This window comes from Lissotriton helveticus, chromosome 1_1 (genome assembly GCF_964261635.1).
Source record: "Lissotriton helveticus chromosome 1_1, aLisHel1.1, whole genome shotgun sequence".
Classification (NCBI taxonomy): Eukaryota; Metazoa; Chordata; class Amphibia; order Caudata; family Salamandridae; genus Lissotriton; species Lissotriton helveticus.
This window is the reverse complement of record NC_136057.1, coordinates 234,298,368-234,370,456: the sequence shown is the minus strand read 5'-3', so window position 1 is coordinate 234,370,456 and position 72,089 is coordinate 234,298,368. Positions and strand designations below refer to the sequence as shown.

The following is a 72,089-nucleotide window of genomic DNA, read 5'->3' as shown; positions in this document are numbered from 1 at the left end:
GGGCGTCGCGGGGGGTGGGTCATCAGTAGCAAACTGTTGTGCGAATAGTTCCAAGGCAGCAGAACGATGGCACCAAGGTGATGTCCAGTAAGTTGCCGCACTGGTTTTGGTATCCTACAATGCTGCTCCGAATAACGGCGTGGGGCGCCCCGGGGGGGGGGGGGGAGGCGGCGTGAACGGGCCTCTCCAGGTGGAGTCTCGTCTGTTGTAGTGGGGCGCCCCTTTACCGTTTCAGTTGCCATTCCGTCCGCTTTTGGTCCACTGTGTCAAAAGCCGCAATTCAGCTGAGTTGCGCCCACTCTTGCGGTGCAGCGATAGGCGGCTGTCACAGGACTCTCAAAATGGCGGCAGGCTCTTTCCTTTTTGGGCCTGGTCCACTGAAATGGCCCTGGGACACCTTGGAAATCGGACGCTTGTCTGCTAGGTCTTGGACCCCATTCTCGAAAGCGTCCCCTCCGCCTTGAGGATTCAACAAAAGTTTTGGGGGCCCCCGACTCCTGCAGGCTTCTGGTGGGGAGCGGCTGCCATGATTGCTCGCGGAATGACCACGATGGAGCCACGAGATGGTGGTGCTCTCATGCTGACGCCAGCTTCAGTCTGAAACATCCAGAAACAAGGTGGGGCTTTCATCGTTTGGGAAAAAAAAAAGTTTTCATCCAATGAAAAGTGTTATTTTTAGGTCATATGATCAAGCCTTCCATCATTAGGAAACCAAAAGTAAAATGAACCAATGAAAAGTTTTATAAACAAGTCACATGACCTGTTATGCGGCATAGGGTATAAAATGCGGAGAAAATACGTTGGCACGTGAGGCGGTGTCAGTAGCGGAGCGATGTGCGAATAGGCCGAAGGCAACACAACGCGCCAAGATCCGGATGGCACCAAGGTGGTGTCCAGCAAGTTGCAGCACTGGTGTGGCCATCCTACAATGCTGAAAGTCGGCGTGGGGCGCCCCGTTGGCCTGTGAGTTCGCGTCAGTAGCGGACCGATGTGCGAATAGGCCGAAGGCAGCACAACGCGCCAAGATCCGGATGGCACCGAGGTGGTGTCTAGTAAGTTGCCGCACTGGTGTGGCCATCCTACAATGTTGAAAGTCGGCGTGGGGCGCCCCGTTGGCCTGTGAGATGGCGTCAGTAGCGGACCGATGTGCGAATGGGGCCAAAGGCAGCGCAACAATATTTTCTGAATAGAAGACACCACAAGGCGCTGAGATGCCAAGATCCGGATGGCACCGAGGTGGTGTCTAGCAAGTTGTGGCACTGGTGTGGCCATCCTACAATGGTAAAAGTCGGCGTGGGGCGCCCTGTTGGCCTGTGAGATGGTGTCAGTAGCGGACCGATGTGCGAATGGGGCCAAAGGCAGCGCAACAATATTTTCTGACTAGAAGACACCACAAGGCGCTGAGATGCCAAGATCCGGATGGCAACGAAGTGGTGTCTAGTAAGGTGCACTGGTGTGGCCATCCTACAATGCTGAAACTCGGCGTGGGGCGCCCCATTAGCCTGTGAGATGGCGTCAGTAGCGGACCGATGTGCGAATGGGGCCAAAGGCAGCGCAACAATATTTTCTGAATAGAAGGCACCACAAGGCGCTGAGATGCCAAGATCCGGATGGCACCGAGGTGGTGTCTAGTAAGTTCCACTGGTGTGGCCATCCTACAATGCTGAAAGTCGGCGTGGGGCGCCCCGTTGGCCTGTGAGATGGCGTCAGTAGCGGACCGATGTGCGAATGGGGCCAAAGGCAGCGCAACAATATTTTTGGAATAGAAGACACCACAAGGCGCTGAGAGTCGGTTAGCACCGAGGTGGTGTCTAGCAAGCTATGCAGCTGAGTTGCGTGCGCACTTGCGGCGAATAGGTCGAAGGCAGCACAACAATGTTTTCTGAATAGAAGACACCACAAGGCGCTGAGATTCGGTTACCACCGAGGTGGTGTCTAGCAAGTTGCTGCACTGGTGTGGCCATCCTACAATACTGCTCCGAATAACGGCGTGGGGTGCCCGAAGGGGGGGGGGAGGCGGCGTGAACGGGCCTTCCTAGGTGGAGGCTCGTCTGCTGTAGTGGGGCGCCCCTTTACCGTTTCAGTTGCCATTCAGCTGAGTTTCGGCCGCTCTTGATGCTACAGCGACAGGCGGCTGCAACAGGACTCTCAAAATGGCGGCCTGTTCTTTGGATTTGGGCCTGGTCCACTAAAATGGCCCTGGGACACCTTAGAACTCGGACGCTCGATTTTTTTTTCTTTCCTCTACATGCAAAAAAAGGTAAATGCCCGGTACGTTATACGCTTCATCTGCCACGATGTACTCTCCAGAGGAACCGGAAAAAAATATAGTTATGGTAACTATACCATGCATCGTCATATGGAGAGGTGGCACCAATTAATTATAGTGCTGCATAAAAGAGAGATTTGGAGGAGAACCCCCGACCTGCCAGTACATTCATCAAAGAAGTGGCACTGACAGCATCAGAGGCAAGGGAAACGGTCCCAAATATTTAGAAGAACTTTGGAAAGATTAAAATGACATGTTTAGATTGTGGCAAATTAATTTCATGTGGACAGATGAGTGTTACTCTATAAATACAGCATATGAACATCATCATAGTCGATGGTTGGTAGAGACATTTTGACTATATCCTGGACCTGCCCGTCCTCGCCCAAAATGGCGCCGGAATAAATGGGACTCGTAACTCCTTGTTGTGTACTGGTTGCAGAACCTTGAAATCACGAGATACGTATGCAGTTTTGAAGCACATGGCGGGCGGGGACGAGAATTGATTGAGTATTTCGACATCCCTATTGATATTAAGTTCTGATGTGTTATTGATTACTGTACTATTGAAAGTTCGAATTAACGTCACCCATGGTACTTGCCCGCAAATGTATATCTAGATAATTTTATTGTAACTGGCCCTGTCGTATTTTAATTATAAAATGTACGTCCACCGATTCCGCAACTGTTAGACACCTTAGTTCTTGCAACCTAATGGCCCGCCCGTTACGTTCCTCTACAGTGTAAATGTCTACTCATCATATACGATTACAGTTTGCTCCGTGGCCGGCCCACGTGGTTATAGGCTCGTATTTGTATAATGAAATTTTCACAATAAAGGTTTTTAAAAGAAAACATGGTAGTAGTATATACATTGGTAAAGTTTTTAATAATAGTCACTGTTTTAGAATCATTAAAAGGCAAGTGAAATAAAGCAGACCAATTACATGAAGGGTAAAAGGTATAATACGCAGGAACGCAGTAAAGATAAATGGTCAAGGGCTGTTGTGTTTTCTACTCCTGCAACATAAAGTGATCGATAAGAATCTCATATTCAGGCGTATCGGCGACTAAGACAGCAGGTCGACCCTCTTTTGCTCAACGGCTCCGTCATGGGACGAAGAAACGCCCTTTTTCTCGAAAAAAGAATATATTTTACTTGCAGGACAGTTGTAAATTTTCCGGGAAAGTACATTAGCCTGGAACATTATAACATATATTTAAGAAAAAATAATGTTCGGAAGTAATAAAAAGCGTAATTTTTAGGTCATATGACCAAGCCTTTCATCATTAGAATAAGAAAAGTAAAATGAACCAATGAAAAGTTTTATTAACAAGTCACATGACCTGTTATGCTTACGTTACGCGCTGCGCGTCGCGCCCCGGATGACTTCCGGATGCGCTAATGCGGCGCGTCATATGACGCATTACGCGACAACGCAGGTCCAGAATATAGTCAAAATGTCTCCACCAACCAGCGGTCGTAACACAACCCCTTTCAGCAGGCTAAATAGTTCTGTTAAATGACAACAGAAGGGACAGGCAACAAGAACCATCAGTCAAAGAGGGGAGGGCTAGTTCTTCTCTACCGGGTTACATTGGGGCGCTACCGGAACTGATCGAATTGGTAGTCTACAGTGTTTCTGGATGTTTCAGACTGAAGCTGGGGTTAGCATGAGAGCACCACCATTTCGTAGCTCCGTCGTGGCCATTCCGCGAGCAATCATGGCAGCCGCTCTTTATCGTTATTTTGGGCGGGGTGGGTGGCGGAGCCGAGCTGTATTGCAGCCATCATGGTGTGGAGTTCAGTTCATCTCACTAGTTTCGTATTTGTCATGAGGGGTTGTTCCTAATGTTTCTATTTTAGCGAGGTCAAAAAGAGATCCCATTAGTGGCCTACTGATTTTGCTCGATTCCTTTTGTTTTTTTACACGATTTTTCGTTATCTGCAAAGACTAAACAGAGTATTGCGACTCTGTGTTTGTTTGTAAATAGAGAATGAACCAAAGAGAACCAATTCTAAAACAGTAAATGCTTGGATAACAATCAATCAAATGGAGAGAGAAGCAGGCACGACGTATTACAACGGGGGCCAAGGCCTGCGTTAACTACCTTTCACTATCTGCAAAGAGAGATTACTCCTAATAGAAATGAGGGGGGGCAGCATTCAAAGCAGATCAGTGTGCATAAACACGAAAATGTTTTTACTTACCACGTACTTGACATTCGACAGCTTATGATATTTGCTATTAAAAAACCATTGAAATTCACTGAAAAAACCATAGGTTATAGACCATATATAGTTAGGAATTAGCATTTACAAAACCTTGAAAATTCACTGAAAAAACCATAGGTTATAGACCATATATAGTTAGGAATTAGCATTTACAAAACCTTGAAAATTCACTGAAAAAACCATAGGTTATAGACCATATATCGTTAGGAATTAGCATTTAAAAAACCTTATTTTACCCACACAAAACCATTGAAATTCCATATATAGTTAGTTGCACTAACTATATATCGCGCACCCGCAATCCACTGCTGATGATGTCACATATTACATCATTCATGACATGGTCAGTGACATCACTGATGACATCACTGATGACATCTCAAATGACATCACTGATGACATCTCATTTGACATCAATGACCACATCACTGATGATATCATTCATGTGACAATACAATACATCTCCTCACATTTTAATATAACCTCTGTTTCACCCAGTGTTAAATACAGAGTATAATTTTTGAAACCATTGACACAACAATACTAGTTACTACATATGCACTCACTGACTCCTACGTCTACACACACCTTCACTCATTCACCCATACAATCATTCATACATACAATCACTCATCTTTACAACACTATCATATGCACTCATACACCTATACAGACACTCACAGTCTGCCACTCATCCATGGAGTTACTCACACACCTAGTCAGTCCTGTAAAGAATCAATGACACTTCCATTTTCTTGTCTATACAGTTAAACATAGAGCACCTTACATTTTCAAACATATACTAACACATACTTACCTTCTTATACAATCATTGATACAAGTACACATTGATCTGCACAGAGTCACACACCTCCCAGCCAGCCACACACACACTCAGTCTCCCATACAAATACTTGGGCAATCAATCAATAACCCATATAGTTACTCATATAGCTACTGATCAACACATGCAGCAGTTTACAGAACAACAGACATAATGATGCACAAATTAAGACAATTTAGTCACTAACCCATGCACTCAGTGAGACACATTTAATCACTCAGTCATACAGTCAGTCATGCACCTACTAAATCCTTCGTCCAGACACTTACACATCCACTCATTCTTCAATATGTAAGACATATTTAAACTTTACAGAAACAAAAAATCACTGGATGTTGTTATCGGTCATGTCATCAGTGATGTCATTTGAGATGTCATCAGTGATGTCATCAGTGATGTCACTGACCATGTCATGAATGATGTAATATGTGACATCATCAGCAGTGGATTGCGGGTGCGCGATATATAGTTAGTGCAACTAACTATATATGGAATTTCAATGGTTTTGTGTGGGTAAAATAAGGTTTTTTAAATGCTAATTCCTAACGATATATGGTCTATAACCTATGGTTTTTTCAGTGAATTTTCAAGGTTTTGTAAATGCTAATTCCTAACTATATATGGTCTATAACCTATGGTTTTTTCAGTGAATATATATATATATATATATATATATATACATATATATATATATATATATTTTTTTTTTTTTTTTTTTATTTACAAATGCACTGGATTACATGAAACTAGTGAAGACACTATAGCTGTCTCTAGACGAAAACTTAAAAAGGGAGGCTCCAGCCAGACTCACTTATGTAAAATTGTCCCAAGCCACTGATAAGGTTTTTTTTGTCTGTAGGGCTTAAGGTCTTCTGGGGAATCTCTCTGTGGATGCCGATTAACAATATAAATATAGGTGCATTTTTCCTCTCACTCAGCCTACCCAGACTTCGGCTTCTTTTTCTCCTGCCATTTCATGGCACTCAATATAGGTCGATCTGAACAATAAGCACGATTTTAGGCCAATAACAGCAAGCAAGCGATTTCAAGAATTTCTTGTAAACATGCTGTGAGTAGATTGTTTCTTTAATTATTGCATGAAAAACTGGGAGTCATTCGTAAATAATTTAGATTGCCGAAGACATTAGGAATCGAAATAATATACTACTACTTTAGTATCATAAGTGTACATATATAAGCAATTTAGTGAGGAAATTATAGGGTCGAAAAACAAAGTCTAGAGAAAAGATGTGGGAAAGTGGGGTTCTGCTTAGGATAGTAGGCAGATGATGAGGAGGTTGGTTTTAAAGTCTTCTTAGAGTGCACCAGTGAGAAAGTCTGAAGCACAATTGTAAGTTACTCCCGAATCCTGGATGTGCTGTCTTTGTTTATTTCAACGCATTGGTTTGTACATCACACAGCTGATTTCGAAATGGATTATGGGAGGAAATGGGAGACAATGCAGTTCAAACTGTGAGAGATGTGTTTAAATCTCCTCTTTCTTTAATTGCTGATTAGTCAAGCTATCACTGGTGAATCAGAGAGAACAAACAGTAAACCATTTCCTCAGTTGTGGCTCGACGAGACCTGGACAGTGATTCCGAAGTTCATACAAGCATTTGCAATGGAATAGGTCTCGCATTAGGGAAGTGTGAGCTATTGGTATTGTAAATGACAATTTTTTAGGTCTCGCCTGTCAATGCGCATGCGCATCGAGCTTGCGAGCCTATTGCGGCTTAAACAACCTTTAACTAAGAAGCAAGGAATCGTGGCGATTCCTTGCAGTGCCCGTGACTTTTAAGCTCAATGCGCATGTGCATTGAGCTTAAAAGCGCGTGCACATCAGTTCCCTCAGCCGCAATCGCCGTCTGTTCCCTCAGCCGCATTCCTCCGACACCTTTTGAAGTGAAGCTTAGCTTCACTTCAAAGGCCCCGGCTTCTTCACACCCACATGCCGCTCTCCCCGCTCCGCCCCCTCCCCTGCCCGCCGTGTGCATTTCTCCTACACCCCCTCCCCACAGCAATGCCCTCCGTCTGTTTTACAATTTGAAGAGGTAATCGGAGTGCCTCCTCACATTTCACTTCACTGCCTTCCAACCTCATGGTTGAAACTTTAGTCACCATCTCCTGTTTGTCGTACCCCAAGCAGCGGTGCACGCACTACCAATCCTTCTGTTATGCCACATCTCGCAGCTTAGATTCCTTCGCTCTTTCTTTTACTCTCCACGTTTCTGCCTCTTTCACTCTCTCTTCCAACTCTCTCCCCCCTCTCCATTTACTTACACAAATCTCGCAGATACCCCAAGCAGCAGTGCCCGCACTACCAATCCTTCTGTTATGCCACATCTCTCAGCTTACATATTCCTTCGCTCTTTCTTTTACTCTCCACGTTTCTGCCTCTTTCACTCTCTCTTCCAACTCTCTCCCCCCTCTCCATTTACTTACACAAATCTCGCAGAAACCCTAAGCAGCAGTGCCCGCACTACCAATCCTTCTGTTATGCCACATCTCTCAGCTTACAGATCCCTTCGCTCTTTCTTTTCCTCTCCACGTTTCTGCCTCTTTCACTCTCTCTTCCAACTCTCTCCCCCCTCTCCATTTACTTACACAAATCTCGCAGATACCCCAAGCAGCTGTGCCCGCACTACCAATCCTTCTGTTATGCCACATCTCTCAGCTTACAGATTCGCACTTTCTTTTCCTCTCAACGATTCTGCCTCTTTCACTCTCTCTTACAACTCTCTCCCCCCCTCTCCATTTACTTACACAAATCTCGCAGATACCCCAAGCAGCAGTGCCCGCACTACCAATCCTTCTGTTATGCCACATCTCTCAGTTTACAGATTCCTTAGCACTTTCATTTACTCTCCACGTTTCTGCCTCTTTCACTCTCTCTTCCAACTCTCTCCCCCCTCTCCATTTACTTACACAAATCTCGCAGATACCCCAAGCAGCTGTGCCCGCACTACCAATCCTTCTGTTATGCCACATCTCTCAGCTTACAGATTCGCACTTTCTTTTCCTCTCAACGATTCTGCCTCTTTCACTCTCTCTTACAACTCTCTCCCCCCTCTCCATTTACTTACACAAATCTCGCAGATACCCCAAGCAGCAGTGCCCGCACTACCAATCCTTCTGTTATGCCACATCTCTCAGTTTACAGATTCCTTAGCACTTTCATTTACTCTCCACGTTTCTGCCTCTTTCACTCTCTCTTCCAACTCTCTCCCCCCTCTCCATTTACTTACACAAATCTCGCAGATACCCCAAGCAGCAGTGCCCGCACTACCAATCCTTCTGTTATGCCACATCTCGCAGCTTAGATTCCTTCGCTCTTTCTTTTACTCTCCACGTTTCTGCCTCTTTCACTCTCTCTTCCAACTCTCTCCCCCCTCTCCATTTACTTACACAAATCTCGCAGATACCCCAAGCAGCAGTGCCCGCACTACCAATCCTTCTGTTATGCCACATCTCTCAGTTTACAGATTCCTTAGCACTTTCATTTACTCTCCACGTTTCTGCCTCTTTCACTCTCTCTTCCAACTCTCTCCCCCCTCTCCATTTACTTACACAAATCTCGCAGATACCCCAAGCAGCTGTGCCCGCACTACCAATCCTTCTGTTATGCCACATCTCTCAGCTTACAGATTCGCACTTTCTTTTCCTCTCAACGATTCTGCCTCTTTCACTCTCTCTTACAACTCTCTCTCCCCTCTCCATTTACTTACACAAATCTCGCAGATACCCCAAGCAGCAGTGCCCGCACTACCAATCCTTCTGTTATGCCACATCTCTCAGTTTACAGATTCCTTAGCACTTTCATTTACTCTCCACGTTTCTGCCTCTTTCACTCTCTCTTCCAACTCTCTCCCCCCTCTCCATTTACTTACACAAATCTCGCAGATACCCCAAGCAGCAGTGCCCGCACTACCAATCCTTCTGTTATGCCACATCTCTCAGTTTACAGATTCCTTAGCACTTTCATTTACTCTCCACGTTTCTGCCTCTTTCACTCTCTCTTCCAACTCTCTCCCCCCTCTCCATTTACTTACACAAATCTCGCAGATACCCCAAGCAGCAGTGCCCGCACTACCAATCCTTCTGTTATGCCACATCTCTCAGCTTACATATTCCTTCGCTCTTTCTTTTACTCTCCACGTTTCTGCCTCTTTCACTCTCTCTTCCAACTCTCTCCCCCCTCTCCATTTACTTACACAAATCTCGCAGATACCCCAAGCAGCTGTGCCCGCACTACCAATCCTTCTGTTATGCCACATCTCTCAGCTTACAGATTCGCACTTTCTTTTCCTCTCAACGATTCTGCCTCTTTCACTCTCTCTTACAACTCTCTCTCCCCTCTCCATTCACTTACACAAATCTCGCAGATACCCCAAGCAGCAGTGCCCGCACTACCAATCCTTCTGTTATGCCACATCTCTCAGTTTACAGATTCCTTAGCACTTTCATTTACTCTACACGTTTCTGCCTCTTTCACTCTCTCTTCCAACTCTCTCCCCCCTCTCCATTTACTTACACAAATCTCGCAGATACCCCAAGCAGCAGTGCCCGCACTACCAATCCTTCTGTTATGCCACATCTCTCAGCTTACATATTCCTTCGCTCTTTCTTTTACTCTCCACGTTTCTGCCTCTTTCACTCTCTCTTCCAACTCTCTCCCCCCTCTCCATTTACTTACACAAATCTCGCAGAAACACTAAGCAGCAGTGCCCGCACTACCAATCCTTCTGTTATGCCACATCTCTCAGCTTACATATTCCTTCGCTCTTTCTTTTACTCTCCACGTTTCTGCCTCTTTCACTCTCTCTTCCAACTCTCTCCCTCCTCTCCATTTACTTACACAAATCTCGCAGATACCCCAAGCAGCAGTGCCCGCACTACCAATCCTTCTGTTATGCCACATCTCTCAGCTTACAGATTCCTTCGCTCTTTCTTTTACTCTCCACGTTTCTGCCTCTTTCACTCTCTCTTCCAACTCTCTCCCCCCTCTCCATTTACTTACACAAATCTCGCAGATACCCCAAGCAGCAGTGCCCGCACTACCAATCCTTCTGTTATGCCACATCTCTCAGCTTACAGATTCGCACTTTCTTTTCCTCTCAACGATTCTGCCTCTTTCACTCTCTCTTACAACTCTCTCCCCCCTCTCCATTTACTTACACAAATCTCGCAGATACCCCAAGCAGCAGTGCCCGCACTAACAATCCTTCTGTTATGCCACATCTCTCAGTTTACAGATTCCTTCGCACTTTCATTTACTCTCCACGTTTCTGCCTCTTTCACTCTCTCTTCCAACTCTCTCCCTCCATCTCCATTTACTTACACAAATCTTGGTGAGGCACAGGCAGCAACACTCCAAGCTTCCCTCACACACAGAGCAGGTACAGCACAGGCAGCAACAGTGCAAGCTTCCATCACACACGGAGCAGGTACAGCACAGGCAACAGCAATGCAAGCTTCCCTCAAACACGGAGCAGGTACAGCACAGGCAGCAACAGTGCAAGCTTCCCTCACACACAGAGCAGGTACAGCACAGGCAGCAACAGTGCAAGCTTCCCTCACACACAGAGCAGGTACAGCACAGGCAGCAACAGTGCAAGCTTCCATCACACACGGAGCAGGTACAGCACAGGCAACAGCAATGCAAGCTTCACTCAAACAAGGAGCAGGTACAGCACAGGCAACAGCAGTGCAAGCTACCCTTACACATGGAACAGGTACAGCACCGACAGCAGCAGTGCAAGCTTCCCTCACACACGGAGCAGGTACAGCACAGGCAGCAGCAGTGCAAGCTTCCCTCACACATAGATCAGGTACAGCACAGGCGGCAGCAGTGCAAGCTTCCCTCACACACAGAGCAGGCACAGCACAGGCAGCTACAGTGCAAGCTTCCCTCACACACGGAGCAGGTACAGCACAGGCAGCAACAGTGCAAGCTTCCCTCACACACAGAGCAGGTACAGCACAGGCAGCAACAGTGCAAGCTTCCCTCACACACAGAGCAGGTACAGCACAGGCAGCAACAGTGCAAGCTTCCATCACACACGGAGCAGGTACAGCACAGGCAACAGCAATGCAAGCTTCACTCAAACACGGAGCAGGTACAGCACAGGCAACAGCAGTGCAAGCTTCCCTTACACATGGAACAGGTACAGCACCGACAGCAGCAGTGCAAGCTTCCCTCACACACGGAGCAGGTACAGCACAGGCGGCAGCAGTGCAAGCTTCCCTCACACATACATCAGGTACAGCACAGGCGGCAGCAGTGCAAGCTTCCCTTACACATGGAACAGGTACAGCACCGACAGCAGCAGTGCAAGCTTCCCTCACACACCGTCACACACCCTCAGCTTCACACACCCTCACTCACCCTCACACACACACACACACACACACACACACACACATACAACAACAAAAGGAAGAATAGAAATAAACTATCCTAATCCACACTCTAACTCCAAGATAGAAATCCTGAGTCCTAATTCACCCTAATAAACTAACAGCCTAATTCACCCTACAAATACACCCTCAAGATACGCAACAGAAAGACATCCTAGAAAATAACAACCAAAGTAAAAATACGCGCAATGATGTTTATCAAGCTTCAGGTCACCAAACCAACAATTATTAGGACAACATAACACCAACAAAAGAACGAAGAAATATCGGTCAGGATGCGAGGACGAGGATGTACAAACACAAAAGTAAAACAGCCTATTTTTAACTTGGGTAATAAACAAGCACTATTCATCCGGTAAATGGGACGGATTAAACACAATTGTCACGAGTTACACAAAAAGCCGTAGGCATATAACAATAGCAGTTCATCACACGGAATTACATCAAATATAAAAAACATATTACGCAACTTGGATTCAGCGCTAACATCCCTCAGCCGCACTCCTCCCACACCCCCGCTCCGCCCCCTCCCCTGCCTGCCGTGTCGCGTTTCTTCAGTTATCTTAGCCCCACTCCAGGCCCCTGCTGCTTTCACACCCTCATGCCGCTCTGCCCGCTCACCCCCTCCCCTGCCCGCCGTCTCAGTTATCTTAGCCACACTCCATGCCCCTGCTGCTTTCACACCCTCATGCCGCTCTCCCCGCTCACCCCCTACCCTGCCCGCCGTGTCACATTCATCCCCCCTCCCCTTCTCTGCATTCCCTCCATTCACCTCTTCCAACTCTCTCCCCCCTCTCCATTTACTTACACAAATCTCGCAGATACCCCAAGCAGCAGTGCCCGCACTACCAATCCTTCTGTTATGCCACATCTCTCAGCTTACATATTCCTTCGCTCTTTCTTTTACTCTCCACGTTTCTGCCTCTTTCACTCTCTCTTCCAACTCTCTCCCCCCTCTCCATTTACTTACACAAATCTCGCAGATACCCCAAGCAGCAGTGCCCGCACTACCAATCCTTCTGTTATGCCACATCTCTCAGCTTACATATTCCTTCGCTCTTTCTTTTACTCTCCACGTTTCTGCCTCTTTCACTCTCTCTTCCAACTCTCTCCCCCCTCTCCATTTACTTACACAAATCTCGCAGAAACCCTAAGCAGCAGTGCCCGCACTACCAATCCTTCTGTTATGCCACATCTCTCAGCTTACATATTCCTTCGCTCTTTCTTTTACTCTCCACGTTTCTGCCTATTTCACTCTCTCTTCCAACTCTCTCCCCCCTCTCCATTTACTTACACAAATCTCGCAGATACCCCAAGCAGCTGTGCCCGCACTACCAATCCTTCTGTTATGCCACATCTCTCAGCTTGCAGATTCGCACTTTCTTTTCCTCTCAACGATTCTGCCTCTTTCACTCTCTCTTACAACTCTCTCCCCCCTCTCCATTTACTTACACAAATCTCGCAGATACCCCAAGCAGGAGTGCCCGCACTAACAATCCTTCTGTTATGCCACATCTCTCAGTTTACAGATTCCTTCGCACTTTCATTTACTCTCCACGTTTCTGCCTCTTTCACTCTCTCTTCCAACTCTCTCCCTCCATCTCCATTTACTTACACAAATCTTGGTGAGGCACAGGCAGCAACACTCCAAGCTTCCCTCACACACAGAGCAGGTACAGCACAGGCAGCAACAGTGCAAGCTTCCATCACACACGGAGCAGGTACAGCACAGGCAACAGCAATGCAAGCTTCCCTCAAACACGGAGCAGGTACAGCACAGGCAGCAACAGTGCAAGCTTCCCTCACACACAGAGCAGGTACAGCACAGGCAGCAACAGTGCAAGCTTCCCTCACACACAGAGCAGGTACAGCACAGGCAGCAACAGTGCAAGCTTCCATCACACACGGAGCAGGTACAGCACAGGCAACAGCAATGCAAGCTTCACTCAAACACGGAGCAGGTACAGCACAGGCAACAGCAGTGCAAGCTTCCCTTACACATGGAACAGGTACAGCACCGACAGCAGCAGTGCAAGCTTCCCTCACACACGGAGCAGGTACAGCACAGGCAGCAGCAGTGCAAGCTTCCCTCACACATAGATCAGGTACAGCACAGGCGGCAGCAGTGCAAGCTTCCCTCACACACAGAGCAGGCACAGCACAGGCAGCTACAGTGCAAGCTTCCCTCACACACGGAGCAGGTACAGCACAGGCAGCAACAGTGCAAGCTTCCCTCACACACAGAGCAGGTACAGCACAGGCAGCAACAGTGCAAGCTTCCCTCACACACAGAGCAGGTACAGCACAGGCAGCAACAGTGCAAGCTTCCATCACACACGGAGCAGGTACAGCACAGGCAACAGCAATGCAAGCTTCACTCAAACACGGAGCAGGTACAGCACAGGCAACAGCAGTGCAAGCTTCCCTTACACATGGAACAGGTACAGCACCGACAGCAGCAGTGCAAGCTTCCCTCACACACGGAGCAGGTACAGCACAGGCGGCAGCAGTGCAAGCTTCCCTCACACATACATCAGGTACAGCACAGGCGGCAGCAGTGCAAGCTTCCCTTACACATGGAACAGGTACAGCACCGACAGCAGCAGTGCAAGCTTCCCTCACACACCGTCACACACCCTCAGCTTCACACACCCTCACTCACCCTCACACACACACACACACACACACACACACACACACACATACAACAACAAAAGGAAGAATAGAAATAAACTATCCTAATCCACACTCTAACTCCAAGATAGAAATCCTGAGTCCTAATTCACCCTAATAAACTAACAGCCTAATTCACCCTACAAATACACCCTCAAGATACGCAACAGAAAGACATCCTAGAAAATAACAACCAAAGTAAAAATACGCGCAATGATGTTTATCAAGCTTCAGGTCACCAAACCAACAATTATTAGGACAACATAACACCAACAAAAGAACGAAGAAATATCGGTCAGGATGCGAGGACGAGGATGTACAAACACAAAAGTAAAACAGCCTATTTTTAACTTGGGTAATAAACAAGCACTATTCATCCGGTAAATGGGACGGATTAAACACAATTGTCACGAGTTACACAAAAAGCCGTAGGCATATAACAATAGCAGTTCATCACACGGAATTACATCAAATATAAAAAACATATTACGCAACTTGGATTCAGCGCTAACATCCCTCAGCCGCACTCCTCCCACACCCCCGCTCCGCCCCCTCCCCTGCCTGCCGTGTCGCGTTTCTTCAGTTATCTTAGCCCCACTCCAGGCCCCTGCTGCTTTCACACCCTCATGCCTCTCTCCCCGCTCACCCCCTCCCCTGCCCGCCGTCTCAGTTATCTTAGCCGCACTCCATGCCCCTGCTGCTTTCACACCCTCATGCCGCTCTCCCCGCTCACCCCCTCCCCTGCCCGCCGTGTCACATTCATCCCCCCTCCCCTTCTCTGCCTTCCCTCCATTCACCTCTTCCAACTCTCTCCCCCCTCTCCATTTACTTACACAAATCTCGCAGATACCCCAAGCAGCAGTGCCCGCACTACCAATCCTTCTGTTATGCCACATCTCTCAGCTTACATATTCCTTCGCTCTTTCTTTTACTCTCCACGTTTCTGCCTCTTTCACTCTCTCTTCCAACTCTCTCCCCCCTCTCCATTTACTTACACAAATCTCGCAGATACCCCAAGCAGCAGTGCCCGCACTACCAATCCTTCTGTTATGCCACATCTCTCAGCTTACAGATTCCTTCGCTCTTTCTTTTACTCTCCACGTTTCTGCCTCTTTCACTCTCTCTTCCAAGTCTCTCCCCCCTCTCCATTTACTTACACAAATCTCGCAGATACCCCAAGCAGCAGTGCCCGCACTACCAATCCTTCTGTTATGCCACATCTCTCAGCTTACAGATTCGCACTTTCTTTTCCTCTCAACGATTCTGCCTCTTTCACTCTCTCTTACAACTCTCTCCCCCCTCTCCATTTACTTACACAAATCTCGCAGATACCCAAAGCAGCAGTGCCCGCACTACCAATCCTTCTGTTATGCCACATCTCTCAGTTTACAGATTCCTTACCACTTTCATTTACTCTCCACGTTTCTGCCTCTTTCACTCTCTCTTCCAACTCTCTCCCCCCTCTCCATTTACTTACACAAATCTCGCAGATACCCCAAGCAGCAGTGCCCGCAGTACCAATCCTTCTGTTATGCCACATCTCGCAGCTTAGATTCCTTCGCTCTTTCTTTTACTCTCCACGTTTCTGCCTCTTTCACTCTCTCTTCCAACTCTCTCCCCCCTCTCCATTTACTTACACAAATCTCGCAGATACCCCAAGCAGCAGTGCCCGCACTACCAATCCTTCTGTTATGCCACATCTCTCAGCTTACATATTCCTTCGCTCTTTCTTTTACTCTCCACGTTTCTGCCTCTTTCACGCTCTCTTCCAACTCTCTCCCCCTCTCCATTTACTTACACAAATCTCGCAGAAACCCTAAGCAGCAGTGCCCGCACTACCAATCCTTCTGTTATGCCACATCTCTCAGCTTACATATTCCTTCGCTCTTTCTTTTAACAACTATCCCGATTACACATTTCCCTCCCCTGTCCTGAGACCTAAAATCCTGCCCATTTTTATATACACTATCTTGAACCCCCCCCTCCACCGCCACCCACTGTCCCTAAAACTACCTCGACTCTGATGGCGCGAGATTACCAGTTTAGGATATTTCTAAGCACCATACTCACCTGGGCCCATAATCTTACACACCTTTAACATGGTAATCTATTTCTCCTGCCTATCAGGATTTTAATTATCTTATTATGATATGTACCTGTACAGCATAACTTACCAAAATCTATGCCACTTTTTATTCCTCTAATGGCGCCCGCAGAGGACAGCTGAAGCCCCCTGACAGACAGTGCAAACATTTCAAAAGCATCATCACAACAAATCACACTCACACCCAATGACACCCTCACCCCTCAGCCTCACACACCCTCACTCATCATCACCCTACCTAACACCCTCACACCCTCAATCACACTCAGATCATCACACACCATCACTCACTCACCAACACACCCTCAACCACAACTTCAACTCCATCTCACTCACAGACCCTCACTCACCCTCACACACCATCACTCAACATCACCACCTCACCCTCACACCCCCTCACACACCCTCACACACCCTCAACCCTCAGAAACACTCACCCTCAACATTCAAACTCGCACACCCTCACTCACCTTCACACCCTCACAACAATCACTCTCAGCCTCACTCACCAACACCTATCATGACACACTCTCACATCCCCTTACCCTCACCCCCTCATCCTCACACACACTCACACCCTCACTCATACTAAAACGGTCACACTCAATCACCCTCACACACCATCACACACCCTCACACCCCCGGACCATCACATCCACTAACGCTCACACCTTCCAAGTCCACCTTCAAACTACACCCTATAACTACAATACCACCCTACAACTCTACCCTCCAAATATAACTCCACCCTCCAACTACACTCATAAATAGCGTTAGGCAACATTTATTTTAATAAATACAAATCGGATAACACACTTGGAGATATTCAAAACTTAAAACAATGCAACGCAAGGACAGTGCATCAATTAGTACACATAAATGCTGAAAGAGATTGTAAAATAAAACCATTTTTTAACATATAACATAAATGCACAAAAAATAGGGAAACATCTGAATACACAGCAAATACAACACGTTAAAAGTGGACAAAGCCATCAAAAGGACACCAATTCACAACATAAAGCACTTACTAAAGTAAGGGAAAATAAACCATTAAACCATGCCGGAGTAATTCAAAAACACAAACAAAGTGCGTAATCACAAAAGCACGAGCCTTCACAGCCTAATTGCAATTCAGCAAAAAATACAATAAAGTATTCCACTCTAAGTAAGCAAAGGAATGTAAAAAATTCATTAAGGTATGCGAAACAATAAGGGAAAGAAGATGTCTACAAGCAACAACTTAAGTCCAATAATAAACTGTCTAATACAAAGACAAATGAATATAACAAATACACGTTTAAAAATCATCAGTCACAAGATGGATGAACTTCCACATTGTTAGTACATCTGGTTATAGACAGTGACCATAAACATGCAAAGGTACACGGAACAAAGCTTACTTAACAAGGACCAGAACATTTATAACTGGCTTCTCACTAAAACTTTCAGGAAAACATCCCATCAGTAAGGATTAAAATTGACTTTTACGCAACTAGAACACAATATTTACATACCCTAAATTAAAAATATCACGAACATTATTACATACAATTACAAAATAGCAGTTTGTAAAAAGTTTAAATTGTACACATTAAATAACAGTACTTCTTATTTATACATAAATATACTCGAAACGAAATAGCCCTTCTAAGTGCTAAAATCATTTCATGTACGTAAAATAACGAACAGCAGCTACAAAATAATTAAATTAGAGTTGTCGCTAACATATACATTATATATCAACAAGAAAAACACTTAATTAAATTTAATTTACATAAATAAATGACAATAATTACAATCGCTAAGAAAAAATTTCTATATTTATATAAACACACTCCTAATAATTAATTACTTTGTACATACTATGGATACTACATTTAATTAGATAACAAAACACTTACAAATAATATCTTACCTGTCAAACGACGCAGCAACACCACACGAACAACACACGCCTTCCGCGCCCGAAGTTTCTCGATCTTCTGGGCATTTCCACCGTTGACGTAAGCAAATCGGAACGCTACGTCAAAAACGTAGCGCTCCGATTGGCTAAAAATAAACGTCAATCAAAAACAATATTTAACAATACAAAAAAAAACTAGAACGCTAACGTAGGTAGCGTCAAGGACACGCATTGCGTCCTCCATTTTACAATTATTCACTTACATACGGAGTCAACAGACACAAAACACACACATAACACAACACATATACAAAACACACACATTTACATTACATACAAAATAAGACAAGGCACTCACTCTCACTCACCCTCACTCACCCTCAACCCCCACCTCACTCACACTCAATCCCTCACCCTCAATCACCCTACTCTCACTCACCCACTCACCCTCAACCCTCACCCTCACTGACCCCAACACCTCACCCTCACTCACCCTCAACCCCTCACCCTCACCACCCTCACCCTCCCTCAACCCTCACCCACACTCACCCTCACCCTCAACCCCACACCCTCACTCACCCTCACCCTCCCCACTCACCCCACTCACCCTCACCACACCTCACCCCTCACCCTCACACACCCCACCACCCCACCCCACCCTCAACCCCCACCCCACCCCTCACCCTCAACCCCTCACCCTCACACACCCTCACCACACTCACCCTCACCCACACACCTCAACCCCTCACCCTCAACCCCTCACCCTCACCACCCTCACCACACCCTCACCACACCACACCACACTCACCCCACCACCCTCACCCCTCAACTCACCCTCACTCACCCTCACCCACCCTCACTCACCCTCACCCTCACCACACCCACACTCACCCCACTCACCCTCACCCCACTCACCCTCACTCACCCCACTCACCCTCACCCCCCACTCACCCTCACTCACACCCACCCACACTCACCCTCAACCCTCACCCTCCTCACCCTCACCCTCACCACCCTCACCCTCCCTCAACCCTCACCCTCACTCACCCTCAATCCCTCACCCTCACCCACCCTCAACCCCTCACCCTCAACCCCTCACCACCCCACTCTACTCACCCTCACTCACCCTCAACCCCTCACCCTCACCCACCCTCACCCACCCTCACCCTCACCCCACTCACCCTCAACCCCCACCCCTCACCCACACTCACCCTCAACCCCTCACCCTCACTCACCCTCAACCCCTCACCCTCACCACCCACACTCACCCTCACCACCCTCAACCCCTCACCCTCACTCACCCCACACACCCTCAACCACCCTCACCCACACCCTCACTCACCCTCAACCCCTCACCCTCACTCACCCTCAACCCCTCACCCACACCCTCACTCACCCTCAACCCCACACCCTCAACACCTCACCACCCCACTCTCACTCACACCATCACCCTCACCCACCCTCAACCCCCACCCCACCCTCACTCACCCCAACACCCACACCCCACTCACCCTCACCCACACTCACCCTCACCCCCACCCTCACACCTCACCCCACCACCCCAACCCCTCACCCTCACCCACACCACCCCACCACCCTCACCCTCACTCACCCTCACCCTCACTCACCCTCAACCCCTCACCCTCAATCACCCTCACCCCACTCACCCTCAACCCCTCACCCTCACCACACTCACCACCCTCACTCACCCTCACCCTCACTCACCCTCACCCACCCTCACCCTCACTCCCCTCACTCACCCTCACTCACCCTCACCTCACTCACCCTCACCCTCAACCCCTCACCCTCAACGCCTCACCCTCACTCACCCTCAACCCCTCACCCTCACTCACCCTCAACCCCTCACCCTCACCCTCACTCACCCTCAACCCTTCACCCTCAACCCCTCACTCACCCTCACTCTCACTCACCCTCACTCACCCTCAACACCTCAGCCTCACCCTCACTCACCCTCACCCTCACCCTCACTCACCCTCAACCCCTCACCCTCACTCACCCTCACCCTCACTCACCCTCAACCACTCACACTCACTCACCCTCACCCTCACTCACCCTCAACTCCTCACCCTCACTCACCCTCAACACCTCACCCTCACTCACCCTCAACCCCTCACCCTCACCCTCACTCACCCTCAACCCCTCACCCTCAACACCTCACTCACCCTCACTCTCACTCACACTCAGTCACCCTCACTCACCCTCAACCCCTCACCCTCACCCTCACTCACCCTCACTCACCCTCACCCTCACTCACCCTCACCCTCACTCACCCTCAACACCTCACCCTCAATCACCCTCACCCTCACTCACCCTCAACTCCTCACCCTCACTCACCCTCACCTTCACCCTTTCACCCTCAACCCCTCACCCTCACTCACCCTCAACCCCTCACACACCCTCAACCCCTCACCCTCACTCACCCTCAACCCCTCACCCTCACTCACCCTCACTCACCCTCACTCACCCTCACTCACCCTCACCCTCACTCACCCTCACTCACCCTCACTCACCCTCACTCACCCTCACTCTCACTCACCCTCACCCTCACTCACCCTCAACGCCTCACCCTCACTCACCCTCAACCCCTCACCCTCACTCACCCTCAACCCCTCACCCTCACCCTCACTCACCCTCAACACTTCACCCTCAACCCCTCACTCACCCTCACTCACCCTCAACCCCTCAGCCTCATCCTCACTCACCCTCACCCTCACTTACCCGCAACCCCTCACCCTCACTCACCCTCACCCTCACTCACCCTCAACCCCTCACCCTCACTCACCCTCACCCTCACTCACCCTCAACTCCTCACCCTCACTCACCCTCAACACCTCACCCTCACCCTCACTCACCCTCAACCCCTCACCCTCAACCCCTCACCCTCACTCACCCTCACCCTCACTCACCCTCAACCCCTCACCCTCAACACCTCACCCTCAACCCCTCACCCTCACTCACCCTCACAACACATATTGTGTTACAATAGGTGTCACATTTGCGAAAGATAAAACTATCTAGAGATGTAGCATAACGATGAGAGCTGCCATATAAGTAACGTAAATACAAAACATGTTGCATTCAAAATGCTATAGGTGTCACATTTGCGAAAGTTATAACTATTGGCATTGTAAAGGACAAAGCCATCAATTTAACAATTTTAACAACGAAAAAATAAATAAATTATGTCATTTACAAGACCAATAACTACAAATTTTCTAATGCGAGGCCTATTGCATTCCAACCCCACTCATCCACGCAACGCCACTCATCCACGCAACGCCACTCACACACGCAACGCCACTCACACACACAACGCCACTCACACACGCAACGCCACTCACACACGCTACGCCACTCACACACGCAACGCCACTCACACACGCAACGCCACTCACACACGCAACGCCACTCACACACGCCACTCATCCACGCAACGCCACTCATCCACGCAACACCACTCATCCATTTGCAAAACGAAAAATGTCAAACTCTTCTATTGCAAGCCCTATTGCATTTTCAATGCTTGTTTAAATATGTGTTGGCTTTGAAAATATATAAATTAATAGCATTTTTATTCACAAAGCCAATAGCTTACACTTTCCTAATGCGAGTCCTATTGGCTATGGGAATGCTTGTTGGTAGCAAGCAAAGACAGTGCTGTTGTGGTGCTGAGTGATGATGTGGTTGGGCTGAGTGATGTGGTGGTGTCCCAGAGTGATGTGGTGGTGTCCCAGAGTGATGTGGTGGTGTCCCAGAGTGATGTGGTGGTGTCCCAGAGTGATGTGGTGGTGTCCCTGAGTGATGTGGTGGTGTCCCAGAGTAATGTGGGGGTGTCCCTGAGTTATGTGGTGTTGCCCCTGAGCGATGTGGTGGTGTCCCTGAGTGATGTGGTGGTGCCCCTGAGTTATGCCCCTGAGTGATGTGGTGGTGTCACTGAGTGATGTGGTGGTGTCACAGAGTGATGTGGTGGTGTCACAGAGTGATGTGGTGGTGTCCTATAGTGATGTGGTGGTGTCCTAGAGTGATGTGGTGGTGTTGTGAGGTGTTCAGCAGTGTGAGGCGTGCAGCAGTGTGAGACGTGCAGCAGTGTGAGGCGTGCAGCAGTGTGTGGCGTGCAGCAGTGTGAGCCGTACAGCAGTATGTGGCATGCAGCAGTGTGTGGCGTGCAGCAGTGTGTGGCGTGCAGCAGTGTGTGGCATGCAGCAGTGTGAGGCGTGCAGCAGTGTGCAGCATGCAGCAGTGTGAGCAATGCAGCAGCGTGCAGCAGTGTGAGGCGTGCAGCAGTGTGAGGCGTGCAGCAGCAGTGTGAGGTGTGCAGCAGAGTGTGGCGTGCAGCAGAGTGTGGCGTGCAGAAGAGTGTGGCATGCAGAAGAGTGTGGCGTGCAGCAGAGTGTGGCGTGCAGCAGAGTGTGGCGTGCAGCAGAGTGTGGCGTGCAGCAGTGTGTGGCGTGCCGCAGTGTGTGGCGTGCAGCAGTGTGAGTAATGCAGCAGTGTGAGTAATGCAGCAATGTGCAGCATGCATCAGTGTGAGGCGTGCAGCAGTGTGTGGCATGCAGCAGTGTGTGGCATGCAGCAGTGTGAGGCATGCAGCAGTGTGAGGCATGCAGCAGTGTGAGGCATGCAGCAGTGTGAGGCCTGTAGCAGTGTGAGGCATGCATTGAGGCGACCGTCTCCCTTTAAACATGTCACTGAAGAGTTTGTGTGCAAAGGGATACTAGCTTGACTTCCTGGTTGAGCCCTTTGATGGGTGGGACTGCATACTCCTGTGCAGGGTGAAGGGGGCCCATTAGGTAAGGCCCACCCTGTTTTGTCTTTCATGATCACACCTTCAGTTTGGCTGGTGACCAGAAGCCCTGAATTCTCACACCTCGTCGGGCCTCTGTTGTGACTACCCTTATGTGAGGGACATCCTTACACACCAGCTGTGTCTGGAGAGCAGCCTCGCAATGACGTCTGACAGGAGAACATCCTAAAACAGTTTTAGCAACATTTATTTTGGGAATGATGCAAATAAATGTATTTATTTTCAATTTGCAAGAGGTCATGTCAACATGCGCTGTGAAAAAAGTTTCAATCTGTTGCCTAAGTAATCCAGCCATTCATTTCCCCAACAGTGCTTTGGTCTTGTTTTCACCTCTGAGGTGGAGGTTTCTCTCTGATGTTTGTTGGCTGGAATGCATGTCAACCTCAATTGTCGAGACTTATCACCTTTTCAAAGGCATCCTTTAAATTAAACTCCCTCACCAAACATAATCATTTTTGCCCATAAGGTCACCCGCTGTCAGTAGCTACCATCAGGGAACCATGTAAGGCATTATTTTATAAATAATCTAGGCTCAGAACAAATTACAATGACCCAGAAATTTTGATTTGAAAACATGACTAATTTGAGACACGACAAAGCACTCCATTCCCCAACGTGCATTTCAACCATGACTTTTACATTTACAAAACATCCTCATCGAAGACCACAGAGAGATCTTGTTTTTCATTCAGTAGTTGTCAAAGTTAACTGACATAGAAAAAGTGAAAACTTCTTAAGATGTGCACAAGCACAAACAGCGTAAATAACTGGAGCATTTTAAAGGCCGAAAGAATTTGTAAAGAGTTAGAATAATGTAAAATGCACTTACTAGAACATCTTGAGGAGTGCAGAATCGATGTCACTACCTTATATCCCCAGGTAGCAGACACTTACTCTGTGACTCACCAAAAAAAACCAGCTCGACCTAAAAACGAGACGAGACACAGGAAGCCAAGCGGGACTGCCCGGGACTGCCTGCTTGAGGGCGGGGCCACCTGCACAGACAGGAAGCGTATGGGAGCCTACCCCGCGCTCCTGTGACGATGAGGTAGCCAGCGTGTTACACCAGCGGGGCTCCCGTGCTAAGGGAGAGACCCACCTGCTGCTGGGCCTGGACCGCTGCCGCCAGGAGTATGGGGAGAGAAGCAGAGGGGGCTCGAGGCACATTGCCCGTGCAGTTGCCACCACCGCGGGACGAGAGGAGAACGAGACACCCGGTGAGTGGGGTGGGGAGGCTGTGTGTGTGCGCGTGAGCCCATGAGTGGGGTGGGGAGGTGTGCGTGTGTGGCTGTGTGCGCGTGAGCCCGTGAGTGGGGTGAGGGGGTGTGTGCGTGCGTGGCTGTGTGTGTGCACATGAGCCCGTGAGTGGGGTGGGGGGTGCGTGCGTCGCTGTATGTGTGCACGTGAGCCCGTGAGTGGGGGGTGTGGGAGGTGTGGGAGGTGTGGTGGGTGCGTGGCTGTGTGTGTGTGCATGAGCCCATGAGTGCGGGGGGGTGCCTGCATGTGTGTGTGTGCGTGCACACGTGTGTGTATGTGTTATCCGCTTCCTGGCAATGTGGGACAGGAGATGTGCACTGCGTGTGGGTGAACGTGCGCGCTCACATGGGAGAATCCCCTGCACGTGCCCATCCCCTGTCTCACATTCCCAGGAAGTGGATGAGAAAAGATGCTTCGCTGAACGCAGTACTTCGCATTGCTTACACCAGCTCGACCTAAAAAGAAACTGAGGGATCTAATTGTATTGGTCCATACTTTCACACCCAGAAGGGGTCAATAATAAATTAGGCTCAATTTGGGGTTCACCTGTAAACTGCTCCCACAGAGTGGTAGAAAGCCCATTAAACACTTAGAGGCAGATGTATCAACAATCTGTTTTGCGAATCCTTAATTGCGATTTTTTGTGAATTGCAATTTTGGAATCCCAAAATGGGATGTATGTACATTTTTGCGATAAATTAGCGATTCCTTAAAAATCGCAGAATAATTTGCAAATTTTCTGCGATTTCTTAATTAGCGAATTTCGCAAATTAAGAAATCACAAAAACGAGAATCTGCAATGCAGGAACAGGCTAATGACATCACAACCAGGAAGTTTCAGTGATTGCTTGCACCTGCTTGCCTGAGCCACACCCAGTGGCAGTTGGAAGACTATTGTGAGGCAGAGCAGACCTGTTTGGAGAGCAATGGAGTCCCAAAACACACAGGAGGAAATGTCTGCAGAAAAGAGGAAAAGGAAGCAAAAATTCTCTGAAAAGGAACAAGAAATCCTCATTGAAGAAATGGTTTGGTAACCATGAGGTTCTTTTTGGCAAGAAAACACTTAAAGTTCCTGATTCAAGAAAAAGAAAAATCTGGTTGGAGATCCAGGAAAAAGTAAATTCAGTTGGAGTTACCACTCGCTCCATAGATGAAATAAAGAAGAGATGGTATGACATGCGACTAAGATCCAAAGAGAGGCTTGCAGAAAGGATTAAAGAGGCGAATAAAACTGGTGGTGTTACATCATCTGCAGACCAACCTACACCCCATGAGGACTTAATTGAATCAACCCTGCTTCCAGAGAGTGTGAGTGGAGTGGCTAACATTGATAGCTCTGACCCTACACCAACTACACAAGGTAAGATGCATGCAAAGAAGTCCATAGAATGTGTGTAATGCATGTGTGTGTGTCCTGTGCTTATACTCAGTTTGAGAAAGGTAGAAGTCTAGTGAGACTGTTAAACCTGTAGCAAGCAATGCATCATGGGATTTGTAGTGCAATCATGATTGTCACACATATCATTATAGAAACACATGAGTTGTTTGCAATTAATAATGAAGGTAGAAAAACAGTGTAGTCCAAGTTATTGTTATCAATGAAAACACTTTATTTGTTAGAAACACAAACTCATATATCTCACTCTACATCCACAGAACAATCAAGGGAATCCAGGGAAGAAAGTGATTTGGACTATTCACCTCCCCATGTTACAACTGATACAGAAGGAGGAGGCACTGATGCCACTGCCCTCAATCCAAATATGCACAGAAAGAGCAGACATGTTGCTCCTCTGCCACCAATGGAAGATGATGATAATGTAGATGCAGGTACAGTACCCAGTGAGACTGACACAGTGTTCCCTCAAGACTCACAAGACCAACGACAAATACCAAGGAGGCCACGGTCATTCAGGTTGGAGACATGTAGGAGCAGCAGTGAGCAAATTGAAGGAGGCACTGTTTTTGCTGGCCTTGAGCAGGATATGCTTCATGTACAGCGCCTGCAACACAAGGCCCCCAGGTCAATCAATAGGCAGCTTTTGAAATTAAATAAAAATCAAGAAGGCATGGCTGCATCAATAGAAAAACTCTGCCTGACCCTTGAAAGCACAGAAAGTGCTCGCAACAGGGCTGCACAGACAGCACATTTGAGGATGCATGGGTACACAAAGGTAATTAACAGGCTTTGTTCTGTTACTAGCAATTTCACCAGGTGCAGCATTAACATGCAGCGTGAAATGAGCGACTGCACACGTGACATGGCTAAAAGCTTGGACAAAGTGACCTCTGTGGTAGAAATTATGCAAACATCCAACTCTGGCGCAAGCGCTCTCCTTGGCTCAGCTGATAGTGAGGACACCTCCAGTAGGAGCAGTAGGAACCCCACTCCAACAACTCAATTGACCCAGCGCAGAAGTGGAAGGCATGCTAGTACAGTACCTGAACAAGAAGGCATGCAATCACAGGAACAACCTGCTTCAAGCCACCAGCGTAAGATGTAACATTTTGAATAGCAATTTATTCAGCATTACTGCATTGTGGAAGCTGTCTTTATGTTCCACTTATGGCTATTTTCATTTCCTTCATTCTAAATTTTAGATTTTTGCACAATGCACTATGGTTTGTTTGTTGTGGATTAAAACAACAATTGCAAACATGAGTCTGTAGTTTGGCTTTTCTTACCTAAAAATAATTTCGTGTAATCTCTGTCCTTCTTTGTCGGGCAGCCATTGCTCCAGCTCCTGCTACAGCCATTCTAGGTGGAGGTATGTCATAATCATCAGATGAGTCAGACTCACTCACTTCAATGTCTGTGCCTTTGGGCAAGGCCATGTTGTGCAGCATTGCACATGTTGTAACAATTTTACAACAGGTTTCAGGACTATATTGCAAAGCTCCTCCACTTTTGTGTATGCATCTGAAACGGCTTTTTAAAATTCCAAATGTACGTTCAATGACCCCACGTGTAGACCAGTGTGCCCTGTTGTACCGTCTTTCACTTGCATTTGCAGGATTCAAGTATGGTGTTAGGATGAAATCACGCACTGCATAGGCACTATCCCCTGCATGTGAGAAAAAAAATAGTAACTGTATGTTCCATTTTCAAATGATGGATGGATGGATGGATGAATGTTTGCATGAGTGTTACTCACCTAGCAGGTATCCGTCTCTAAACTGACCAGCACTCAGACGTCTATGAATTGCGCTATGTCTGAAGATAAAGAAGTCATGTGTGCTCCCTGGATACTTTGCCACAATGTCACTGATAATGTATTTGGCATTGCATATGATCTGGATGTTGAGAGAGTGGTAGCTTTTCCTATTACGAAATACATATTCTGTGGCTGCAGGTGGAGTGATGAGTTCCGTCAATGCATGCAATCACATGTGGAAAGCGTGCGATTTGATAGAAATCCAACTTTGTTTCCTGTAAGGCTTGTTGTGTATTTGAGAAATGTATATGATGTTGGAGTCTCCTTAGCATTGCATCCAGGAACACATGAAAGAAGCGTGATAGGGAACTTTGTGACACTCCACCAACCTCTGCAATGACACTTTGAAAAGACCCTGAAGCCAAAAGGTGCAGTGAGCACAATACCTGCACATGTGTTGGGATTGATTGTGTCCTGGCTGTAGGATGTTCCGAAAAAGGTTCCGATTCATTCATGAGGTTCAAAATGGTGTGTGAATGAAGTCTGTATTTGTCATATATCTCCTCCTGAGTCTGCTGGAACAGCGTAATGCGTATTCTGAAGATTCTCTCCTGTCTCTGTCTCCTCTGGGCAAGACCCTGAATGCGCAGCCTCCTGGCAGTCAGGTATAGTCCAGCCATTTTGCAATTGAAAATAATGCATTCTGGGTGCCTTTTTATACTTTTTTTTCTTTTACCACCTGCTTGTATTTGGTGTTAATTGCGATTTCTTATTTTGCGATTTTAGGAAAATCGCAAACTTCGATTTTTACATACATTCTGTTTCAACTTCTTAAGCTGCGATTTCTTGTTTGCGAAGTTCGCAGAAATAAGAACATGCAAAATAAGGAATCGCAAAAACATTCTCAGAAAAACACTTCTCGCACACTAAGAAATCGCAAATGTTGCGATTTCTTAAAATGCGATGGGATTTTTTTGATACATGCCATTTACACTTTATTTTGTCGCAAACGCCGAGAAATTGCGATTTGCAGCGTTTGCGACATAAAAAAAGCTTGATGCATCCGCCCCTTAGAATTGTACAGTGGAGCAACCTTTTGACACCAAAAGGGGCAACACATTATTTCTGCCACTGGGGGAGCAGATAGCTGGTTTGTACCAATTTGTCTTCCGTGGGGGTCAGAAAGCTCACTAGAATCCTGGAATTTCTAAATGTTGCAAAAAATAAAAAGTTGGGAGGACCCACCCTGGTATTGGTCCAAACCCCTACTCCTGGCATTGTTTCATTCCCCCAGCCTCGAACAGGTAATAGAGTCTTTCTGCACCCCCAGAGGGAAGATAGGAAGTGTGCCTTGTTTGGGGGTTCACCTGTAATCTGCCCCTGGGTGGAAGTGGTGTAAAGCTACTAAACACCCGGGATTTTATAGTGGTGAAAAATGGGGTGGGGCATCCAGGCATTGGTTTATACCCCACTCCAAAAGTGGTAAGTATTTCTGTCCCAAGGAGAGAGAGGGGGAGTTTCTCACCAATCTGCTCCCCCAGGTTAGGTGGCAGAAATCCCACTTAATACCAAGATATTTCTTAAAGAAATTATGAGATGGGGCAAACTATCCTAACCGCTGCCCCTACCCTTATAGCCATAATAGTCATTCTGTGACCCACGACAGGAACAGATAAAAACAAGGACCTTGTATGGCATATCTGATCTTTGGCGGTCCCTGGTTTATTCCGTTATTGTAACAGGTGGTAGACGCAGCCAAACAAGTGTGGTACCATTTTTATTGAGATATGTGGGAACACTGAGTGGCAGGAATGTTGTGAATCCATACAGATTCCAGAACTTTCCTTGACAGAAATGCAAGGTAATGCTGGGTAAAAAATGTTGTGCAATCCATGCAAGCCAGACTACCCTGGACTTCCCTAAATCTGCCATAAATCTGAATTGTTCCTTTAAAGAAATATGAGGAAAATGTAAGTTTTTAGGCAATGTGTGAGGTCTGCAAGGCCTTCCTGCAAAACATGTGTCATGCAAGCCAGAGCATCCTGAATTCCATTGTATGTCTTGTTTTCAGAAATGACTGGCTTTGGTAAGTTTCCCTGGGTGTTGGTGGAGCCAGCGCTCAAATTTCTCAGCTACCCACAATGCAAAAAAGGATATGTTTCTATTGGTGAAAGGGATGAATCCATGTTTTAGTTTGGGGTGGTTTGTGCTGCTGACACTAGGCCCAGCCAAACAATCCTTGAGGTCTTTTTCCTCTTTTATATGTGATGCATGGGTCAGGAGCATGAACTGATATCTTTTTTATACAGGGAGCCAGTGGAGTTCCAAAGGGTAGAGGGGTGATATGGGTCTATCTATGAAGATCCAGGATGAGTCCAGCTGCAGCGTTGTATATAGTCAGGTTTGAAAAATGGACATCTGACCTATGATTCATCTCTATGCTGCAGATTTTCCTGGATATCAACAATAAGCTCACCATAGAAACTCAAGCTTGTTATTGCTCATAAATAAACACTCCAAGACAAGATCAGGATTCTTATGCCTATTTGAAATAAGTAACATTGATGACTGCTTCTCTTCAAGGAAATTGCACCAGGGGCCATATTATACTTTGTCCTCAATGGCAGAATGGTATTACAAAAGGAGCTGCAAACGCATGTGCGTCTCCTTCGGTAATGAGAGGGCATTCCTTCATTTGCATGGGCCACGCCCTCTATGACCTTACTAAGTCTCTGCGAAGTGCAAAAAAGTCTCTGCCACACTATGCGGAGCTCCACGAGCAGCAGAGTTTCTTTAGACAAATGTAGTTTGCAGTGATTTTCAGAGCGAGGTGCTCGTCCGCACTGTGCAATCATCACGAACAACATCATGCACAGCGCAATTGGGAGCTGCTTCCTTTCTGCTGCTCGAGTATATTTTTACTCAAGCGGCAGCTTTCTCAACGTGAGCGGGTAGTTTCTCAATGCGAGCTAACGCGACCACTCGCAATGAGAAATCTGACGCTCGCGTTGAGAAATCTCACAGGAAGTTGATTTTCCATGCTCGCGCTCGCCGACTTGATATTGACGATCGCGAACGAGGAAAAATCTCACCATTCACCACCCATACTTACTACTTACCAAAATGGATGCAGAGGCAAACATGCCTTTGGGAGGTGCACTGAAAACGTGCCATAAAAAGCTGGTGCACTTTTTGTGCGCATCCTGAAGGCAGCCCTCTGGGGGCAAAGGGGTGCAGTGGACCACCCCAGACATCCCCCTGCAGGCAGATGCTATCACTCACTGCACACGCCTGAAAGGGGATCTCTCTACCTTCTTGAAAGTGCAGGTGGCACTTAGCAGCAGCACTTTTATATTTCAATAGTATGTGCTGCCCCCAGGATAGTTAATACCACCACTGGGTTTGGGCTCCCAACAGTAAGGCCAAGCCACTGACCTGTATTTAACTAAACAAACGCCAATACTGCTGTTATATTTATAACCTAATTAGTGCAACCATATTGAAAGACCAAACAACATGTGCTTAAGACTTCTAATTCTGTCTGAATCAATCTTTTCTTTTTACTTATTTTTACAAGTTTGCAAAACATTTACATTTCTAACATTATGATTGCAACACAAATATCACTTTAAAACATTCACCTATACTATACGTTTTTATGCCGTGGATGATAAAACTAAGTACGTTGCCTTATTAAAACAATACAAAAATTCCACCTTCAGGCTAAAACAGCATACTTCTCACAAAAGATCTTGGATTCGGCCTCTAGGGCTAAAGACATCTTCTCCATCGTCAATGAACTTACTTCGCCCGATCGGGTGATTATTCAATCTAGCCCTTGACAGACGTTATGTGACTCACTTAATTCCTACTTTATCAATAAAATTGGCACTATAAAAAATAATATCCCCACTCCTTTTTCCCCTGCCACCCCGGTCTTGCCTTGCAAGAATTCATTTTCGTTGGATGCCTTCCCTCCGATTTCTAACACAGACTTCGAGGCTCTCCTGTACAAAGTTAGTTCAGGTTCGCCCCATGATTGCTGCCCTCCCTAGATGCTTAAGGAGGCCTTTCTCGCCTGCCCCGAACTCCCGCTTGCATTGCTTAACAATTCTCTAGCAACAGGCATAGTTCCAGACTCGTTCAAACGGGCGGTAGTGGTCCCCATTTAAAAAAAGCCTAATGCTGACCCGTTTGATCTTAAGTAACTTCCGCCCTATTTCGTTACTCCCGTATCTTGGGAAGATTCTGGAGGCCTATGTCACTAAATGTCTAAGCTTATTTATCGAAAACTCCCGGTTCCTTGACCCCAGAAGGCAGGTTTTATGCAAGCCCACTCCACCGAGGCCGTCATTGTGGCTGTGATGGACGAGCTTAGGTTGGGCGCTGATAATAATATCTTCCAGGCCTTGGTGCTACTGGACTTATCAGCGGCCTTTGACACGGTCGATCATGAACTTCTGATCGACCATGTCAACAATGCTGGCGTACAAGGCTTGGCACTGAAGTGGATTAAATCTTTTCTGCATCAGCGTACCCAGGCGGTTCACCTTTCCACCTTCGCGGCATCTCCCTCCAGTCTGACTTGTGGAGTCCCTCAGGGCTCTGCTCTCTCGCCCCTTTTGTTTAATCTTTATATGCATCCCTTGATAGCTTCCCTCTGTAATAGCCCGGTTTCTGTTTTCAATTATGCGGACGATCTCCAGCTGGTTTTTAAGCTTGATTCTACCATGGCGTCTCCCACCAACTTTCAAACTACCATGCTGGCTATTAGCGACTGGATGTCCCATAGCCAGTTGAAGCTTAACCCTGATAAGACGGAACTTGTCTTAACTGGAGGGCATGCCAACCCTTGGAATGCCAGCTTTTGGCCTCACCTTTTGGGTTCTCCCCCCCACCCTGCTGACTCGTTTAAAAGTCTTGGCGTCATTATCTGTAAAGATCTCTCAATGAAACTTCAAATTAATGCTGTCACCTCTTCCTGCTTTTTTCATCTTCGCAGAATTCGCAAAATCTGTAGGTTTCTGACTACGGAGGCTCTCATTCTTGTCGTCATGGCCTTGATCACCTCTCGTATTGATTACGCCAACATACTTTATGTTGGCATCCCTTCTTACCAGCTCCAGCGTTTGCAGCTGGTGCAAAATCAAGCTGCCAGGCTCGTCTTCCGCCAGCCTAAACACCAACATGTCTCTCCGCTACTGAGGAACCTTCACTGGCTCCCGGTGGCCAAACGCTGCATTTTCAAACTTGGGTGTATCATTTTTAAGGCTCTATCTGCCCAGGGCCCAGCTTTCATCACTTCCAGAATCCATCGCTACGCCCCCTCTCGTGACCTTCGCTCAGCCCACCATAACCTGCTTGTTATCCCGTCATATAAGCGGAAAAAACATGGTGGCCTTCGACTTTCCCTTCTGGCCCCCAGGTTATGGAATTCTTTTCCGAGTGAACTCAGACTCAGGTACTTCCCCTTCAGGACACTTCTTAAAACCTATCTGTTTTGCCAAGCCTATGAGTAATCACACGTCCAGTTTCACCCTCCGTCTCTAGCGCCATGAAACCGTCTGGTGTCCGTGCGCTGTACAAATTCTTTTTACATAACTGTTGTAATTTGTATCTCCAAGTGGTATCTTCCGTCCACCCCTCCCCTGCTGTCCCAGTTGGTATCCCCTGCCCTGAAGCTGTCAGTGGAATGTTGGTGCCCTCTTCAGTGAGGAGAGTGGATGGTCAATAAACTAGTCCTAAGGTATCCTGGAGTCTTGTCCTCATTTTCGAATTCCTACACTGGTGACGGAACTGCGCAGGGGGCAGAGATTGACCATTTCCCCTTTGTGTACTCTCTCCACACGAGGGAAGAAGGAAAGAAGGACATTTGGCAGATAGAAGTAGAAAGGAGGTAACGCACCAGGTGTATTCCCGGAATAGCAAGCGACGCGGGGAAGCTTGTTAGGAGTCACAAGAGACGGGTGTGCCTTCACAGACAGAAGTGTGATTTGAGCTTCACATGCAGCGAGACTTTGCGGGTCTCCGGAGGTGCACGTTAATTTGACACCACCTTAGTATTTCACCAGGCACACGTGTATTCGGATATGGGAGAATATGAAGCGAGTAGCAGTTTATTGAGGCATCCTCAGTGACTTAGCAGTAATCGATGTGAATGAATGGGGAGCGAGTGATTAAGTGACAATTGCCACGTATCTGTGAATTCGGCAAGAGGAAGTCTTGCCTCAGGGTGGTGAGCGTGAGGAGCCCGGAGCGTTGGCCACATCCAGGCACTTCTGTGAGGGGAGCCGAGTCTCGTTCATGCGTGGGATCAGCGGCACCATGCCGGCATGAGCAAGTCACCGTCGTTCTCCCTGCTAATCGATCCTGTTGAAGTTGACGGACCATAGTTGTTCCGGCAGGCGTTGACTCAGGTGTGAGAGATTCCTGTCACCAGCCATTGCGTCCTCCAGCAGCGAGTTCAGTCAGGAAGCGCGCGTGGTCAGCTGACTGAAACCGGATTCCATCGACGCTCCCGGCGCACCAGCCATCCAGGGCCGTATGTTTTCGCTAACACAGGAAGTACATTATTGGAGCATCCAGCTCAGGAATCGAATACTGGAGTTTTTGCTGACGAGGAACATTAGTCACCTCATCGAACTGCAACTATCCTCATCCGTGTAGTTCTTGTGTTCACTGTACACATTGTGGTGAGTGTACGGCTGCCATTTGTCAGGGTGGAGTAGATACCGTCTAAAGCATCCTCATCTGGACAGAAACGTTAACTTTGCTAAGGAAGCTGTTTGGAGTAAAGAAGTATTCCAGCCTTCTCCTCTTTTTGCAACCCTATGTGATTGTATTTGCAAAGTACAGAATTTTTACATGGAATGTTGGTATTTCCTTCAAGTATCTGTTAAGAATACAGTAAGCATGGGCGTAAAATCTGTTCCGCTCGCGGATTTTGCGGATTTTCGGCAAATTCGCAATCCGCGAACTCTCGCGAACTTGCCGAAAATTCGTAAATCCGTGCGAAGCGGATTTTTTGCTTGGTCGTACTTGCCAACTAGAATACTATACAATTTTGCGGGAGTAAACACTTGCGAACACGTAGATGCGGCGGGCAGCGACAATCTCGCAATTGCGAGATTGCAAAATTTGCAATTTCGCACAAGAAATCCACCAGCAGGCAGCATAAACCTTGAAAATTATGATTTTTTATCAGAATAACTCCTCAGGTTGACATTTGCCTGCACTTTTTTTTTGCAAGGAGTCCATTTTGGGGGGGGGTGGGAGGAAGGAAGTGCCCCACAGTCTCCAACTTCCTGTTCCTGTCCAGCAGGCTCCTCCCAGTGCTTTCTTCATGTGCTGGTCACTTTGATTTGGATCTTGACCTGGAAGGATTACTTTTTGTGGATGCTGCTGGATATTTGGATTTTTGCAAAACTGAAAGCACTCAGCAGGTGCAAAAGTTCAATCTTACCATTAGTAACCATTCCCTGTAGTGCCTGGAAGGATTACTTTTTGTGGATGCTGCTGGATATTTGGATTTTTGCAAAACTGAAAGCACTCAGCAGGTGCAAAAGTTCAATCTTATCATTAGTAACCATTCCCTGTAGTGCTTCCTGAGGGGCCCCTTCAGAGTTCAGTTGCCTACTTGCAACTATTCTATGACCCTGCTCTGACCCTCACAGCAGGCTCAGAGAATAGCTACAAGTATACAACAAATGTCCTGTTAAAAAAATTACACTGCAACAGAAAGCAATTACAGATAAGGAAGCAGGTGCCAGCCTGGAAGTTCAAATTCAGTGACACATTAATCAGCCCCTAATTCATTCATGTCAGTTGAGGCAGGGCAAGTGTTCTTTTCCCCCCATAATCTACAGTGATGAACTAAAGGGTGGCATGGGTGAGTCAGTAGGTGTCATGGGTGAGCCAGAGGGTGGCAGTGGTGAAACAGAGGGTGGCAGTGGTGAAACAGAGGGTGCTGTGATGAACCAGACGTAGAAACAACATGGTCGCGACCGTTGCTACCCGACAAGTAAGTTCGCGTTTGCGAACTGGTAAAAAACCCTTGCGAAATGGCAGAAACACTTGCGAACACAAAAAAAAGGAATCCGCAAAATTCGCGAGAGTTCGCGGATTTTGCGGATTGCGAATCCGTAAATACGCAATTTCGCGGATTGCCAATTCGCAAAAATCTGCCCATGCTTATAATACAGCCTCCAAGGGAATAAAGTATTTAGTGTCCACCTCTATCCTTTCTTATCCACCTGGCTGCGGCAAGTATGAGTCAACCCCCGCCCTTCTTGAATGATATAGGTGAACCAGAAATTAGTTGGAAGGAGTGGGTGAAATTGTTCGAGTCATACCTAATAGCGGTAGGGGGTGAAAAATACAAGGCAGAAAGGAAAAAACATATTTTGCTGCATAACTTGGGCATTTAGGGGCACAAAGTGTATGAGTCCCTGCCTATGCAAGTACAGGAGGGGGAGGTGGAAGGCGACATAGATGTCTATGAGCAGACAATGAGTAGATTAGAAAAACATTTTGGGGAAAGGGTGAATGGGGTGTTAGAACGCCACAAGTTCTTCAAGAGAAGCCAAGGTAAACAGGAATCTGTGCAAAATTACATTGCATCATTGTGGGGTCTATCTCAGCTATGTGAGTTTGGTCATTTAACTGATTCTCTCATAAGGGACCAACTAGTGAGGTGCACCAATAACCCACGCATTCAGGAGAAATTACTGGCGAAAAACCCAGGGTTAAGAGAGGCTATTGAAATAGCTAAATCAGTTGAGCATACCGCAAGATGCATTAAGGAAATGAAACCCAGTTGCGAGGTTGTGGCTTCTATTAATGACGAGGAGGACAGGAATGAAGTGTACAAGGTGAGGTCAAAAGAGAATAACAGTAATAGGGGAGAAACAAAGGAGAAAGGTCCCAAATGTTACAGGTGTGGCAACAATAACCATTTTGCCACTTTTACCAATGCCCTGCCAGATATGTCACCTGTAAAAAATGTAATAGGAGAGGGCATTTCGCGAGAGTGTGTAGAGATGGAGAACCGCACACCAGAGATCAGGAGAGAAATTTTGAGAGGGGCACAAGTAAGGAAGTAAAATGTATAGAGCAGAGAGGAGGAAAGATAATTTTGCAGTTAAAGGATCTGGATAGTACTGTAAACTCTATATATCCAAAGTGCGATGTTTTCATTGATAACAAGCGTGTGGAAATGATCGCGGACTCATGTTCCCCGTTCACCTTACTTAACAAAGATGATTTTATGTCTGTGGGTATTTGCATTGTAAATGATTTAAAAATGCCTGACATTTCTCCCACAGGATACAACAAAGAAATAATACCCCTGGTAGGCATGAAAAATGTACAGATACATTTTAAGGACAGGAAAACTTATGGGACAGTGTATGTGGTGAATTCAGGGTCCAACTTACTCGGGTGGGTCCACCAGAAAGAGCTGGGTATCATCTTAGACCCCAATAGTGTTGAACAGGTTTTTCTCACAGACAGGTCCCAAAAGAGTGAAAATATTTGTGAAGAGTTCAAACAGTTATTTAAAGAGCTGGGTATCATCTTAGACCCCAATAGTGTTGAACAGGTTTTGCTCACAGACAGGTCCCAAAAGAGTGAAAATGTTTGTGAAGAGTTCAAACAGTTATTTAAAGAGGAGCTAGGATGTTTGCACAAGTACCAACATAAGATCAAGTTGAAATACAACACTAGACCAGTTGTACACAAATTACGCCCAGTGCCACACAAGTTAAAAATTCCCCTAGAAGAGGAGTTGCGCAAGCTATGCGAGTTAGATATAATTCAACCTGTAAACTGCACAGAATGGTTGGCACCTATTGTGATCGCGGCCAAGTCTAATGGAGAAGGAATCCGTCTCTGTGTGGATTTGCGCAGTCTAAATGACAATATATGGGTGGAAAGACATCCATTGCCAATAATAAATGAAATGCTGAGCACAATGGGTCCTGCAAAATACTTTAGTGTGATAGACCTATCTATGGCATATCACCAAATTGAGCTCCATCCAGAGTCAAGACCACTCACAGCGTTCATCACCCCATTCGGGCATTCATGTTTAAAAGAATGCCCTTTGGGCTGGCATCTGCAGCAGCCATATTTCAAAAAGCAATGCAGAAGATCTTAGAGGGTGTACAATGTACCATGTGTTTCCAAGACGACATACTAGTCTATGGTCAAACTGAGGATGAACACGACAGTGTATTGAGACAAGTCTTCAAAAGACTCATGGATGCCGGACTGACGGTAAACAAGGACAAATGCAAGATAAAAGTCAAAGAAGTAGAATATTTAGGCCATAAGATATCAGAAGATGGGTTCAGACCTAAGAGCAGTTTGATCCGGGCGGTTAAAGAAGCCCCCAGCCCCAAGAATAAAGAAGAACTCAAGTCCTTCCTAGGTCTAATGGAGTATATGTCTAAGTATGTGGACAACTTTGCTGCAAAAAGTGAACCAATGAGAGAACTCTTGAAGAAAAATAAAGATTTCACATGGAATGAAGAACATGACGCGGTGGCTGATTTAATAATCTCACCTGCATTAGGTGCTATCGACGCATCCAAAAAGACAATACTGGCTACGGAGGCTTCCAACAACGGCCTAGGTGCAACCTTGCTACAGAAGGATGGGAAGGATGAGAAGATCATTGCATTTGCATCCAGGAGTCTAACAAGCCCCGAGCGGAATTACTCCGTAATCGAAAGGGAAGCCTTGGATTGCTTCTGGGCTGTAAGACATTTCAAGTTATTTTTGTGGGGTTTAAGGTTCACCATCCGAACTGATCATAAACCCCTCACCTTCATGTTTTCTGTGAAGGGGCTAGAGAATTGCACACCTCGCATCAGCAGGTGGATCCTGGGTCTGGAACACTACAACTTTGATGTGGAATATGTACCGGGCAAGGAAAACAAAATTGCAGATTTCCTGTCAAGATCGCCATTACCGAAAATGGAGGTCACAGAAGAAGCTCTTGACAGTCCAATAGTGATGATGGAGATACCCGCTATCACGGAAAAGGAATGGCAGGACAATATGGAGGAAGACAAGGTGTTAAGTACCTTAAGAGAATACATGGAAAAAGGATGGCCGAATAAGAAGAATGAACTGGATGCCAGCGTTGAGGATTATTGGGAAGTCAGGAACGAACTGTCTGTCATTGAAGGAAGAATCTATCGAAACAATAGAGTGGTACCACCCAAGGACCTTAGGATGAAGGTCATTGACTTGGCATCTGGGGCGAAGCTTAACCAAAGCCAGAGTAAGGTCAAGTTTCTGGTTTCCCAGGATGGTTGGTAAAGGAGTGTGGAGCGTGTGCCAGAAGCGACAAATCCAAGGCAGTGCAAAAAGCACCATTATCCCCAGTAGAAGTGCCAACCAAACCGTGGAGCAAGTTGGCCATGGACATCATCGGACCGATGCAAGAATTAGGAGAAAGGAAGAGATTCATGCTGGTCCTAATTGATTATACAACACATTGGATTAAACAGAAGTTTGTTCACAGTGTCAACACTAAGTTGGTGATTGAATTCTTAAATGGTGTGTTCGTGGAAGAAGGTATACCTGCGACCCTCTTGAATGACAATGGGGTGCAGTTCACCTCGGGAGAGATGCGAGATTTCCTCAAAGAGATGGACATAAAGCATGAGACTACAGCTTTGTATTGCCCAAAGGCAAATGGTCTAGTCGAGCGTGCAAACAGGATCATTAAGGAACATATCCAGTTATCTGCCACGAATGGACATGACATAGAAGGATCGCTTAGGAAGTGTCTGTGGGCATACCACACCTCACCTAATAAGGTCACTGGCATTTCACCTTTTGTGGCATTGCATGGTAGAGAACCTTGTACTAAATTGAATCCCAGTTGGTTAAGTAGCGGTGAGGCTAGAGAAGTGGATCAAGGGGTAACAGGAGAAAAGATCAAGCAACACCAAGACAAATATAAGCAGTGGTATGACAAAAAGCATTGTGTGAAGGGTTGCAAGTGGGAGGTTGGTGACATGGTACAAGCCAGGAAGAACCATAAAGTGGGAACCACCCAAAGTAAATACTTCTCACCGTGCAAGATTGTCAAGGTGCTTAAGAATGTGATTCAACTTGAGAATCGTCAATGGTGGAGTTTTGATAATATTGTAAGTGCAAGTGTGTAATGCTTTGGTCCTGTTTAACCTCCAGCACTGTTATTTCTTTATATTCTCTAAACCAATATTCCAGGGCTATCGCCCCTTTTGTTCCTTTGCCACCCTATATGGAAGAGAGATGTGTTGTAATTAGTATCTCCAAGTGGTATCTTCCGTCCAACCCTCCCCTGCTGTCCCAGTTGGTATCCCCTGCCCTGAAGCTGTCAGTGGAATATGGTGCGCTCTTCAGTGAGGAGAGTGGATGGTCAATAAACTAGTCCTAAGGTATCCTGGAGTCTTGTCCTCATTTTCAAATTCCTACAATTACATTTAACATAACATTTCTAATTTCCCCATTCAATCTCTCACTCAACTTTTTCAAATACTCAAACACACATCCACTGCATTCACAACTAGCACTTATCTGTTTACAATTCAAATCAAATCAAATTTGTCTTTATTCGGATTTCCGTAGTTATTGAAATTCCATAAAAGTACATAAAATACATTGCAATATTTACATAAATAAGTAAAATGGTGAAAGGCAATTTTAGTTTCTACCCAGTTTTTAAAATCTAGTTATACATGGATATACGAAAGAAAAATTAAAAATATTATACATTATTTAAAACTTCTTCATCCTAGAGTGAAATTAATCAGGAAACACTAAACTCATGCTAGTGTTATCACAAAGTACTACAGGCGAACAGATGTCATAGGTTACGACGATGTCTAACACAGAATTTTAAAAAGTAGACTAGCGATTTAGCAATCAATTCGTATTCCAGATGCTGGAGAACCAAATATGCTGGGCGGCACTGCCGCAGCCCCATTACCCTCAAAATATGAACAACCCACCTCTTACGCGGAACCGTATAAAACTTACAAAAAAAGACCACATGAATGGTAGATTGTGGGGAGGTGGAATCACAAGGACAAGGGCATAGATTTGGGGACCAGTCATTTTGAAGAGGGAAGGAAAGCAAACGATGTAACAAATTGAACCTAAAACGGGTCAACAAAATTTTTCCATATTGGCTTATACTGTAATTTAAATATGGTTGAATTGTGGGCACAGTTTGGATTAATAGACAGTGTTGGACTGATGTTTTCCCAACCTCCTTTGAAAGGCGCAGTTCGCTCAAGTGCGAGAAGCAAGCTGTTCTTAGTTCTGTTTTTGTTATGTCCACTATTGCGGAGGGATCGTCAAAGTATTTCTCAAGGCCCATGTCCATAAGAAATGTCTTAACATAGGCCAGCCATTTGATCCTCCTCATATTATCAAGTTTCAGAAAATCCTGCACAATTGCCCTTGTCAGGTGGCACTGCTCCGTGACCCAAATCCGCCGCCACAACATGACTGGTTGGATTTTTATTATATCCGAGAGATAATCTAATCCCAGTTCGTTATGGCATCCATATGTAATCGTGCTTCTCGGCATCGATAGCAAGTACCTTAGGAAAGAATTCTCAATTAATTGGAGCTGGTCCGTGTTAGCTGGTCCCCAGACTCCTGCCCCATAGGTTGCTGCGCTTATACACTTTGCCATATATATTTTAATCATTTCTGTCGGTGTTTTTTTCCCTAGCTTTTGCGCAAAGGATTTGAGCGCTGTTACAGCCCTAAGAAATACTAATTTGCGAGAATTAATAGATTCCCTCCACTTGAACTTATTATCAATTAGAATTCCTAAGTAAGGATATGTTAGTGTTTGTTCAAGGGGCTCTTTGTTGACACAAATTGTCTTCAGATTTCTATATTTTGAGCCAGCATGCATCACATAAGTTTTTTTTATATTTATTTTTAAGTTCAAGCCAGCCATAAATGAACAATACTTGTCCAGGACCCGTTGAAGCTGTACTGGGGTTCGGGCGAGGAGAACCGCGTCGTCGGCATATAATAGAGCTGGAATATGCCGGCGACCAATGGCTGGGAGATCATCCGTGTCCTCCAACAGCGCGGCCTCAAGCCCATTAGTATACAGGGTAAAAAGAAAGGGGGCCAGAACACACCCTTGTCTGACCCCCTTCTCTACCCGAAAGCTATCCGTTAACTGGCCGTTGATTCCATATCTTACTCTCCCTGTAGCCCCCGTATACAGCTCTCCCAGGAAGTCAACAATCGATGGATCAATGCCCATCTGTAGTATGATTGTCCACAGCCTTGATTGCACAACGCAATCAAAGGCTGCGGACAGTTCTACATACACCATATGGAGGGAAGCACCTTTAGCATGTATATATTTCTCAGCCAGAAGCGTCAGGTTCAGTGCCTGGTCCACCGTACCCAGTCCCTCCCTGAATCCGTATTGCAAGTCCGAGATCAGATTTTGTTGGTTTGTCCACTCCTGGAGTCGCTCGAGAAGGATTCGTCCAGCCATCTTCCCGAGCGAGTCCAGGAGTGAGATGGGTCTATAACAGGATGGACTGTTCCTATCGCCCTTTTTGTAAATGGGGACTAGTATCGAGGTTGACCAGGATTTTATCAGGCCAACCTCCTTGGATGCATTTAATACATTTGTGAGGATCGGTGTCCAGAGGTCTGGATTTTGTTTGAACAGATCTACTGGGACCGTGTCTGGACCTGGTGCCTTCCCCCCTTTAGATGATTTTATTGCATTAAATACCTCTTTGTGGTCAAAAGAGAGAGTTAGTGGGTACTTGACATGAGGGAGAGCTTCAACTGAGGCAATCTCGTGAAGATTGTCCCTGCGGAAGACCTCCGAAAAATACTCAACCCATTCCCTGGCGTCAATAGCAACGTCCAGAATTGGTGTGTCTGCCTGGGCAAGCAGAAAAGGAGATCTCACTACCTGCCAAAAGGCAGAACTATCCTTTAAGGCGCTACTCTTCTGTAATGGGTCCCACAGGTCGTCTTTAATCTCCTTTTTTCTATTTTTTATAGCCAGGGAGTAAGCCTTCCTAAGGCTAATAATCTCATCTCTATCTCTCATGTCCTTAGCTAGAGCCTTTTTTAGTAGTGTGTATGCTTTAGTGCATGCAGGACTAAACCATCCCTTTCTAGGCTTCTTCTTGTGTTTACCGACTTTGGTCAGTTCTTTCCTTATGACTTCAACAATCGAAGCATAGCTAACCAAAATTTGGGCCTGGTTAGCCAAAGGATCAAGACACTTCATTATGTGAGAATTACTTGCCTCCACTATTTTTGCCACTACAGCCGTCTGATCTAATTTACCCCATTTTAAAGTGTAACCGTTCAGACGGTCCAATACTAATTCTTGCTGGTCCAGCACGTTTAGCTGCAGTGAGCCTTCACTGGTTTGACTATGCCCAATCTGCAGGGCCACACTTATGGGAAAGTGATCGCTAAGTACGTTGTTAATTATTTGAAAGGTCTTAATGTGAGGGGCTTTATTTGCGGAAACTAGGATGTAATCAATCACAGTTTGTGCACCTCTTCCATTAAATGTTGGCGCAAATACAACTGCTGGAGTTTTTAATTCATTGGCGAAGCCCATCTCTAGTTTCACCATTGTCTCATACATTTTTATTCCCTCAGGCGTGTGTGTAAAATGTGTAAGCCCATTCTCTTGTTCGTCGATAATCCCGCAATTAGGGGTATTACTTTTTGTGCATAAGTGCAAGTTGAAATCCCCTCCCCAGACTAAAGCGTGTGTCTTACTTGCGTATCTTAGACGCAGGATTTTGAGGAGGTCAGAGATCTCGGTTACCAATATTATGAAATCAGATACATTCAGGTTATTATAAAAATTAATTAAGAAGTAAACTTCCTGAGTAGATCTTTGGAGGATAAGTAGTTGGTAATTAGGCTCTAGCTTCACAGGGATAATATCATAGCAGGGCAAAAGATTTGAAATATAAGTGATTAGCCCTCCCTTGCTCCTACCAGCAGTGGACTTTTTGGCTGGAGAGAAATAAGTCTTGTAGCCTAAAAGATGTATCGGTTCATTAAGCCACGTTTCTTGTAGGCAGATAATATTACTTAAGTTGTCAGTCTGCAGGTAGCTAATTTCCGTGTGCTTAGAAGCTAAGCCTGCTATGTTCCAAAAGTGGAAGGTGGCTTGTTTATCGGAGGTTACCGGAGTAGGTTAACTAGGTGGCGTTTGCAGCACCTCGCTTGTCAACGTCACAGGAGAGTTTATCCTCCGTATCTCATTAGTTACTTTCAGAGTACTCTCTATGATGGTGGAACTACCCTTTACGGGTACTGCAGTAGTGAAGCAGTTCTCCGGGACATCTATGGTATGATAATTTTTAATGAAGCCTGTAGTTACCTTCGGAGGGCCCGATTCACAGAACTAACTTAAGACAAAATCCTAAACTTACTTCTTTTGGTATTCACAGAAGTTAGGATTTTGTCTTAAGTTTGTCTTAAGTCTGTCTTAAATTTGTCTTAAGACAAACTTAAGACAAAATCCTAACTTCTGTGAATACCAAAAGTAGTAAGTTTAGGATTTTGTCTTAAGTTAGTTCTGTGAATCGGGCCCACTGTGTGTGGAGTTAGCTTGGTTAGATGCATAGGACCTGTACTATCATGATTATTATGTAATAGTGGTCAGTCAACCATCTCCAGACCACTGTATCTGTTAAATGTTGGTATACCTCCCCAAGTATCCCTGTATGGTTGGTTTCTCCTGTCCCTACCTGCCCATACTGCCCAATCGTTCCTCCCCTGCCTGGTATATTCTGGGGCCCCACCCCATTGGTGATTTACTGGTTCGTGCCAGGGCCAATATAGTCCTTCATTATAGCGGGATGCTGGTGGGTAGAAATAGGACAGTCGTTTAGTTGATATCCCGTCAGGTTTACTTATCGATCCCCAAGAGCAGATATGATCTGCTGTATGTGGGTCGTCGAAATTAACTATGATGCAGTCGCCTGAGATTTATTTGGGTTGATAGCCAATCCAAGGGACTCTACGCACTGCAATAATCCTACTGGTACAGTTTTGTGGGAGTGGTCTATTATTGCTCAACCAATACTGGACCTTATTTTTTAGGGATCAGTTTGGTTCCTCGCTATTGTGAGGCAATTCAGGGACCCCTGTCATAATGACTACAAAGGGGGTTGCTTCAGGGGGGAGATTTGTCAGTTTGCGCCCCCCTCCCTTAGATCTTTCTCCCAGGTGACTCTGTCTTGGTGAGGGGTCATGTTGGACAGTATTAATCTGAGCTGGTTTAGAAATAGAAGGAGTTGGAGCAGGATTTGGAATTACAGGGGTGGCAGCTACAGGGGGTATCTTTTTTCTGTTGTAGAGGGACCTTGTTAGCGATTTCTTTTCGGGCATTAGTTTTTGGGGTAGCAGGTCCTGAGGCCGGTTTATTAGTGCCTACCGGTTTTTTAAGATTAGTGTCTGTGGTTTTCAGTTCTCCTGCATTTTTCATCCCCAAGTTCTTCTGGTGGGTAGATGTCTTCAAAGTTAACGTTAGGACTGCTAGTTGTTTTTCAATAATTGCTAGACTCAATTGGAACGGCTGTAGTTGCGTTGTTATTAGTTCTCTAATTTGAGCTAGCAAGAATTGATCAGCACCACATGTATGGTTGCCACCCCCCATTTGATTACCTGCTGTATCGGGGTTGACACAGTCGTCTGTTATTCTACCTGTTATACTAAGATCCCCAGTCATGGAGAGGTGATTTATACTATCATTATCTGTATTAGATGAATTAAAATTCTGCGTTATTGGTCCTAATGTAGCATTACCCTTCCCCTGAATGTTAGGTTGCAGTTTGTGTCGGGTATTGCCTGAGTTTGAATCTATAGTTCTCTTTCTCTTATTAGATGGCTTTTTCTGTTTTGGAATAGCGCCTTCCTTAGTTCCCCTATCTGCAGCTGGTGCCTGGTCAGTTAACAATTGTGTCGCAAAAATGTCGGGGGTTTTTTCAAGGGCCTCGGCGGTTTGTGAGTCCGACATTAATGATGTAACAGAAAGATCGACTAAACTGGGGATACCATGGACATCAGCGTCTACTTCTAGGGTTACAGCCTTCTCACGTTGAATGGCGGGAGTCTGTGCCATCGCCAGAGACCCAAGTGAAGATCGTCTTGCCTGTGCTAAATCCTGTGAGACTCTTCTATCCAACAATATTATCCCTAGATCTATGGCTTCATTAGCTTTAGTAATAAACTGGTCGATAGGACCTACAAAATCTGCCATACGTTGCTTTGTTTTGCTACGGCTACCTCTAGGTGACATGTTACAGTTTACAGGCACAACTAAAAATAAAGATAGTCGTTTTTAGAGTAGTTTCCACCTTATGAGTCTATGTTCAGACCAGCTAGTTGACTGTGTCTGTAGGTGATGGTAAATGTTAGAGAGGGGGCACAGCCCAGTCTATTCCGGTCTGTGGCGGGATAGGACGGGCCCGCCCTTGGCCCGGGCTTCGCCCGGCGTCCCGCGAGACGGGGAGGATGCCGCTTTTATGCGCCTCCTGGCGCTGGCAGATGACACGGCAGAGCGCTGGGGCTTCTGGGAGTTGTAGTGCACCCCTCGCTTGTCTCCACTCGGCGGCCGCTCCAGGAGGTCAAAGAGCATAGGGCGGCGGGAGACAAGCGGTGCAGGTCCACAAGGCTTGGCAAGGGCCTGCAGATGGTTCCTGTGAGATCAGTAAGTGGCAATACGGGCTACAGAAAAACGGCAGGCAAAATGTTTCCCCCGCTCAATGGGGAGGATGCCGCTTTTATGCGCCTCCTGGCGCTGGCAGATGACACGGCAGAGCGCTGGGGCTTCTGGGAGTTGTAGTGCACCCCCTCGCTCGTCTCCACTCGGCGGCCCCGCTCCAGGTGGTCAAAGAGCGTAGGGCGGCGGGAGACAAGCGGTGCAGGTCCACAAGGCTTGGCAAGGGTCTGCAGATGGTTCCTGTGAGATCAGTAAGTGGCAATACGGGCTACAGAAAAACGGCAGGCAAAATGTTTCCTATTTACAATTCAATTATGTTCAATCTTTTTGATTTAGAACACTGCCATAGAAAATAATATCAACACTTTATGTTATTATGCACAATTTAAGCATTCTTATGGCTAGAAAAGACTGGTCTACGCGTTTTGAACTCTTGATGGCTGAAGAGTTCTTTTCAGGATCCAATAGCTTCTCTTAAACAATCTTTTAGTCAAACAGTTGTTGGTTAATCAATCTTTTGCACCCACGTCTTATTCAGACTCAGCACCTTCGCCTACGGAACTTATGTCCGTTCAGTTGGTCCTAGGCAGGTCCTATTCTTTTCTTATATTGTGTTCTCGGGGGGGAATCTGTGAGCACTTTAGTTAGCTCCGGCAACCTGTTGCGGCGCACTCCATTATCGCAATCACTCAGGATTGATTCAGACAGAATTAGAAGTCTTAAGCAGATGTTGTGCGGCACCCAGGATAGAGGAGGTTAGCGGCTGCTCTGGGGGACAGCTCCATCTTCATAATAGGGTGCATTTCCCCTTTTTGCGACAGGCAAACAATTTGAAAAGTGCGCCATGGCACAAACAGGAAAAATAAGCTGTGTATATAATTCAACCCCAGATGTACATATTTTGTGATTAGCAGCGTCTCAATTTTACACAATCTATTTTGAATATTTCCCACTTTCAGCTGCCTCTTAGAATCTGATTGCCTTTCTTTACTACTGTTTATTGTATTGGGGTACTTTTTATATGTGATTTATTATTAAAAACCTGCCATTAAAGAAAAGAAAGAAAAACTAGATAAAAAACAAATGTACTACTCTCCTCTCATACGTCCTTAGTTTAAATGGCTATTTAAATACAAGAGGAAATTTCTTCAAAAAGTTGACATGAAATATTTAGAGAAAATTCTCTCTGGTTTTGTGTAGGGAGTATATTCATTTGTACAACAGTATCTTGCTCACGCATATTTGAACTTCATTGCAATATATGCTGTTTTGATACTGTATTTGATTTGCACTACAGTTCCTATTTAGGAGTAATAACTCAGTTAATACCTATTTTATTATTCCAGCTAATGAAATATGGAAAGAGGAGAAAACACTACTGTGTGGGTAGATTTTATACTTTTAGGACTCACAGATGATAAAAATCTCCAGTTGTTCCTTTTTGCAGCATTTCTGATGGTCTACACCACCACCGTGCTGGGCAACATTGGCATCATGGCCCTCATCAGGATCTCACCCCGTCTACAAACTCCCATGTACTTTCTGCTCAGTAACCTGTCTTTTGTAGACCTTTGTTATTCTACTGTCATTACCCCTAGAATGTTGGCCAACTTCTTGTTGGAAGGCAAGTTAATTTCATATGAAGAATGTGTATTGCAGATATTTTTCTTTCTCATATTCGTAAGTGTTGAAGGTCTACTTCTAGCCGTTATGGCCTTTGACCGCTATAATGCAATTTGCAGTCCATTACTCTACCAAGCTATAATGACGAAGAGACTCTGTAACTCTCTTGTTCTTGGGACATATGCAATCGGTCTTTTGAACTCCCTGGTAAACACATGCTGCTTCCTCAAGTTAACTTTCTGTGGGCATCATAGGGTCTCCCACTTTTACTGTGATATCCCCCCACTTCTGAAGCTGGCCTGCTCTAACACCTCCCTCAATGATGCATTGCTGATGTCTTTCTGTGCTCTCATAGGAGTGGGATCACTCTCTATAATTGTTGTTTCTTATCTTTATATCATCTCCAACATCCTCAAAATCCACTCCTCACAGGGAAAACGTAGAACATTTTCTACCTGTGCATCTCACTTTCTTTGTGTGAATTTGTTCTATGTGACTGGTCTTTTTATGTACCTTAGACCTAATTCCAGTTACTCCTTGTCTCAGGATCATGTGGCCTCAGTGATCTACACAGTGGTAATCCCTATGTTAAATCCCCTAATTTACAGTTTAAGGAACAAAGAGGTCAAAGAAGCACTTAAAATAGGAACAGCAAGAAATCTAAAATTATTATCTATAACGTAAGATGTAAAACATAATCAGACGGTACATTTTACATTAATTAGGCACTTCCTGAGTTTCCATGTTAAAATGGTATATTCTTAGATACGCTAACTTTTCTATCAATAATCTCATGGAATGGATAGTGGAGTCCCCCTCTACTTTTACTTGAAAAAGCTGTTTTCTTCAAAGTGCAGCTAACAATGGGCATTGTTCTGAAATACAGAGTTTAGTTTTTGTTTACCTTTCAAGAACACATTGTTGATAATTACCAAATTATTATGGCTTTACTACAGTTGCTGCATAGTTTGTCACAAAGGGCTCGATTATGATGGCGGTCGGACGAACGTCCAATAGCCTTCCTGTCTGGAACGAGACCGGCCGACAGGGAGTTGGCAGTCCTGCAAAACAGATTAGGATCTGACCCCCGTGGAGGCGGTTGGAAACATGACTCTCAGCATTGAGACTTGTTCTGGGGCCTGAGAAAGGGCTGCAGCACAAGCATCAATGCTAAGAGGCATGTTTCTGAACATACTGAACCGTGTGGCAAGCACCATGCGGAGCCTGCCACACAGTGCAGGGATGATGTTGGTGCCCCCCAGACCCCATATTGTAGGTCAAGAGGGAAGAGGGGCCAGCTAGGGGCCCCCAAAAGTCCTTCTCCGCGTGCCTTTTCATGGCGGGTTAACTGCCTAAGGCAAAGCCTGATCAGGCACCACCACTATTGGAGGGATTGCAGTCCCTCTGACAGTCCTGTCGGATCCACGGCTGTCAGTCTCTCTGCCTGCCCACCATCTGCCTGCAATCCTAATGTGGCAGGCTGACCTGCAGGGTCTGATGGTGATGGGACCACCACCAACGGCCTAATGGTGGCGGTCCCAACGCCATCATAATCGGGCCCAAAGTTTGGAAAATGTGTTGATTTGACAACAAATATTGTTTCTAGCTCAAATGAATGACATTTATACTGCCCAAAAATGTGCTGCATAATTTGTATTTTTACCACTTAAGGTAATCTTGTTGCATAATTTGATCCCCCTTGACGCACAATCATGATCCTAGTAGCCCTGACTAGGTATAAGCTCTGCAGAATGGTTTGGGCATCCTAGTAGCCCTGAAAAGGCTAAATGTATGAAAAATGGAGTAGGCTGCCATTATGATGGCATTATGAAACATTTTCCATATTTCCTAGTTCCAACACTGCATTTTGAACATTAGGGGGCCGACTACGATGCAGCGCTCCAACATACTGTTGGAGCCTTTACATACACATCGTAATGGCCCGTACAGTTTTCTTTTCGACCTCCTCATAACAATGGAGGTGGTCAGAAAGGAAACCAGCACGTCAACCCGAATGGCTCGAAGAGCCCGTCCACCAGTCAGAATGCGCTGTGTAATCTCAAGGGCAGCTCCTTCCACACTGGAGATAACGATACACGCTTTCTGACAAGGTGTCAGTCTGTCCGACATGGAAACCATGCCAGAAAGCGTGTTCAGGGGCCCCTAGCAAGGCCCGCTTTGGTGCATGGCCTCCAGTTAGAGGCCGAGGGGGCACTGATGGTGCCCCCCTGTTGATCCCTGCACCTTGTGGCAGGTACCTTGAGGTGCCTGCCACAGAGTGCAGGGATGAACTGCACCTCCCATTGTACTATGGGAGCATCCATTACGTTCAGTTTACACGTGGAATGCATGCTCCCATAGTAAAATATAGGAATGCGACCGAACAATGTTTGGCCACATCCTAATGGGGCAGTTGGGACCGCCGACCGGATGTCAGTCGGTCCCATGACCGATGCGTGTCAGGCGGAAGTGATTTCACCCAACACTGTAATGACCCATTAGAAGTGCAATCACATGACATATATATTTTACCCAGGTCTGCATTACTTTATGGAAAGCTTAAGTGTGATCCATCAAGCGGGGGCAGAGAAAAAGGGGGAGACCCAAAACACAAAATATCCATGCATTTTCCTTTTACTTTTTTGGAATGCAATAGCATGAAAACTTCTGAATGGAATTATGCCAAATTTGGCAAGAAGCTATATTGTGCCCTGGAAAGAGTGCCTTTGAAATTTGGTCTGAATTTGACCAGTAGTAGCTGGACAGTTGGATTTAAGTTACTCTCGCAAGAGTCCACCGAGTACTACTTCAAAAAAATAGAGCATTCTGATTGGCCTATGGGCCATTTTTCCCTTGGGCCATCTTGCTCCTGATGGAGGAGTGAAGGCTTAGGAGGAGAGAGCTCTCTGACTGGCTTGCCGCATAATGAAAGAAAAGTTGGGGTGACCATTACAAGACTCCGGAAACTTAGTCGCCTGTCCTGAAAATGAGTGAAAAAAGGCATGAGGGACAGGGTAGAGGTTGTCTTGTCACCTAGCCCTTGCAGGGAGGTCCCAGATGGACTCCCTCACTCCCAGGCTAAAATGATTATTATACATTTGTTTCTGCTATAATGGCGTAGTACTCTTGCAGGATTGCAGAAAAAAATAGGAAAATGATGACTACCATTGATAATTTAAACTGACCCCCAGGGTGTGCCAGGGGGGTCAATATTTATTTAATAATTTGTGGAGGGGGCTTAAATTGGGCTTCCCTCTGCAGGCTGATTTTAGCCCTGGGGTCCCTATCCCTCAGGGAACGTCATGTTAATCAAAGAGGACGGCAGCACCCGGCACCCCTCCCAAGTTGATTGCTGCCCCGGGGACCCCATGCCTTGGGGTACAGTACAATATTTAAAGGGCTGATTATTGCCTCTGGCCACATTCCGCACACACACTATTTTGAAAGGGGTGGGTGTGCGCAGCTACCCTCCCGAGCCTTAGAAAACCCAAGAGTTCTCACTGCTGGAGCCTGATCACTTGGGTCCTGACTCCTGGGACACTGTTTCCATGCCCATGAGGATGCAAAAATACTCCTGCTAAGTGGGAGCAGACATTTGTTAGCCTGCCTTCACTCTTGAAGGCAAGGAAACTCAGACTGATCCCACCCGGCAGGAGCATGATAAAATTCCTGATGCCGTTGAGCGGGAGCAATGCCAGCTCCTGCTACACCCTGGACAGGTGCATGCAGAGAGGCGGCAGGTCCAGTTTAACTTTCCTCCTTCATTGTATCGTCATGAATCCTAATATACCTGCATTGGGTATCACATGCTAACATCTTGCCACAATTGACACAAAATCATCAAATAGCACCAAAGTTATAAGCAAATAGAAATGTTATTGATCCCTCTTTAAATATGCCCTACCATTGACATACCAGTAGACCACAAATCCTTCCTTGTTTCTGCCAAATGTTGTGCAGATTCATCATACAGTGTCAAACCTGTTTGCAACGGAATACATTTTTAGCCCCAAGACTATTTTTAACTGCCTCCCTATTTATGGGTATGCACACATTCAATATAAATAATAATAGTAATCTGACCATTTCTACCAATTTCAAGATTTTTCATCCAACTGTGTCAAAGTGACTTTTCAAACGACAAGATACATAAAAGGTGAAAAGATATACAAGAGTGTTAACCCTGTATTTCCCACCGGGCACCTTTTTAAAAAACAAAGGGGCCCATTAGGATGGCGGACGGACGGATCGCCACCGCCATGCAGGTGGTGGGGATCCGTCCGTCATCCGTGCCCGTCCGCTCTCAATTTCCCCCCACCATTTTACAATGGCGGGGGTACCACGGCGCTCAGCAACACCATCCGCCGCTTTCCGCCGTGGTCGGCTTGCGACCGTGGCGGAAAAGCTCTAATATGGTGGCGGTGTCTATCAGACACCGCCAGCTATATCCGGATGGGCTGTGGGGTATGCCTTTCCGTGGCGGAGGAAAGACATACGGTCTTTGCTTTGGGGGCCTGTTGCGAGCCCCCAGGGTGAAGGGGTGGTGGGGGGTGCACATGGGGGGTACCTCTGGTACCCCCCTGCATTTCCAAGTACAACATGGCAGGCACCGCGCGGTGCCTGTCATATTGTGCTTTGAAACGCACAGCATGTCTTTTTAGCATTGCGGCGGACGGTGCTTTAAGCACCGAGCATCGCAATGTTAAAAATGCAGGATGCACCCGCCACTGTGGCGGGTGCATCGTAATTGGGGGCACGGTTCCTCCGCCCTTGTGGCGGACGGTACCTGCCCCAGACAGGATGGCTGACGGACTTTGTCCGTCCGCTATCCTAATGGACCCCATAATATCTTAAAACCTGCTGAACAGTTATACCAAATCAAAAAAGCACTCTTTCCCAGTAAATGTTTTACTCTCATGCCACATGTGATCTAAATCAGCTCAGCAGGTTTTTACATATCTTTCAGCAAAATCTACTATGGCAGCTGAAATGGGAATTGGCACACTTTTGCATACTCCCCTCTTAACTTTTTTGCCATGGATGGATTCCAACAAAACATGGCATGCTGAAACTTAGCTGAGTGATTTAGTAGATTACCAGGTGTTATGCAAATCCATTGACTGAGGCCCAAATGGTAAGTAATTAAAAAAAAAATATTAAAAAGTGTAGCTGAACCATGGTGTAGAAATCAATAAAGTCTAGTACACAGCCCTTGTAGTTGTAGTTTATTCTTCACGTTACATCTTGGTAAATTCCAATGTAAGCCTCAATATAAGCCCTTAATATAAGCCCACCAGGAGCAGCCTCCTGGCTTCTCAGCCCATCTTCTCTAACTGCTCTCACTTCAAGCACAAACCTCCATACCATTCTAAATGACATCACATAGCAAGAGCATCAGAGCCAGGGAGATTCATTACATAAGAAGGAGATTACTACACATAGTTTTACACACACACACACACACACACACACACACACACACACACACACACATATATATATATATATATATATATATATATATATATATATATATATATATATATATATATATATATATATATATATATATATATATATATATACATATTTTATATTCACTGAAAAAACAAAAGTTAAGGTAACCTTGTAGTTAGGTGAATATGTAAGTGACAACATTATCGTGTCAAACTAAAAAAAACACAGAAATTGACTAGTTATATTTAGCAGAGCTAACTATAACTCGTGCCCCCGCGATGCATTGCTTAAGACCTCACATATTACATCACTCATTACATGTTCTATGACATCATTTATGACATTGCTGATGACATCTGAAATGACATCGCTGTTTAATGAAAAACAGATTTTTTTATCACACCTAACTATAACGGTATTGTAACCATTTTTGTACGTAAAATAAATGTTATTACCATACATAATGCCAACACCCACTTGCACACAGGCCATGCACGACAGAATTGACCACAGGGTCTTATGTTTTTAAAGAGCAGGGGGTCATGTGGCCCCTCTCCTCGAGTCGTATTAGGCCCTGATGACCCCATCCCCCAGGGCCTTTTTTATGAAAGGGAAGGGAGCCAATTGCCCCCCAAGCATTATTAGGCCCTTTGCACCCCATATCCCACGACTGTTTAAGTAAGAGGAGGGGGGCTGTTTGGTCCATCACCCCAAACCTTGTTAGGCTCTGGGGTCCCTATCCCTCAGAACCAATGCAAAAAATAAAGGGAAGGGAGAACGTGGACACCCCATAGCCTTGTTGGGACCTGTTTTAAATAAACATGATTTAAATAAAGGGGAGGTGGGCTACGATGCCCCCTTCCCAAGCCGTTATCGGACCTGGGAACCCCTCTCCCACGGCCCACATTTCTACACTTGTTGGGGGACACAGGGGAGCTCCAAGACACCCACGACTCCATTAGGCTCACAGCATGCAGTGGGGATGGCATTCCTCCCGCCCAGCGGGAGCAGCTACTAATACTGCTCCCTCCAGTCAGAAGCAATATTTTACTCTGTTTCTCTGCTCGCATCAGTGCAGGCAGGGAAACAGATAAAAAGTCTGCTCCCAGCTGATGGGAACATTTTCAGACTTTGTGTTTGCTCCAGCTTGGTGGGAGTTGTGTAAATGCTTCCAGCAAGTGAGCACAAACACAGGTTTCACTGCCTGTGCGTGCAGGATAACCGCTATGTCCATGGGGTGGGCTTCCCGAGACATAGAATGTGAGCCAGCTATGGGGGATGAGGACTCCGAGGCCTTTAAATGCTCAGGGAGGAGCCTACATGGCCCTCCCTCCCTTAAAGTAATTGGCTTTGGGGGTAGGCTCCCCAGGGTCTTTAATGCCTTGGGGAGGGTGCCATGCAGTCCCCCTCCCAATTGTGAAATATTTTGGCCGTGGTGGCGAGCTCCAGGCTTGTAGAGGGAGCCATATAGAGTTATTTTACCCCTGAGAGTGGGCTCCATGGGGCATTTAATGGCTCATGGACGCCATTTTTTCCCAATCTTGCAGAAGACATGTAGGATAGCTACATTTTTTTGTGGATTTGTTTTGTTTTTGTATCAGGGCTCTGGGTATCCCTAAGTCACTGAGTCCTGTATTGGCTGTTTGTAACAATTTCTCATGTTGCTGGTAGCCAATCAGAACGCTAACTCCTGTGGGAGTCTGACTCATTCAGGAGCAAGATGGCCCAGGGGAATTAAAGCTCCCTGGGCAAATCAGATTGCTCCATTTTTAAACTGGCGCTCCAGAAAGCATCTCTTAGGCCTCTCGTCCAGATATACAATTATTTTTTACCCTAATTTTCTCAAAAAACTACTGGACGGATTTACACTAAATCACACATAGCAGAATCTGCAGACAATGATCTAGCTCTGTGGCAAATTTGGTGAAATTCTGTTCAGCAGTTTTTACAGTAGCCAGTCTTAAAGAAGTCTATGAAAATTGAATGGGAAGTTTGCGCGCTGGAACCCCCCTTTTTCGGTCCCAGCTTGAAGGATCACCGCAAAACTTTCCATGTACAAACTAGCCACAAAGTAGCATTGCTGGGAGAGTGAACCCCAAATTCAAGTTGGATCAGGTCCACAGAGTTGGCCCACGAGCCATGGTAAGGGGAATTGCCCCAGGGATATCTTAGCGAAGCTGCACTTTTTCATGGTAAAATAAGCTATTCTGCAAGTAGCAAGGAAGATGGAAGAGGTGTCCTAAAAAAAGGAATGTCATGCTCAGTGTTTGAGGACATTGCCCTGCAACACCAGCCCTGAAACTACACTTCAGAGCTGTCACTGACAAACTGTGACATGAAAACATCAAGTACAAATGGACATACCTGTTTGGCCTGGCACACCCCTTCATTGATATTACAGATGCGGATACCCTGCTCAGGGCGAAGATCCCTAAATCAGATCACGCTAATGATCATGTGGAGAAATTGTCCACGAGCTCTGGAAAGGTACAAACCATGGACAATAGATTTCAAAGTGCCATCCCTGATGACAGGGTAAGCGCGGGAGCTTAAGTGAAACAGCTATCTCCACCTAGGCGCTTTAAAAAGACAATTGTGCTTCTGCCCGACCTAATCTTAAATACCTGTATGATCCTAAAGGTACTTATTTATCTGTACGGTAGGCCCTACTTAGGGACATGTTCTTCATAGATTTATACTTGTATGATCCTAAAGCTACTGTTATTTATGTGTACGGTAGGTCCCACTTGGGGACATCTTCTTTATAGATTTATACTTTGCGTGCTCCCCTGAGATAATGTACAACATTTACTACGCCCTGAGACTCAGGCAAATACTCTGTATTTATTAAATATTCTTCGTTACCTTAACCATTAGCGTCTTTAGCGCAAATGTTTTAAGTGGTTTATGACTCACACTCACGCATTCATGCGAACTGCTTGATTGTTAAACAAGTGTTGGGGAATCAGGATCCCATAATTCTTTTATTCTACTGTCCACTTTTCATTCCATGAGTGAGTCCGTTTCGTTATGTGGGGGGACTGGAAGTGAATCAATGGGGGCTATCCAAAGCAGTATTGTATCGTTGGAAGGGGGAAGGAAAGGCATGCAGTGGACTTGGAATGACCACTTAATATTACAATGGTGTTGACTACACTGATGTGAAACATCAAAGGGCTTAATTCTCTGGCCAAAAGACACAAATTGTGTAATGACATGTTAGATAAGAGACACAATATAGTGGCACTACTAGAGACCCATCTCAAACACAACATCAATTGCAGACTGCGTCATAAAGCCTACCTTGTGATCTACCATTCCTCTGCACCCACCAAACATACGAGGTGACCCTTCTCTTCTACTCCTCTTTCAAGTTCTAACCCCCGGGCAGTAAAACAGACAAGGAGAAAAGATTAGTGCTTGTGAAAAGGAGAATATTGAGCAGTATGTGCACCTTAGCTTCTATGCCCCAAATTCTATGGAAACTATCTTCTCAGAGGGTGACATTATACTCATGGGGGACTTTAACCTTACTTGGGACCCATATCTTGATAGAACAGCCACAATGAGCTGTCACAAGGAGTTTTATGAAAGCACTTAAACATGCAGTAAACTCAGTGGATTTGATTGTCGCTTGGTGCATAGTCTAACCTACCACCAGGGATTAACTTTCTTTTCACACTCCCATCACTCTTAATCGTGGTCGGACTACAATTTTAATAGTCAGTCTTTAAAGCCAGCCATTTAGGTGACAGTTTTCCACCCAATCGCACAGTACAACTATGCACCTGTGGGATTGACATTAGAATTGGGGTCCCCACTGCAGGGTCTCCTACTAGGGACTGCATTTTCGGAGACATCCCACACAAAAACATTCAAGAATTCTTGCATTTGAATAATCCCCAACACACTGATATATCTAATACCTGAGAGGCCTTTAAGGCAATCATTTTGGGTAAATGCTTTTCCCTTTTGCCAGCGCTAACCAAACAAAATATCCAAGACAGAATAGCTCTGTAAACCAAGCTCCAATTAGTAGAGCGAGTCCATAAATGAACAGCCACTTTCACACTGCAAGGAAAGGTCCCAGCCCTGAGAGGGTAAGTGAACACAATATATGTAAATACGGGGGAACAAGGTGAGGAATCATTTGATACTCCAGTTGTGAATCAGATATGAGAAGGGTTACATCAGCCTTACCCACAAGTAGACTGGGGAAGTGCTAACATCTGAGGGTGATAAAGCAAAAGCCATCCATGATGTTTATTGCTCACCATATTTTAGAAAAAAGAAGTTAAAGATATTTGGTAGATAGGCCTATTACAAAATGGAGCATCAACCTGCACAAAACTGCATGTATGTGTTCTAGGATCTAAAACTAAAATCAAGATGCCTAAAAGCAAGTTGTTAAAATAGATAAAATAATAGAATTCTGGAGGGATACAATCATAAGTTTTATGACATTCCTGGAAAAATTTCCAAACTAAATAGTTAACAAATTTCACTGAATGTCAGTGTTTTTGATTGATCAGACATATTCATTATACACTTAGAGAATAAAAGCACATGCCAGAAATGTGTATTTGATGAAATATTTACTACATATATCGTCGAGGGATTTCCTCGACATTAAGGACGAACCAGTCTTGGAAGAATATTGGGATCTTATCACTAAGCCTCATGATCGGAAGCTCTACAACCAGTTCATGATAGGCACTCTACCTTTACGATGTTTTACAAGCAAATGGAATCCTGTCAGCAGTGACAAGTGTGCATTCTGTCAAGTTCATACTGAGAATTTAGATCACTTCCTATTTGTATGTCCCGCATACCACCAGCCTAGGAGAATCTGGCTTAAACCGGTATGCTTGCCTATGAATTCAAGATCGGCGATGCTTTCAAGGAGAATTTTAAAATCAGACACTTCCAACCTTGTGGTAATTGGTGTAACAAAGTTCTTAAGCTCGGCTTGGGCTTGGGCCATACGCAATAAAAAAGGGGGGTACATAGCAGCTATATAGTGATCAAAGATGGGTCCTTTTAAGAAGGGGTTGAGAGGCATGGTAATACCTTGTTCTGGCTTAGACGATCACTTCAAGTTTGAACAGGACTGTGTGTTAACCAATCGGAACCCCTTTCTAGGTTCGATATGCTCATGGAAGAGGTATATCGATGATATACTGGTGATTTGGCGTGGTGATGAACGCTCTCTCAACGAGTTCCACAGTTGGCTCAATGAGCAGAACACATACCTACGGTTCACTTTGGAGAGCAGCCAACATTCTTTGGCCTTCCTAGACCTGCTAATTACAGCCACACCGGAGGGATTGAAATCTGAGTTATACAGAAAGCCAATGGCTCGGAATTCTTTGCTACAATACACCAGCTGCCATCCCAAATCGCTCCTCGACAACCTCCCGTACGGTCAGTTTTTGCGAGTGCAGCGCAACTGTACCACCAAAGAAGACTCGATCAAGCACTCTGAAGACCTGGCATCCAAGCTTGCCCTACGGAGTTACCCTAAGAAATTGATTAGGCGCTCAATGAAGAGAGCAGCGAATAATAACCGGGATGCACTATTGGAACCACCCGTTCCTAAGACCAAGAACGACAGGCTCACTTTCGTGAACACGTTCAGCACGAGATCCAACGCCATTCAGCGGATAGTCCGGAAACACTGGAAAATTCTAAATACCGGTGAAGACTCCCTACCACAACCACTCTTTGCGTTTAAGAGAGCTGCCAGTTTGAGAGACAAGCTGGTCCATACCAGACCTCCTCCTAAGGAGGTCCTCCAGGTGGGGACGATATGGAACATGCCACCCGTGACTGGGCACCATCCGTGCGGGAACTGCGCAGCGTGTCCACAGACCAAAAAGACCACCACTGTAGACATAGGGACGAATCGTCCATGGGAACAAAAGAGGTTCACCAATTGCAACAGCAAAAACCTGATCTACCTCATCACCTGCCCATGCGCACTAAGGTACGTCGGGATGACCACCAGAAAGATCAGAGTAAGAATCTCGGAACACAAGAGCACAATAAGGTGTAAGAAACAAGCTACAAGAATGACGAATCATTTCATTCTTGTTGGGCACGGACCAACGGAGTTTGAGTGGACTGTGCTAGAACAACCAAACATTCCAACTCACATAACGGACATCTCAAGATACCTATTTAAAATCGAGCAGAAATGGGTGTATAAGCTTAACAGTGATAAGGACGGGTTGAACGAAGATATCCCGTGGATGACACTGTAGGTTCATCTTTTGATCTCATCATTCAATGTCTGCATGTACACTTGAGAGGCCAGTGCGTTTGGCCACCGGTCACTATCCTGAGGTTAGTCCGAACTTATGAGGTTTGGACCATTCATCCCCAATACACCTATTCAGGCAAGTCAGCCGGATAGATGTTTGGCTTATAAATATGCTGTGTAAACATGCTGATAAGGTGGGGAGTTCTGTACCATTAACCAATACTTTTTTTCACCACACCGGTTCACAGCTGCCCTGAGTATGAGCCGAGTGTGTTTGATAATTCGACACCCTGAGACTAGAAAGCCAATTACCGCGGGGCATCTGGGAACCTTTGGTGCCACCGCGTTGTATTTGTACAGCCTCTTGATTAATGGTAGTAAATTATAAACAAACGCGATCACGCTTAAGCGTGTGATACTACATTTCCCATGGTTTTTGTAGTCCTGACCTGCCTAGCGCAAGCAGGACCACATTTCCCGAGAGCCTCGTTGTTTTCTGTAGTTCTTGGAGCCGCGCGCGCGTCCTATCGCGCTGGCTCAGAAACCGTAAGGAAGTGCACGGCGCCCCCCGCAGCACCTCCCCAAACAGCACGGACGGCTGATTGAAGAACCGACGGAGAGGTGAGGCGGCAGGAGGGACTTCAGCTAATGCATTAACTCTTGAGTGACAACTGAATGCCTGATAGACCCTTTTTGCGGCTATGATAAGACGGCGCTTTCAGACACAGCGCGACCGCTCTGGGGTTAATAGCTTGTTTGGCATCTCCGCGTCTTAATTGTATAGCCCATTTAAACATGCTGTGGGGCTTTACTTTACTCTTCACTTGCGTTGCTATGCGAGATAGACGCAACTTGTGGGATTGATAAGACCGCGTCTGTTGACACGGCGCGACCCATGACAAATAATTATATAACATCGGATTGTTGCCCATCCATGTATTGAGACCCCCGGGGCCCTCGGCAATGTCATTTCCGATTGCCAGATAAGAAACGTGTGGCAGCAATTTGTGACAGCATTTTCTGCACCAAAGGGCGTCCTTTTAATGCTTAAGGCGTTGGGTTGCATCTTAATGGGGTGTGACTCGGCGTTCTACAAAGAATGACGCTATTTACTTAACAACACAATGTCGAACAATATGCCATCTTCACACACTGTGATAAGACAATTGACCCCTATTGGGTGCTGTACTGCATCCTGTAGGTGGTGACTCTGTACCTGCCTGACACTGTCATTTTACACTGACTTCTGTATATATTTTTCTGCACTATAGAGCGGTGCTTCATTTTCCTGAGCTGTTTGCCAGGTGAGGTGAGGCCATTCCCCTTGCAAATTAAGGTGAGACTTTGATCACGTTGACTAAGTTATACACACTAGGGTCACTTGACCCAGATGCAGTATTTGAATAATTTGTTTAATAACGTGTACATAGCATGAACTAACAGAAGTGCTGTGCTTGTTTGTGCTTTCATTACATGTGGATTCGCTGGCTTTGCTTTAAAATGGACACTCACAGGAGGATAATGGAAGTGTACAGGTGACACTTTTTTCACTCACTAATGTCCTGTTTATCACTATCACTTGTTTAGCAGTAGCAATTAAGTTTATGGGTCCTGATGAAGCGGATGGTCTAATTACTGACCAGGTGCCGCAGAAACATGTCGACCAGATAGCCCAGTCAGAAGGTATTTGTTTGAACCACCTGACTTTTTTGCACTATTGTTTTTAAATTTGGAGGTGCTTGACTCTAGAATAAAGTAATAATTGCATGCACCATCCAATTTTATATTTATAATTTTTCTTTCACACTCATTTTTTGTGCACTGCTCTTAGTTACGATTAATTCCCACTTACCAGACATCCACCCATCACTCTGTATCCCCAATATACACCTACTGAGATAGAGTGATGGTGAAACTACTGTGGAGTAGACCAGATGATGTACTGGGTGCCTAAAATCGCGTAACTGATGGACATTTTTCACAGTGGTTAACTGTCCAGTCTGTCTTCTATCACACTCGGAGTAGCAGACACATAGCCAGCACTATTTAGCATGTCTTGAATTCACTTTCTAGACCCACAGTTATTTTTTGTTCTTTAGACGATCACTCCCCCTTTGTAAAACTATTGATGTAGAATTAAGTCTTTATGCTGGTCAATATATTTAATCTCTTTTTAACTGTTTTAACATGTGTATATACTTAAATGTATTATTAATTTTTGATGATGTGGTATAGTATGAAGTTTTATATTTTTTATATGATGGTGTATTTTAAGTGAAGGAATGTTTTAATCCTGAACGTCATGTCATTGATGATGAATAATCGCAATAAAGACTTATGAAATGAAATGAAAATGTATATCTATTTTCCGTTAATGTAAAGTGAAGAAACCGTTATTTTTAAATCTTCAATATATACTATATAACAGAAATATATATATAACTAGCTTACCCGTCGCGCGTTGCTGCGATCTCCGAAGAAAGGAAATTCAAGGAAGCTCGTTATGATAACTTCAATTTACATTGCGTCATTTTAATTGAAACTTATTCATTTTAATATGGAAAACATTTGAAAGTGTTGTTTTATTTCTATTTATTTATTCGAGTGCTTGTGGATACACAATTTTTTGTTTTTCCGTCTTGTGCGTACATCAGTATTCGAAAGATTATGAGGGCCCTGGGAGGCCGATATTTAAAACTAATTTCTGCCAGAACCCTTCGCGGGAGTGTACTCAACAACTTCCCAAAGTTTTCTGGAGATAGGATGAATGCGGTTTTAATTCTATTTATTTATTCGAGTGCTTGGGGATACACGGTTTGTTGTTTTTCCGTCTGGTGCGTACATCAGTATTCGAAAGATTATGAGAGCCCTGGGGGGCCGATATTTAAAAAAATGTTAAGCTGGAAACCTTTGCGGGAGTGTACTCAACAACTTCCCAAAGTTTCATGGCGATCGGATGAATGGTGCAGTAATGCATAAAGGACAAACAGACAGACAGACATACATTCGTTTTTATATATATAGATAAAAACACAAATTAAAAATGTATACGGATTGCATAAATGTTTTATATGATAACTGTGCCAGACACTGTTTGGGGGGGGGCACAGGGTAAACAGGAGCAACAGGGCCTCAGCCTTAGATGTTGTGGTTGTTTGCTTCTGATGTCCTTGTATCTGACTTGCTATGCCCCACAAACTTGACTAGTTTGATCAAGTTCAGACTGTCACTGTCAAAGGCTGTGATGGCAAAGAGTTACATTGCTTCAGGGTTAGTGTGGGGGTATTCATTTTCAGGACTCAATCAACAATGGAATGAAGCAAATGTACTGCCTGTACTGAACTGTACTGTGTATATTTCAAGAAGAAATGTACTTTATTATACAATACATGGAAATACTACAAATGTATTTAGTCACAACACAAAGTTATTGTCCTGGGCACCATTAGGCAGGGCTGCCACTCCCTCTTCTGTCAACACTTGGTATCCCTTTTCTCTGTGAGACTGGTTCTCTATCGCTATAGGTTTGGGTATTATATTCAATATGGTTACCCTAGGCTCTCTATACACTGTACTAATACGAAAGACACTGCACAGAGTGGACCCCTTACTGGTACATAGAGGCTAGGGTAGATATTACTAATGCTCTTTCTGTGGTAGTGTAGGCTTATACGAGAGTAGTGTTAAGCATTTGTGGTACTCACAGAGGCAACAAATAAAACACACGAGAATAAATCAGAGACAAATTTATGAATATAATATACATTTTCATGCATTTTGTAAGACCAAGAACCTCCATCTACAGTAAATGCTTTAGAAGTTATGATTTTTAAGAGTTCAAAAAATATATCACTTTTGTGTGCAAATTCGCACCATTGAAGTCAATAGGGAAAAGCAGAAAAAAGCATATGAAATCAGTCAATGCTTTCACGAAGTTCACCTTCTTGTTTCGATTGATAGCAGGGCCAGGTACAAAGGTCCAGCAGTAAAATATTGGGAGCATCCCGGATTCGGTCAGGAGCAGGCTGCTGAAGGTGTTGGCAGCTGGTGCGCTAGACGCAGGGGGTCACCTGGAAAGACACTGCACAAGAGGACTTAAAGGTAAGTCTGATGGGTCTCACTGGAGGGCGAAGGTTGCCAGTATCGCAGGACCACAGGAGCATGGCTGGTTAATTGCCAGAGCCGGGTGCAGAGCAGATATGTCAGCTGGGCTCCATGCATCGAAAAGTCCTCCCAGTCAGGAGCAGGCAACTTGGAGAGGCGATTTCAGGTAAGCTGAGTTACTCAGGAAGTGGGTTTCAGGGTCTCAATGTCCCTCGAAGGGTGTTTGGTCCTTGTGTTTATGGAGTCCAACACAAACTCTTCATCTTACTGTCTGCTGTTGGGTGCTAGTACCCCGGGTATTGGTATGGTACTGCTCCGGTAGCCAATCAGCTGGCAGAAATGCCAGCTGCAGCGCGGGAGTGCAATTCCTAGTCAGACACCAGCTAGAGATCTTCACTCTTTAGACTAAAGCGTGTGTCTTACTTGCGTATCTTAGACGCAGGATTTTGAGGAGGTCAGAGATCTCGGTTACCAATATTATGAAATCAGATACATTCAGGTTATTATAAAAATTAATTAAGAAGTACACTTCCTGAGTAGATTTTTGGAGCATAAGTAGTTGGTAATTAGGCTCTAGCTTCACAGGGATAATATCATAGCAGGGCAAAAGATTTGAAATATAAGTGATTAGCCCTCCCTTGCTCCTACCAGCAGTGGACTTTTTGGCTGGAGAGAAATAAGTCTTGTAGCCTAAAAGATGTATCGGTTCATTAAGCCACGTTTCTTGTAGGCAGATAATATTACTTAAGTTGGCAGTCTGCAGGTAGCTAATTTCCGTGTGCTTAGAAGCTAAGCCTGCTATGTTCCAAAAGAGGAAGGTGGCTTGTTTATCGGAGGTTACCGGAGTAGGTAAACTAGGTGGCGTTTGCAGCACCTCGCTTGTCAACGTCACAGGAGAGTTTATCCTCCGTATCTCATTAGTTACTTTCAGAGTACTCTCTATGATGGTGGAACTACCCTTTACGGGTACTGCAGTAGTGGAGCAGTTCTCTGGGACATCTATGGTATGATAATTTTTAATGAAGCGTGTAGTTACCTTCGGAGGGCCCGATTCACAGAACTAACTTAAGACAAAATCCTAAACTTACTTCTTTTGGTATTCACAGAAGTTAGGATTTTGTCTTAAGTTTGTCTTAAGTCTGTATTAAATTTGTCTTAAGACAAACTTAAGACAAAATCCTAACTTCTGTGAATACCAAAAGTAGTAAGTTTAGGATTTTGTCTTAAGTTAGTTCTGTGAATCGGGCCCACTGTGTGTGGGGTTAGCTTGGTTAGATGCATAGGACCTGTACTATCATGATTATTATGTAATAGTGGTCAGTCAACCATCTCCAGACCACTGTATCTGTTAAATGTTGGTATACCTCCCCAAGTATCCCTCTATGGTTGGTTTCTCCTGTCCCTACCTGCCCATACTGCCCAATCGTTCCTCCCCTGCCTGGTATATTCTGGGTCCCCACCCCATTGGTGATTTACTGGTTCGTGCCGGGGCCAATATAGTCCTTCATTATAGCGAGATGCTGGTGGGTAGAAATAGGACAGTCGTTTAGTTGATATCGCCTCAGGTTTACTTATCGAGCCCCAAGAGCAGATATGATCTGCTGTATGTGGGTCGTCGAAATTAACTATAATGCAGTCGCCTGAGATTTGTTTGGGTTGATAGCCAATCCAAGGGACTCTACGCACTGCAATAATCCTACTGGTGCAGTTTTGTGGGAGTGGTCTATTATTGCTCAACCAATACTGGACCTTATTTTTTAGGGATCAGTTTGGTTCCTCGCTATTGTGAGGCAATTCAGGGACCCCTGTCATAATGACTACAAAGGGGGTTGCTTCAGGGGGGAGATTTGTCAGTTTGCGCCCCCCTCCCTTAGATCTTTCTCCCAGGTGACTCTGTCTTGGCGAGGGGTCATGTTGGACAGTATTAATCTGAGCTGGTTTAGAAATAGAAGGAGTTGGAGCAGGATTTGGAATTACAGGGGTGGCAGCTACAGGGGGTATCTTTTTCTGTTGTAGAGGGACCTTGTTAGCGATTTCTTTTCGGGCATTAGTTTTTGGGGTAGCAGGTCCTGAGGCCGGTTTATTAGTGCCTACCGGTTTTTTAAGATTAGTGTCTGTGGTTTTCAGTTCTCCTGCATTTTTCATCCCCAAGTTCTTCTGGTGGGTAGATGTCTTCAAAGTTAACGTTAGGACTGCTAGTTGTTTTTCAATAATTGCTAGACTCAATTTGAACGGCTGTAGTTGCGTTGTTATTAGTTCTCTAATTTGAGCTAGCAAGAATTGATCAGCACCACATGTATGGTTGCCACCCCCCATTTGATTACCTGCTGTATCGGGGTTGACACAGTCGTCTGTTATTCTACCTGTTATACTAAGATCCCCAGTCATGGAGAGGTGATTTATTCTATCATTATCTGTATTAGATGAATTAAAATTCTGCGTTATTGGTCCTAATGTAGCATTACCCTTCCCCTGAATGTTAGGTTGCAGTTTGTGTCCGGTATTGCCTGAGTTTGAATCTATAGTTCTCTTTCTCTTATTAGATGGCTTTTTCTGTTTTGGAATAGCGCCTTCCTTAGTTCCCCTATCTGCAGCTGGTGCCTGGTCAGTTAACAATTGTGTCGCAAAAATGTCTGAGGTTTTTTCAAGGGCCTCGGCGGTTTGTGAGTCCGACATTAATGATGTAACAGAAAGATCGACTAAACTGGGATACCATGGACATCAGCGTCTACTTCTAGGGTTAAAGCCTTCTCACGTTGAATGGCGGGAGTCTGTGCCATCGCCAGAGACCCAAGTGAAGATCGTCTTGCCTGTGCTAAATCCTGTGAGACTCTTCTATCCAACAATATTATCCCTTGATCTATGGCTTCATTAGCTTTAGTAATAAACTGGTCGATAGGACCTACAAAATCTGCCATACGTTGCTTTGTTTTGCTACGGCTACCTCTAGGTGACATGTTACAGTTTACAGGCACAACTAAAAATAAAGATAGTCGTTTTTAGAGTAGTTTTCACCTTATGAGTCTATGTTCAGACCAGCTAGTTGACTGTGTCTGTAGGTGATGGTAAATGTTAGAGAGGGGGCCCAGCCCAGTCTATTCCGGTCTGTGACGGGATAGGACGGGCCGCCCTTGGCCCGGGCTTCGCCCGGCGTCCCGCGAGACGGGGAGGATGCCGCTTTTATGCGCCTCCTGGCGCTGGCAGATGACACGGCAGAGCGCTGGGGCTTCTGGGAGTTGTAGTGCACCCCTCGCTTGTCTCCACTCGGCGGCCCCGCTCCAGGTGGTCAAAGAGCGTAGGGCGGCGGGAGACAAGCGGTGCAGGTCCACAAGGCTTGGCAAGGGTCTGCAGATGGTTCCTGTGAGATCAGTAAGTGGCAATACGGGCTACAGAAAAACGGCAGGCAAAATTTTTCCCCCGCTCAATGGGGAGGATGCCGCTTTTAGGTGCCTCCTGGTGCTGGCAGATGACACGGCAGAGCGCTGGGGCTTCTGGGAGTTGTAGTGCACCCCTCGCTCGTCTCCACTCGGCGGCCCCGCTCCAGGTGGTCAAAGAGCGTAGGGCGGCGGGAGACAAGCGGTGCAGGTCCACAAGGCTTGGCAAGGGTCTGCAGATGGTTCCTGTGAGATCAGTAAGTGGCAATACGGGCTACAGAAAAACGGTAGGCAAAATGTTTCCCCCGCTCAATGGGGAGGATGCCGCTTTTATGCGCCTCCTGGCGCTGGCAGATGACACGGCAGAGCGCTGGGGCTTCAGGGAGTTGTAGTGAACCCCCTCGCTCGTCTCCACTCGGCGGCCCCGCTCCAGGTGGTCAAAGAGCGTAGGGCGGCGGGAGACAAGCGGTGCAGGTCCACAAGGCTTGGCAAGGGTCTGCAGATGGTTCCTGTGAGATCAGTAAGTGGCAATACAGGCTACAGAAAAACGGCAGGCAAAATGTTTCCTATTTACAATTCAATTATGTTCAATCTTTTTGATTTAGAACACTGCCATAGAAAATAATATCAACACTTTATGTTATTATGCACAATTTAAGCATTCTTATGGCTAGAAAAGACTGGTCTACGCGTTTTGAACTCTTGATGGCTGAAGAGTTCTCTTCAGGATCCAATAGCTTCTCTTAAACAATCTTTTAGTCAAACAGTTGTTGGTTAATCAATCTTTTGCACCCACGTCTTATTCAGACTCAGCACCTTCGCCTGCGGAACTTATGGCCGTTCAGTTGGTCCTAGGCAGGTCCTATTCTTTTCTTATATTGTGTTCTCGGGGGGAATCTGTGAGCACTTTAGTTAGCTCCGGCAACCTGTTGCGGCGCACTCCATTATCGCAATCACTCAGGATTGATTCAGACAGAATTAGAAGTCTTAAGCAGATGTTGTGCGGCACCCAGGATAGAGGAGGTTAGCGGCTGCTCTGGGGGACAGCTCCATCTTCATAATAGGGTGCATTTCCCCTTTTTGCGACAGGCAAACAATTTGAAAAGTGTGCCATGGCACAAACAGGAAAAATAAGCTGTGTATATAATTCAACCCCAGATGTACATATTTTGTGATTAGCAGCGTCTCAATTTTACACAATCTATTTTGAATATTTCCCACTTTCAGCTGCCTCTTAGAATCTGATTGCTTTTCTTTACTATTGTTTATTGTATTGGGGTACTTTTTATATGTGATTTATTATTAAAAACCTGCCATTAAAGAAAAGAAAGACAAACTAGATAAAAAACAAATGTTGCATTACTACTCTCCTCTCATACGTCCTTAGTTTAAATGGCTATTTAAATACAAGAGGAAATTTCTTCAAAAAGTTGACATGAAATATTTAGAGAAAATTCTCTCTGGTTTTGTGTAGGGAGTATATTCATTTGTACAACACTATCTTGCTCACGCATATTTGAACTTCATTGCAATATATGCTGTTTTGATACTGTATTTGATTTGCACTACAGTTCCTATTTAGAAGTAATAACTCAGTTAATATCTATTTTATTATTCCAGCTAATGAAATATGGAAAGAGGAGAAAACACTACTGTGTGGGTAGATTTTATACTTTTAGGACTCACAGATGATAAAAATCTCCAGTTGTTCCTTTTTGCAGCATTTCTGATGGTCTACACCACCACCGTGCTGGGCAACATTGGCATCATGGCCCTCATCAGGATCTCACCCCGTCTACAAACTCCCATGTACTTTCTGCTCAGTAACCTGTCTTTTGTAGACCTTTGTTATTCTACTGTCATTACCCCTAGAATGTTGGCCAACTTCTTGTTGGAAGGGAAGGTAATTTCATATGAAGAATGTGTATTGCAGATATTTTTCTTTCTCATATTCGTAAGTGTTGAAGGTCTACTTCTAGCCGTTATGGCCTTTGACCGCTACAATGCAATTTGCAGTCCATTACTCTACCAAGCTATAATGACGAAGAGACTCTGTAACTCTCTTGTTCTTGGGACATATGCAATCGGTCTTTTGAACTCCCTGGTAAACACATGCTGCTGCTCAAGTTAACTTTCTGTGGGCATCATAGGGTCTCCCACTTTTACTGTGATATCACCCCACTTCTGAAGCTGGCCTGCTCTAACACCTCCCTCAATGATGCATTGCTGATGTCTTTCTGTGCTCTCATAGGAGTGGGATCACTCTCTATAATTGTTGTTTCTTATCTTTATATAATCTCCAACATCCTCAAAATCCACTCCTCACAGGGAAAACGTAGAACATTTTCTACCTGTGCATCTCACTTTCTTTGTGTGAATTTGTTCTATGTGACTGGTCTTTTTATGTACCTTAGACCTAATTCCAGTTACTCCTTGTCTCAGGATCATGTGGCCTCAGTGATCTACACAGTGGTAATCCCTATGTTAAATCCCCTAATTTACAGTTTAAGGAACAAAGAGGTCAAAGAAGCACTTAAAATAGGAACAGCAAGAAATCTAAAATTATTATCTATAACGTAAGATGTAAAACATAATCAGACGGTACATTTTACATTAATTAGGCACTTCCTGAGTTTCCATGTTAAAATGGTATATTCTTAGATACGCTAACTTTTCTATCAATAATCTCATGGAATGGATAGTGGAGTCCCCCTCTACTTTTACTTGAAAAAGCTGTTTTCTTCAAAGTGCAGCTAACAATGGGCATTGTTCTGAAATACAGAGTTTAGTTTTTGTCTACCTTTCAAGAACACATTGTTGATAATTACCAAATTATTATGGCTTTACTACAGTTGCTGCATAGTTTGTCACAAAGGGCTCGATTATGATGGCGGTCGGACGAACGTCCGATAGCCTTCCTGTCTGGAACGAGACCGGTCGACAGGGAGTTGGCAGTCCTGCCAAACAGATTAGGATCTGACCCCCGTGGAGGCGGTTGGAAACATGACTCTCAGCATTGAGACTTGTTCTGGGGCCTGAGAAAGGGCTGCAGCACAAGCATCAATGCTAAGAGGCATGTTTCTGAACATACTGAACCGTGTGGCAAGCACCATGCGGAGCCTGCCACACAGTGCAGGGATGATGTTGGTGCCCCCCCGACCCCATATTGTAGGTCAAGAGGGAAAAGGGGCCAGCTAGGGGCCCCCAAAAGTCCTTCTCCGCCTGCCTTTTCATGGCGAGTTAACTGCCTAAGGCAAAGCCTGATCAGGCACCACCACTATTGGAGGGATTGCAGTCCCTCTGACAGTCCTGTCGGATCCACGGCCGTCAGTCTCTCTGCCTGCCCACCATCTGCCTGCAATCCTAATGTGGCAGGCTGACCTGCAGGGTCTGATGGTGATGGGACCACCACCAACGGCCTAATGGTGGCGGTCCCAACGCCATCATAATCGGGCCCAAAGTTTGGAAAATGTGTTGATTTGACAACAAATATTGTTTCTAGCTCAAATGAATGACATTTATACTGCCCAGAAATGTGCTGCATAATTTGTATTTTTACCACTTAAGGTAATCTTGTTGCATAATTTGATCCCCCTTGACGCACAATCATGATCCTAGTAGCCCTGACTAGGTATAAGCTCTGCAGAATGGTTTGGGCATCCTAGTAGCCCTGAAAAGGCTAAATGTATGAAAAATGGACTAGGCTGCCATTATGATGGCATTATGAAACATTTTCCATATTTCCTAGTTCCAACACTGCATTTTGAACATTAGGGGGCCGACTACGATGCAGCGCTCCAACATACTGTTGGAGCCTTTACATCCACATCGTAATGGCCCGTACAGTTTTCTTTTCTTCCTCCTCATAACAATGGAGGTGGTCAGAAAGGAAACCAGCACGTCAACGCGAATGGCTCGAAGAGCCCGTCCACCAGTCAGAATGCGCTGTGTAATCTCAAGGGCAGCTCCTTCCGCACTGGAGATAACGATACACGCTTTCTGACAAGGTGTCAGTCTGTCCGACATGGAAACCATGCCAGAAAGCGTGTTTAGGGGCCCCTAGCAAGGCCCGCTTTGGTGCATGGCCTCCAGTTAGAGGCCGAGGGGGCAGTGATGGTGCCCCCCTGTTGATCCCTGCACCTTGTGGCAGGTACCTTGAGGTGCCTGCCACGGAGTGCAGGGATGAACTGCACCTCCCATTGTACTATGGAAGCATCCATTACGTTCAGTTTACACGTGGAATGCATGCTCCCATAGTAAAATATAGGAATGCGACCGAACAATGTTTGGCCACATCCTAATGGGGCAGTTGGGACCGCCGACCGGATGTCAGTCGGTCCCATGACCGATGCGTGTCAGGCGGAAGTGATTTCACCCAACACTGTAATGACCCATTAGAAGTGCAATCACATGACATATATATTTTACCCAGGTCTGCATTACTTTATGGAAAGCTTAAGTGTGATCCATCAAGCGGGGGCAGAGAAAAAGGGGGAGACCCAAAACACAAAATATCCATGCATTTTCCTTTTACTTTTTTGGAATGCAATAGCATGAAAACTTCTGAATGGAATTATGCCAAATTTGGCAAGAAGCTATATTGTGCCCTGGAAAGAGTGCCTTTGAAATTTGGTCTGAATTTGACCAGTAGTAGCTGGACAGTTGGATTTAAGTTACTCTCGCAAGAGTCCACCGAGTACTACTTCAAAAAAATAGAGCATTCTGATTGGCCTATGGGCCATTTTTCCCTTGGGCCATCTTGCTCCTGATGGAGGAGTGAAGGCTTAGGAGGAGAGAGCTCTCTGACTGGCTTGCCGCATAATGAAAGA

General features: G+C 45.6%; 1 protein-coding gene and 1 pseudogene across 1 annotated transcript; both read left to right on the top strand.

Moving 5' to 3' along the window:
- Nucleotides 1–47,796: 47,796 nt before the first annotated feature.
- On the top strand, nt 47,797–48,747 carry LOC144761171 (olfactory receptor 5J3-like). The gene has a single exon (XM_078646679.1). It carries the CDS (start codon nt 47,797–47,799, stop codon nt 48,745–48,747), a length of 951 nt encoding a protein of 316 aa, XP_078502805.1.
- A 20,143-nt stretch (nt 48,748–68,890) lies between these two features.
- On the top strand, nt 68,891–69,840 carry LOC144761165 (olfactory receptor 5J3-like; annotated as a pseudogene).
- Nucleotides 69,841–72,089: the final 2,249 nt, after the last annotated feature.

Bases quoted from the DNA above. Each gene is read 5' to 3' on its own strand.
- LOC144761171 (XM_078646679.1), top strand. From the start codon at position 47,797: ATGGAAAGAGGAGAAAACACTACTGTGTGGGTAGATTTTATACTTTTA.